Source organism: Festucalex cinctus, chromosome 11, assembly GCF_051991245.1.
Source record: "Festucalex cinctus isolate MCC-2025b chromosome 11, RoL_Fcin_1.0, whole genome shotgun sequence".
NCBI classification, from domain to species: Eukaryota; Metazoa; Chordata; class Actinopteri; order Syngnathiformes; family Syngnathidae; genus Festucalex; species Festucalex cinctus.
This window is the reverse complement of record NC_135421.1, coordinates 22,108,955-22,180,164: the sequence shown is the minus strand read 5'-3', so window position 1 is coordinate 22,180,164 and position 71,210 is coordinate 22,108,955. Positions and strand designations below refer to the sequence as shown.

Genomic DNA, 71,210 nt, shown 5'->3' with positions numbered 1-71,210 from the left:
TTTTTTTTATTACTGACGTTTTGCAACCGATCCATTCAGAGCCCGACTGCCAGGTGGTTTGGGAGAAAACGCCGACGCCCGAGGAGGAGGAGAAGGCCAAGAGCCTTCAGCTTCCGCCCACCTTCTTTTGTGGTCTGAGCACCACTGACAGCGACGTGGATCCTGACAAAGCGGAGGACTTTGAGACCCAAGTCCAAAAGGCCCAACAGGAACTGGTAGGAAAAGTGGTGAAAGAGGGTTTGTGTGTGTGTTCTGATTTTAAGGTTTAAGAACGAAACACCTGATCTCCACGGGGGTAGGGACCAAGCGCTGCTCCTAACAGCGAATTCAGGCACCTCTAAATGCTTATATTGCAAAACATTGAAATATTATATCACATTTATGGCCTGGAAAGGTTTTCGTTTTGTAAACAAATTTTCGCTGTGGTCTTGTGATACCTGCATGACACGGCTTCCGTTCATGACCGTAGGATGCCCAGTTGAACACGGCTGAAATGTCCAGCGGGCCTGCCGACAATCCGACGTCGGAGCCGTCCACGAGCTGCAAGTCCAGCACAGAGGAAGACGCGTCCGAGCAGACAGAAAACGTGCCGACGCCAACTCCCAACAGCAACAACAGCTCTCCCATCGACCTGTCAACGAAGGCCGAGACCGAGACTGAGACCTCCCCTGCCGCTTCTGCTGTCCCTCCTGCTGTTACAAGTACAGGTTGGTACAGGTTGGATGACCCCTGCTGACCCGTGCAAGGTGTACTCGGTTTTGGCTTGGGGTCAGCCGCAATCTTGATGAACAGTCTAAAATGGATGGGTATTATTAGGGATGTAACGATATTCAAACATCACGATATGGAGGTCACAATATGAGAATTGTCACGCTGTTGTGGGGAGGTTGGTGATACAAAAAAGGTCACAATATTGTGCTGTTGTGCATTACAGCAATGCTTATTATAAACAAACGACAATCTCAAAAAACACTTACGGTGTATTCAGACCAGAAAAGTCGTTTTGTCCGCACCGGGATTCGTTTGTTTGTATTCAGACCTGCACAAAAGGTCCGGACCAGCATGGGAAGCGAACTCTGGTCCGTTGAAAGGGGACCAAACAGTGCAGGTCTGAATACACCCTTAACATTGAGGCGCTGACCTGCTAAATGCAAGCACATCGAGTTCCTCCACATATTGACTCAGTTCACAAGCATATTACGTCCCTCTTCATCTGACCATTAGCGTGGATTTTAAACATTAAGGGCCAAAACATGCCTTGTGAAAATTAAACTGCACTAAAAAAAAATAGCCACCAGAGGGTACTAGAACTGTACAAATGGAAATCAACCAGCCTTTTTTTTTTTTTTTTTTTAACAGATGTGCTGCTTTTAATATCATGACATGATAAAGATGATACATTGTGGCAGTTTTAATATCAAAATATTTCCGTTATCGTTACATCCCCAGTTATTCTTGAAAACACAGAATGGTAGTTGGTGTCCATTTATTCAAATGAGCGTGTTCCTGCTTTTCTAGATGCGCCCAGCTTCGGCTTCACTGCAGTCGAGAGCTTCTCTTTTGCTGACCTGGCCAAAAATACAGAAGGCTTCGCGTTTGGAACAAAAGGTTCATTTAGTTCTGTTTTTTTTATTTTTTTATTTATTTATTTTTTCATTTTATTTTAATATGTTGTGCTCTTTATGTGTGCGTTTTGTAGATTCGAACTTCTCTTGGGCGAACGCAGGCGCGGCCATATTTAGCTCCTCGGCCCCTGCGTCATCCAACAACGACGAAGAGGGCGCAAGTGACGAAGAGAATTTGCCGAAAAATGTTGACATACACTTTGAACCGATCGTTTCACTACCAGAGGTACTTTGACCGCACGCACATGCATTTGATGGAATCCGTTCACGAGTTGCCGTCCCCTCAGGTGGAAACCAAGTCTGGAGAGGAGGACGAAGAGATCCTGTTCAAGGAGCGCGCCAAGTTGTTCCGATGGGACCGAGACCTCAGCCAGTGGAAGGAGCGCGGCATCGGCGACATGAAGATCCTCTACCACCCGGTGAAGCGTTTCTTCCGCATCCTGATGAGGAGGGACCAGGTGTTCCGGGTGTGCGCCAACCACAACATCTCGCAGGCGATGGAGCTGAAGCCCATGAACACCTCTGCCAATGCGCTCATCTGGACCGCCACGGACTACGCAGGTAACACGCAGACATCAAACTTTTGACGCTTACTGATTTTTTTTTAAACGGCGGGCTCTTCGTTGGGTTTCCAGACAGCACCGAGGGTACCGTGGAGCAGCTTGCGGTCAAGTTCAAAACTCCGGAGATCGCAGCGTCCTTCAAGAAGACCTTCTACGAGTGTCAGAGCCACATGAGCCAAAATGAAGCGTCGTGTGGCTCGGCGCCGACGATGTCCCGAATCCAGGAGCACTCCAGAGACTCGAACCCGCAGGTGTTCCTCGCCGTGGAGGCGGACGGCCAACCGCTCGGCGCCATCACCGTCGAGCTCTTCTCCCACCTCGTTCCCAAGACGGCGGAAAACTTCAGGGCGCTCTGCACGGGCGAGAAAGGCTTCGGACTGAAGGGCTCCGTCTTCCACAGGGTTATACCGGATTTCATGTGCCAGGTGAGGAGTTGGGCAGACATGGGAAATGTGTGGGTTCCAAGATTCCCCTCCCCTCATATTCATAACCGAGATCAGTGGTGTCCAAACAACAGCCCGGGGGGCATTTGCGGCCCGCCGTCCATTTTTTTGTGGCCTGCAACATGTGCTAAAAATGGCATTTGACTCAGTTCAAATAAAATAATAAAAAAAATGTTTGGAGATGGTCAAAGTAAGAAACGAGGGTGTCAAAAAACACAGGAGCTGTTAAAGGTTATTTTAGTTAACTAAAACTAACAAAATAAAACTAAAATTCAAAAATCAATTTCGTTACTGCCATATTGTGAAATAAAAAAAAAACGTTTTTTAAAAAATTAAAACTAACTGAAATTATATATTTCCAAAACTAACTAAAACTATAATTATACCAAAAATGTACTTTGTGTTACGTGATTTTTAGTAATTTATTTTGATATCAACTGGAATAAAGACGATTGAAAGTATGTCACACAGAAGTGACGTCATCTAGCAACAGCCAATAGAAAGGCACCTTCAGATGACGTCGCTCCCATGGTGTTTTTTTGAATATTGCGCACAAGTAATACACATTTAAAAAAAATATATAATACTGAAACTAACTAAAACTAAGCATTTATTAAAGATTTTAAAACTAATAAAAACTGACAGAACCACCCTGAAAACTAATAAAAACCAACTAAAATAAAAACATCCAAAACTATAATAACCCCACTGCCATATTACAAATAAAATGGTTTATATACTGGAGCATTTTTCTAAATATGCAAAAGCACAAATTATTTGTACAATTTTTAGGACTAAACACAATTTCTTTTCATAACATTATGTGGCCCTTGTGTCCTTCTGATTTTCTGTATGTGGCCCTCAAATAAAGTTTGGACACCCCTGACCTAGATAATTAAACACTATGCAATATTGCCACGGTCTTTTTTTTTTTTTATTCTTTTTTTTTTTTTTTTTTTTTTTTCTCCTCCGCGTCTCCCGTAGGGCGGCGACATCACCAACAGCGACGGCACGGGCGGGAAATCCATCTACGGCACCAAGTTCGAGGACGAGAACTTCGACGTCCGCCACACGGGTCCGGGCATCCTGTCCATGGCCAACCGCGGACGCGACACCAACAATTCGCAGTTCTTCATCACGCTGAAAAAGGCGGAGCACCTGGACTTCAAGCACGTGGCTTTCGGATGGGTTCGACAGGGCATGGAAGTGGTGCAACACATGAGCGAGCTCGGCACAAAAGGAGGCGTCCCAACCAAGAAGCTTCTCATCGCCGACTGTGGACAGATTTAGACGTGCAGTCCAGTTTTATCAATGAATTACACACTGACCACAACACTACTGGTCCAGAGCCACAAGTATTTTGTAGGGGACGCTTTCATCAATATCACTGTCCAACGCAAATATCTCATACTTTTATCTTGTCTATATAATGTACATTAACTTGTTTTTTTGTTTGTTTTGCATGTGTTCAATTTGAATGTATTGGTACTCGTTTCACACACGCATACCCCGCCAGTTTTGACATTCTGTAATAATTGTAATTTAAACAAATAGAATGTTATTTGAAAGTACCGTTGCTTTCTACTTGTTTTATGTTTACTTGTTCGTGCTTTTGCCTCCTGCCCGATATTCATTGTTGCCCACAGAAAACATGAAGAAGGGTTCCTTCATGGAAATCTGTTGCAGTTCTGTTCAAGATTTTTTTTTGAGCAAGAAATAAAGATGTTTTGATTAATACATGTACATATTTTTGGAGTCACAAGGACAATCAAAAGTAAATATTGGTGGATGTGCATCGTGACAACAAAAAGGCAGGGTGTTGCTGATTAAATAAGTTTACGTATGCAGAACGCTACAGATGTTTTGCTCGTTGAACTTTGTTCTGACTAACCTATCAGAAGATAAGGGAAAATGCTGATGATATTGTGGCCAGCTTGTCTGTGAGGGGAATTTTAAATCTGATTAAAGTAATTGGCAACAAGTCGGGAACCCTTCCATCTTAAAAAATAAAATAAAATATGTAGTTGATAATACCCTCGTCAATGACGGTGAATCAGTTAACAATAGAACATGCTAGATATTTTCTGCTTAAATAATGTGTAAACGTCTGTCCTGTATTTCAGAAGGTGGGTTTGATCACGTGACATTCACAAGGTGAACCTGTGGGCACTTTTGTCAATTTCAGTCAACAGTAGGGGGGCATTGCTACTAAAAATGTCAGCATGTCAGATGTCAGTTTTTTTTTTTGTTTTTTTTTGGCTACATTGAGAGTAAAGAAAAGAAAAACGTTTTGATTTATAAAGAGTTTGAATATGTCTTAGTTGTCACTCACGGGAAACGCACCATTTCGCCGTTTGCTAACTCAAAAAATAAAAATAAGGGATCACCCAAGTGTAGTACCAGCCTTGGCCACTGTGTGAGGGTGGCAGCAAAGTTCACGACTCGAGGCCCACCCCCGCCGATGACGTCAGTCGGATGTAAATGGTCCGCAGCGTGGCCCGTTCGGCCTTTTCGTCTCCTGTTTGATTTGGGGCGGCAGGGTTTCTGTCTCGGGAAGATTTAACACCAAAGCAGCAAAAATGATCATCTACAAGTGTATCATCTGCAGTAAGGAGTTTGTCCAACTATTCGCGTGTTCCTTTCGCAATAGTTTTCGCTGTAGTAATTTTGCGAGTGATTAAGAAAAAATGTTTAAAAATAGTTTTGAGTTGGCGCTCGGTAACTCGCCGCCCAGCTAACTCGTGCCGACGCGTTCCCAATGCTAATGCTAATGCTAAGTTGCTAACAAGATGACGCCATTACGACGACCATTGTTAAAATGTTTGCCGTTACGTTAATGAATTCAGTGTAACGGCCGAGATGGCTCGCTGTGAACGTTGATGACGCCCCAGAATCATGTGGCCGCTCGCTTGTAGTTTAAACGGTGAGGGTAGACGTCTTTCCTGCCGGATCTAAAGTTAGCGTTAGCATTAGCATCACATCCACCAGAACGTTCTTGTACTTGCTGTACTTGAACAACGGGTATGTCAAGTCGTTTTAGACAGGAAGCCAGTATACAACTTATTTGGGATTTATGTACTATAGTACTGCCCTTTTTGTCCTGACAATTCGGCGAACTAGTAGAACATTGTCTTTCCAGCAACACTAGTAGTAGGGAAACTAGGCGTTTCTAGTTAGGAGCAACTGCGCACTAGTTGACAAAGTGATTCACTAGTAGTACTAGTTAGTATCGTGCAGCCCATTTTTTTTTTTGGCTTACTAGAAACGCGTAGGTGACTTACTAGTACTACAACTAATTTGAAGTTCATTCACCGTAGTGCACTCAATTCAAACAAATAGGCTGTAAGTGGCATAAAGTGTATTAAGATGAATTCCAAGAATGTTGATTTTCATACTATTTTATCCCGTAGACGATGAGATGTTCTCGGATGTCTACAAAATCAAGGAGACTCCAATCTTCTTGGAAGTGGACGGAGCGGTAAGCAAGTAACGTGCATGTACAAGGAAGGGATGTCCCGTAAATGACACCTCATCACTTGTTAGTCATCCGCCTCTGAAACGTCACGTTGCATGATGACTAGTCCAGTTTTTGCCAGATGCTACATTATGTTGACTATGTGTTCGGAGACCCGTGGTTGATTGATTGATTGGTCTGTCAATTAAGTAGACAACATTTAAGTGCAAGATTTTTTTTTTTTTTTTTGATTTTTTTTTGACAAAAATCAAGGTTTTTTGTTTTGTTTTTTTCACTTGACATAATTGGTCCAAAACATAATTAGACCATGACAATTTGCATGCACGCTAAAAAAAAAACAAACCCATTTGGAAGCAGATTCGAACAAATAGTGACGCCTAATGGCTTGTCCCTCTTGGGTTTTAGCACATGACCTCTTGCACCGACATCGACGACTCTTTAATTGGCGCCAACGCGTCGGCTGAGGAGCAGGCGGAGACCACGGAGTCCTCATCGGTGTCCGGCGTCAACATCGTCATCTGCCACAAGCTGCAGGAGACGTCCTTCGACAAGAAGGGTTACCTCGCCTACGTCAAGGATTACGTCAAGGCGTACGTCACTCCTCGTTGATTGATTGCCGTTGATGAAGGATATTTTGGAACTTGCTCAAGTAGACCAACCAAAAGCAATTCTTTTCTCGTTTCAGGATCAAGGCCAAGCTGGAAGAAAACAATCCTGACAGAGTGCCGCAGTTTATGGCCGACGCTACTATTGAAATCAAAAAGCTCACCGCGGGTTTCAAAAACTTGCAGGTAACTACACGTTCGATTCTTTTTTTTCCCTTTTGGATTTTCCGTTTCAATGATCACCCCATCTAATTCTCCTCCTCTCACCATCCTCGGCTTCTACTGTTTTATTTAACTTCAGCGAAGAAGAAAGTCTTCCCTAACATCACAAAATCTCAGATTTGCAACCCCAATGTTTTTTTTTATTTTTCCTCCTCCCCAGGGCCAATACTCGATATTTGCAGTGAAAGGGAAAATTGTGGCATTTCAATTTTGAATAGTATCCGCCTTATTCTTACACCCCTTGTGACTTACGTAATAGCGAAACCACCGTTTTAACACAACAAGCTTCAAGCTTCACGCCACCTGATGTGATGAACTGCAATCAAACTTTGCCAAATTTCCGGGGAGGATCTCTCTGCATGCCAACTTCGACCATTGCAAACCTCTCTGTAAGCGCTACTGACAAAAATGCTTACCCGTCCATGTCCAAAATTTGAGCTGTGCAATTAATCGAAATTCACTTATAATTTCAGTTACACTCCACAATTACAAAATCAACATACCGGTAATTGTTTAGAAAAAATAAAATAAAAATAACTAAATAAATACTAATTTTGGGTTGTTTAGCTCATTCGCTCCCAGCCATTTTCACAGAAGCAATCCCGTTCGCTCCCGGCTGTATTACTGAATTTTGACTGATTTTGCAAGACCCACAGAATATTGTGTTCTATTGCTATGAAAACATGGAACTTCAAAAGAAAGATTAGTCTCTCCTTTCATCAGGAAGAAAAAGTATATTTCTACCCGTTTCCGTTTTGCAGCAATTGGCATTAGAAGACAGCTAAGTTTAATCAGTTTTTACAAATCTATTTAGAATTGTGAGTATTTGAACTTTTTTTTCAACATGGCCCTGGTTGATCTCCTTTGCTCTGCTGCCACCTGATGGCCGTTTATGTAATAACTACCATTTCTGCAACCGTTCTTTGCAGTTGAGAGGCTGCATCACAGCCTTCTGTATGCTCTAGCATTAAAAAACCAACAAAAAAACGTATAAATACGTCTTTGGGACACGCAAAACATTTAAAAAAAATGTATTTACATGTTACTGGGAGCTCATACATTCGCACCTTTTTTTTTTTTTTTATGTTTTAAAATAACAAATTTAATGTTTGTTTCATCCAAATCGACCTTGCATAATAGTGTTTCAAATAATTTCATTTGCCTTAATATTTTTTGTTTAAACATTTTCTTGTTTTGTACCAAAAAATAGTTGTTCAATTACCAAAATAATCATGATCAATATTATATTTCACTATCTTTGATCTCTTTGATCTCTTTTATCTCTTTTAAGTAAAAAAAAAAAAAAGAAGTGCAGGAAGTTGTTCAATTACCAAAATAATCATGATCAATATTTTCTTAATAATCGAGCAGCCCAATCCAGACTTCTAATAATTTCGGTTTGACTAATAGGAAAGTGTCCTTTCTCCAGTACACACAAAACATCATACCTGAAGTTGTTGGCTTAAGTGTGTATGTGCCTTAAAGTTTGTTAATCAGCTTTTCCGACTTGCAACATGTTAAAAGTGTATATTCACAATGGTTATCTTTTGCTGTCTTATTACACGGAGAACAGTTTGGAGATCCCGTTTGGAGAAATTGAATGAAAACTTCCCCAAATAAAAGGCTTCATTCATAAAGTAAAGAAGTTTTGGAAAATTTCAATACAACAGAAATGTTAATATTTCACTATCTTTGATCTCTTTGATCTCTTTTATCTCTTTTAAGTAAAAAAAAAAAAAAAGAAGTGCAGGAATTTCCCAGCATTTTGGGTCTGATGTGTCACCAAAATAACCCAGTTTTAAATTGATCTCTTTGTGGTGTCATTAAACAATTTAAAGTACGCTTAGGAGGCAACAGAATAACATGCGCTACGCATTTGCTAGTTGCTAATGCTACGCAAGCAAAATGGTGCATTCAGGGTACTTTTACAGCACGGGAAACTTCGGTTTTCTTCGATACAGTTTTAAGGGGAAAATAATTAGCTGATTGTTTTGGCTGATGTTTGACCATAACATGTTAAAAAAAAAAAAAAATGGGCAAAAATGTCCAATAATTATCTTGAGGTCATGCCACAGCATCTCAACAGGGTTGAGGTCAGGACTTTGACTCGGCTGCTCCAGAACATGTTTGGTTTGTCAGAAGTCATTCTGTTGCCGATTTGGTTGGATAGAGTTCCTCCCAAGTATTTCAACTTGCATTCTCACCATAGGATGACTCGCTCACATGTTTTTCCTTCGTTCATTTAGATCGCGATGCGTGTCTGCGATAGATGAGATAATCCTCGTTGTCGTCTTATCAGTTTTTCACAGGCGAGTCCATGAACGCTGATGGCATGATTGCAATTCTGGACTACCGTGAGGAAACTGACACACCTTACATGCGCTTCTTTAAAGATGGCCTCGTCGCTGAGAAATTTGTAAGTACTCTGTCCCGGGTCACATAAAACTGTGTACTATACACAACTAACATTGACTGTATTATGCCAGATGTTGCATACTATTAATGGTTGATTTGTTGTTGTTGCAGTAACTACATGGACTAATCCGTTTGGTAACTGGCTGTTGCTGCTGCTTCTTCCAAAATGCCCCGAGAGCAGAGTGAATCATGTGCAACATTTTACATCATGGCCCACTGGACAATAGTTTTTAAACTTTGTTTGCCCTTGCTGTTATCAGTATTTGTTTTGTCAGTACAACTGAAGGAATATGCTCAAGCTCCCAGGTTTGGACATATTGGATGTTTTGCAAAGATAACTCTGCTTTCATTCATGCTCTGGGTTCATGGTTGCATTTGAAATTCCATCTACGTTATTGCTTTAAGTTGAAAATAAATCAGTACCATCATCATCTGCTTGTTTACATTTTTTTTTTTTTTTTATCAAGATGTGTATGGAGGACTAAAACTGCCAAAATTCAAAATAAATGCCTAAATACATAAATGACTAAAATAGATAGATAAATGACAAAGTGAAAATAATACTTTTGGTCGAGTGAGCAGCTCGGCGAACAAGGAAGTCTCGCCGGCTTGCTCCAGCAACGGACGACGATCGTGTCCACTGTCGCCTCAACTTGCGACTTTAGTTGTTTAGACAAGTGAGAGCAGACGGTGGACAAAATAGTCGTCCATTGCTGGAGCAAGCCGGCGAGACTTCCTTGTTCGCCGAGCTGCTCACTCGACCAATGACAGGCAGTTTGCAACGGCGGAGTCCAACCCAAGAAACGAAACGCTTAGGACCGCCCCCTCATTTGAATAACAACATTTAGACTTGGCAGTACGGCCCAAACTGCCAAAAGTAAAAATAAATGACAAAATAAAAACATATACAGTACTAAAATAATTAAAAAAAAATACAAATGTATTATATTTATTTTCACTTTTATTTATTTATTTAGGCATTTATTTATTTTGAATTTTGGCACTCCATAGATGTGCAGTATTGACATGAACTCAAAATGTGACTACTTGATAAGCAACTACTCTGTGTGTTTGATTTGGTTATGGTCAAATATTAGAGGCGCAAATGTGTATGAAAATTAAGTGAATTTTTTTTGTGGTTAATTAGATTTTAAGATTGAGTTTATTAGATTTTCCTACAGCATCACATGGATGTGAACGACATGTACTCGGATGGTTTATACTAACGGCTACTGGGGTACCTAATCCCTTCTTGCTTGGGGCCCCTGGGGAATGTTGCTACGGAAAGGTATTAATTGTTCATGAAAAACTATGACGTTATATTATAGACAAAATATTCTTACTGTTGAAAATGGCTCAAGTATCCCATGCACAGTTAAAACATCGCCACCTGGCGTTGTGGATCAGTCAGTGCACGTAAACCTACTTGTTTCTGATGGACGACACGCCAGTTAAAAGTTAATGCCGTCGCATTTTCACTTCATTTTCTTAATTACCACTCGCTCCAAGAGTTGCATCTGCTTTTAACAAGTACACATTCCCGTCCACGTATCTGGTTTGGGCGCGGTCATACAGCCGTTTTAAATTTTAAAATCCAACGCAGCATGTTTCCACTGCCTCACATGGCGTTCTGTAAACATGGCTAACCGAGGGTCCACAGTTGCCATAGGAACAGTGAAAGAACGAGACAGCCAGATTGGAAATTAACTTTACTGGACTCCCCAGGCTTGCATTGACACAAGTAATAAAGACAACCAACATAACTAAAGTAACCGTCACACTGGAGAGCGAGAGAGAACAAAAAAAAAAAAAAAACTTGGACGTGAAGTTAGGCCGTCTGCATCTCTTCTTCCTCCTCCTCAGCTGACTGGTAGTGTCTGTACTCTGGTTTCAGCTCCCACGTGCTTTTGTGGGCCCCTTTGCTGTTGTACGTACCAATATCCCGCATGATCTCTTTCAGGTAGGTCTACGTGACATTGCATAAACATACTTTTATTTTATCTCCGAGTAGAAACTGTTTGGATTCCAGCATGACGGTGAAATTGATTCAATATGTTGGAATGGCCAAACAACGGAGTTATTAACGAATTATTATTATTATTATTATCCTTCATATATATATTTAAAAAAAAACAACAACAACAACAACTGCTGTTCACTGGCTGGAAATGGGCTCAATCACAGTTCACCTCTTTTCCGAGTTTGGTCATGTGATATTCGCAGGCTGAGCCGTGATTGGTCATTACCTGAGCAACTTTGTCATATTCAGCCAACAGCAAGTGGCAAAATGGCCGCCACTTGAGATAGATAAAAGCGAATGGATTAATTCATATTTCACAAACGCAATATTGATCAGAATACTGTGTTTAGACTAGTGGGGCTGCTGCTTAGAACATATTGTAAAGAAAATTTTGTGGTTGACTTCCCTTTTAAAACCAAGGTACGTAATTGAACTGAGTTTTAGTGTACCATTAAACCCTGAGTTATTATAAAGTACAATTTTACCTGACTCACCTAAGAAAATTATTAATTTACTAAAAATAATGTATCCATACCAGCGACGTATGGTGGCAGAAAAATTAAATGCCTTTTGACTAGTCCACAAACAGCCACAGGGTGTCACTGTGGCGCTTGGAGAGCGAATGCCGAGCATCTCCGCGCTGATAAGCGACAAGACTTTTTGACAATGAGCATTCCGGTTACTTCAGTTCAGTTAATTGGAGTGCTAGCCAAGTGCTTTGCGAAGAGGAACGGTGGCGTGGAGTGTATTGCGGCGTTTGTCTCCCACTCAAGCGATGGTTACGCAATCAGATGCAATCAGAGGGAGTGCAGGACCTCAAGGTCTCATCAGCACCTACACGTTGCTGTTCTCTGCTCGCTGGAACAAATCCACTGTTATCGATGCAGCCCATATGTGTGTGCGTGTGAGAAAAAAAGAAAGAAAGAAAGAACTGGCCCAAATTGTAGCCACAAGCAGATAGTGTGAACAAGCACAAACGTCATGCTGTGGGCGATTGGTGCAAATGTAACAAAGCAAGGTGGATAGTGGGCAGGTGTATTGTTTGTTTGTTTGTTGCTCTTTTCCCGGCAACGCCATTTGTGATTTTGCTCACCATAGGTTGCTTGGTGATGTCCACCAGGTCTTTCATGTTGTAGTACTGATGCTTCTCAAAGGCAGCGAAGAGCATGTCCAATACCACCTGTCGCTCAGCTCTCACCATCTTCCCTTCCGACTTCTTCTTCTTTTCATACTCCACCTGGTAAACATAGCGGAGGTCACCGCTTAATGTCGCGCTGAGGCGTACGAACGCTGACATTTGACCGGTGTGGGCGAAACGGAGCGCTAACGTTGAAGTCGTGGTTGGCCACGGGCTTGAAGACGGTTGTGATGGCTTGCTCCAGCTGCTGTGTCAAACGCTGAGGCTTCAGCGACTCCTTCATTTGAACCCTGACGTGCACAAACGCAAACAGAATTTGTTTATGAATGCGTACATCTGACTATCAACAGTACTGACAACATGGTGGCAGTCTTGATCTTGTTATTTTTTTAAAGAAATAATTAATAAGCAGCTTGAAGCCTCTTTTTTTAACAATAATTATTATTTTTAATCAATCAAATTGCTACTTGTGAGTTCAGTCATGCTACGGAAGAGTATTGCATTCACTTGGGGGGAGGGGATGTTTTTATTGCGGACTCGCAGACTTTTTCCCCCGTTTATATATATATATATATATATATATATATATATATATATATATATATATATATATATATATATATATACATATATATATACATATATATATATATACATATATATACATATACATATATATATATACATATATATACATATACATATATATATATATATATATATATATATATATATACACACATATATACTCCCTGTTTTTTTTTTCAAAATATTTTTTCTGAGTAATTTTTTTCTTGTTTTTTTTTTAGAGAAAAATTAGTAAAACAGTCAACAAAATTCTGAAAAACAAAACTTAAAAAAAAAATTACACAAACAAAAAAACATTTTTTTCCCCTAGTGAATGCAATACGCTTCCTTTTTAATCTGCCAAAAAAAATATATATATATATTATGCTAAATTTTTGGCTAAATTGTTGCGTCCCATTTTTCATTTTGAAATGTAATTCACATACTTAAAAGTATCTCAAGTAAAGATAATCCAAACTAAATCACGAGTACCACAACAATTCTTTCTTATTCCTCGTTTGCCGTAATGAAGGGACATTTGTTGGACAGCTCACTGTGTACTAAAATGTGGCCATCTGTAATGCCTGACCAGCATCCAAACCAAATGATCAGTGCAGAATTTGAACAGATTTGGTCGCCACCACCACCACCAACCCCAACCATTGCTATCAGTGATTATTGGAGGACAACAAATCAATAGGCATTGTGTGTTTGCATTGGACTGCATCGTCGTCGCACATCTGCCAGCGATACAGTTGCTATAGTGACACCATCAATAGAAGATACCAATGAAAAGGAGACAAAATTGAGAAAGTGGTTTAAAAAAAAACAACAACAAAACAAAACATGGGAACAGATGGCACTGGGGACTTGTTATATGTATGTAAGGCTCGGAAACGCTAGAAGAACAAACTCTGGCGTTATGGTGTGGAAAGCTCTAAATTCCAAGCTTGGGTAGAACTTGAACACAGTGGGTACGAGTCTCCTCACATTGTAAAAAATGAGGTGTTTGCTCAATGTGAAAGTAACAATTGTCAGCAAATGTTTGGGGTTTTTTTTCTCCTTGGCAAGATACATCTTTTAGCATGTGGTCAACACTAGCTGAATAAAATATACTTGGATTTTTTTTTTTTTTTTTTTTTTAATACTGTGGGAATTGCGACCAGGGTGAGGTCCTAAGGAACAGGTAGCCTTGCAGTGACCCTTTTGGGGTTCAGAAAGGGGGGGGGCGCATTTAAGAAACAAAAAACAGACTACAGCCTATGCCTGTTGATTAGATACATAAGTTAATTGTTCTGTAATGTTGAGTAGCTAGTCACAATAATAAAAGATTGACAATCTACATAGACAGAAACAATTAACGTGTTCTAACCGAATCAAGCTTATTTACAAAAAATAAATAAATGAATAAATCTCTAAGCACTATAGGACAATTACAAAACACTGCTTATGTTAGTTAAAATGTGAATTTCATGTACATTTTGTGTAATTTTTATTTGTGTAAATTTGTTGTTTGTATGCGAGTTTATCTATAATGTTAAAGTAAAATTTGGCATTCTAGATAAATAACATTTATTATGTATGACTCATGTTGACCAGGAGGCTTTAAAAAAAAAAAAAAGAAAAAAAAATATCGCTATTATTTCAAACAATAATCTACGTCTACAACATTTCACAGTTCACTCACTTCTTGAGCTTCATGTAGTTGGCCGTGACGACGGGTCTGCATTCGGCTCTGTGCACCACCATCCCCTCCAGACTGATTTCATCTACAAACAAAGACGACGCACGGCGTCAGCTGGCGCATCACGATTCACTCAACCCCTGCATGAACATTACGTTTGCGTCATTACGGAAAAACAACGCGATTATCAACTTGTCACAAAGCTTTGCTCCAGCAAATACACGTCTGTTTCTTTGCGATTCGCTGCTGGTATTGATTTGGGAACATTACATTCAGACACCAGCTGCATTCGTCACAGGAAAATAATTGCCATGGTGCAACAAGGCAACCGTAACAGAATGCACACGAGAGTGCTGTGGCGAGGTAAGTGGCCATACAAATTAGGATGATGCAATTACAGGATATTGCTTGCACATTTTAATGTAAAATACTGTACTGTGTCGACAAAATAATCAATATAAATTGAAAAGAGTGACAACATGCTCTTCTTAACAATTTGCGCATTAAATCTCTCAAGAAAACTTCTGAATGTATATGATTTGGATTAAGTGAGTCAAGTCGACCCAAGAATGTTATTTCCACTAATCTAAACATGGCATTCAGATTAATATTGCATTTGTGGAATATGACTGAAGCAGCAAAATCCATCTGTTTTGATCCATCTCAGGGTGCGGCCATTTTGACACTTTGTGTCGGGTGAAAATGACATCACAGTTGCTCAGGTAACAACCAATCGCAGCTTACAGTTTTCTGAGTTTGGTCATGTCATGTGACATTCGCAAGCAGAGCCATGATTGGCCGTTACCTGAGCCTGGAGCAGCTGTGATGTCATTTTCAGTAGACAGCAAGTGGCAAAATGGCCGCCCACATGGATAGATTAAAGGGATACTTGACTCATTGAGACATATTTTATCTATAATTAATGTGGTAACTTCGTTATTTTTCATGTACAATTAATACCTTTAAAAAGTAAGTTTTGTACTTGCTGTCAACTGATGATGACATCACCTGTGCTGAGGAAGTAGGTAACGACCAATCATGGCTCAGTTTGCTGACCAACCCCAGAGAACAGGTGAGCCATGATTGGTCGTTACCTACTTCCTCAGCACAGGTGATGTCATCATCAGTTGACAGCAAGAGGAAAAAAATAGATTTTTTAAAGGTATTAATCCATCCATCCATTTTCTTGATTGCCTTTTTCTTCACAAGGGTCGCGGGGGTGCTGGAGCCTATCCCAGCTGGATATGGGTAGCAGGCGGGGTACATTCTGAACTGGTTGCCAGCCAATCGCAAGGAATTAATTGTACATGAAAAATAATAATTCTGGACTAAATATGAACTTTTGGAACAAAACTCCAACGTGAAACATGTTCAATGTCAACAGGTATCAACATCAATAATAGTGGGAAAATGGTGTGAGGAAATGGTACACAGCTACCTAGTGAGCTTCCAGCTGCCTGCTGCCTTCCTAAAGCCTTTTACAGCACGTCTTGCCAATCCCCAATGAACTCTCTCGGGAAATACAGCCCAGCTGTTTGCGAGTTTCAATACTGCCTCCAACAACAACAAAATCACATTGCGAGCTGAATGTGCCTTACTATTTTATTGTGCTTATTGGACTTGTAAATCATCATAAGTCATCTTCAGGAAAAAAAAAAAACAATTGAAAGTCCTGTTGTTGCAATGACAACTGCTTGGTGATTGATGTGTTCTTATTAGTCATTGTTTGTATGTGGACATGCACTGTTCGTGAGAATATTTTTCACTCCGCAGTTGAGTATGATGCTCAAAAGGGCTGCAGGAGGTCCAGAGGACCTGTGGAGGAGATGGAATCCTCTGATGTGTGACTGAGTTGACTACGCAGGGATATGTGCCAACGTCACCTTGTCTCAGAATTCAAATTGTGTGTGGGCAAGTGAAAGATTAAAGAAAAAAAAAAAGGAAGGGAAGTGTGAAGCATGACGTCTTCTCGGAGTGACGGCTTTCTGTGACGATGGTGTTACAGCAGGATCCCCTGTCGGAACCTGCCAACTGTTAACAGATTGCTCTTTTTGTGTTTAGGACTGATAATGTCACAATGTGTACAGAATAGATGATATCATCACTGTCCTGTGAAATTTTTATTGTATTTTTATTACGTTTTTGGGACGTCTGCATTCAGTTTCATCCCATAAATAATCATTATTAATAATTATTCTTATTTTATTAGTGCACAATATTTTTGCTTCTACACCCAAAATAATCATAATTCAGACTTCATTAAATATCAAAAATGCTATCTGGACAAGCCTGAATGTACATGTACCAATAATATCAACTCTACAAAATTTTATGCATTTATGTACCATACATTTCATTATCTTGACAATAATACATTCAATTATGGTCCAAATGATGTTTAAAGGGATACTTCACTTATTTAGCCCATTATAGCAATAAAAAGTTAATATTTTATCGATAATTAATTTGATACTTTCATTATTTTTCATGTACAATTAGTACCTTTAAAAACACATTTTGCAACTTGCTGTCGACTGAAAATGACATCACAAGGGCTCAGGTAACCAATCACAGCTCACCTGTTTTCTAGGTTCGGTCATGTGACATTCACAAGCTGAGCTGGGATTGGTTACTTGAGCCCTTGTGATGTCATTTTCAGTCGACAGCAATTTGCAAAATGTCTTTTTAAAGGTACTAATTGTACCTGAAAAATAATGAAAGTATCAAATTTATTATAGGCAAAATATTAATGTTTGACTGCCAAAAATGGCTAAATAAGTAAAGTATCACTTTAAATAAATGGCATGATGACTAAGTTAAATGATGTGGTGTTTAGAATTCAAATATTCAATTATTATTATTATTTTTAAATTGTTGATACTCTATAATGGACATACTAAGGAACCAAAATTCTGTTCCTCTCTTTTACCTTTACTGTGTAGATTTTGTTTTTTTCACCTCTCCAGTATGCGACCAATTAAATTGATCCTTGCTTTTCATCCAAAAACGTAGTTTTTTTTTTTTTTTCCCAAGATTTAATTTATTTGATAAGTAGCCTAACATATTTGGTTTAAAGTATTTACTCTTTGACAGCACTATGCACTGCTTTGTAGAATGAGCGAAACTATTGATTGATCTTGTCGAGGCCTCCGATCCTCATCATTCAGGGAAGGAAGGTGAAATGGATGAACGACTGACTGCGAGTGCAATCCATAAAAGAGACCGATAACGCCGAGATCGCCTTCGGGCAAAGTGTTTTTGACTGACTCGAGGATTTTTATTTATTTATTTTTTAGACTTCTGTTGAATCTGTTCAGCCTGAAATTCAAGTGATTGGTTTGAAGGAATAGTCTAAAATATGTTTTGAATGAAGCAACAGAGAGCAATGAATGCTGCTCAGGCTCAAGGCAGACAGACCATGTGCTTGAAAGTAAATGTTATTCTCACACAAAGTCTATAATAAACAGTGTGTGGCTGTGTCTAAATACCCCTCCGACTTCCCTACTTCTGCTCAGCCACAAGCCAGATGGTTACTCTTCAGAGAAAAAAAAAATGGCTGCACCTAGCTGTTGTAGTGACTCAGTGGGTAAATCAGGAGCAGGTACGCATATGTTCGCTACACACGTTCGTTCACATTTGTTGGCCGGAAGATGCCTGTAAGCTTGCAAGCAGTGTCGTTTGATTGAAATCACAGCCTTGAATCATTTAGTGCAGGTGCAATCGCTGTGGTCCCCATAGCAACCACCACATGCTGTCCAACTTCACGTGTCACATTAAGTTCAATCAAATTACAGTCTGGTGTGTTTGGAATATCGAGGCCATTAACATTTGGGTCGCAGTAGAAGTCCGAGAAGGAAGGATCTGCTTTTTATTTGTTTTTTTTGGTTGTTTTTTTTGCTCAAGGCAGGCCATTAAAGGAAATCAAACACATGCCAGCAAACAGACGCTAAATCGACACCCACATACAACATGTGTGGACGCAAGTCAACTGAAAATCAAATGTTTGGTAGGTGGAGGGGCAACAGAGAGAGGATCTCAAGGCTTCAGTGCGGGGGAGGAACTCTTGAGATTTACAAAAAAAAAAAAAAAAAAGTCCAGCATGTAGGCTTCACTATAAAAATAATAATAATCATAAAAAAAAAACAGTGATAAATCAGGTTAGCATTTTTTTTTACAAATTTGGGAGGGGGCGGGATCAAGTGCAAGGTTACACTGTCAAAACTTGGGTTTGTGCAGTGTTTAACGTCATATATGGACAGGCAAAGCATAAAAAAACAGTAATGCATTAAAAATTCTTTGCCGAGCAAGTGTTAAGGGGATACTTGACTCATTGAGCCATTTTCAGCAATAAAAAGTTAATATTTTTGTCCATAATTAATGCGCTAACTTCATTATTTTTCATGTATAATTAATATCTTTTAGATTTTCCACTTGCTGTCCACTGAAGACGACATCACCTGTGCTGAGGAAACGGGTAACAACCAATCATGGCTCAGTGCGCTGACCAAACCCAGAAAACGGGTGAACCATGATTGGTCGTTACCCGTTTCCTCAGCACAGGTGATGTCAACATCAGCCAACAGCAAGTGGGAAAATTTGGTTTTAATTAAATTGTACATGTAAAATGATGAAGTTAAATCAATTCTGAACAAAATATTTACTTCTTACTAGGGGTGTCAAAATTAGCGCATTCATTTTTAGTTCATTTAGAGTTCCTTTACTTACTGGGTGAATTCCAGTTGCAACGCAGCAAACCCATCAGTGTCAAAGTGTAGCTGTAATAAATTAAAAATATATTTGTGGAGACAGGGGTCAAGTTTAATTTTGCAATTTTAAAAAATATGCAAAATTTCACAAGTTACTTCATGTTCAAGATTAGATAACTTTTAATATGAAAAGAAAAATGCATTGAGCTGTCACCAACATCTTACAAATGCAATTATGCCATCCCGTGGCAGAAAAATCACCTCAACACAAATCAATAGCACAATCTTTTTACAGTACAGTAAAACTTTTTTTCAATTTTAACTCAATTTTATGAATTACAGTATGATGAAACTATTATCAGTGACTCAAAGATGCAAGCATATTCATTTAACATTTTTATGTTAAAAAGAGTATTGGAAACTTGGGGGGAAAAATTATTGTACATTTAGAACAGATACAATTTATGCTAAATCTTAACTATATTGAAGTCATGAGATTAATTACGATTAAAAATTTTCACTTGACACCCATACTTTTTACTACTGAAAATGGCTCAATGAGTCAAGTATCCCTTTAAACGGAATTAACTACAGTTATTTTGAACACACTAATCATACAAATAATTACTGTGTAAATGAAAACAACAAAAATGAAAATGTATTTTTCTAAGGACATGCACAAACAATAATTGGGAATGACGCAATGGAAATATTGCCCCCCCAAAAAATCGTCAAAAGGTCTTGTGGCACGCTGAAGTCTCACACAACGGCGATTTCAACTCTTACCTTTCTGTATGATTCTAAAGTATTGTATTTCTGCAGATAAAAAGAGAGCATTTACAATTCTTTAAGGGTATAGTTGAATGGAGGATGAGAGGAGTGAAGACAATAGCGCAGAAGAGAGACGGATGCGGCTCGGGAGAGAAGGTTACCCGTCCACCCCCTCACACTCATCTCATACCTCCATCTGTTTCAAGGCCCTATTCTTGCAGCTCTGACCTTCCTAATGTTTCACACAACAAACAGCAGGCCGCCCACCAAGCCTCCATCCACCACCAGTCTCCAGCCTTCCGCTCCTCATCCATCATATACAAGGACTGATGTCTCCCAACATTTTATATAGACGCATGTCAAAACACCATAAAAACACAGCTTCCAAAAAGCATGTCGTTTTTTCCCCCCAGTCATCTCAGTACAGTTTTTAAACAATGCTAGCTGTATGAAATGTGTTGCAATTAGTTTTCTGAACATCTGCACAAAGCCCAAAAGACACACAATCAATACCGTAGTACTCAAAATAGATTACTTCCGCGTCATCGTTCACTTCCCCTGGAGGCACATTTCGGTCTGTGCGTGATCATTTCCATTGTCCTTTTTCCTCCCTAACCATTATCTCTGACATCTCCCAGGACAGTTCTTCACGTACATGAGAAGAGTTAATGATATGGTTGCTTTAAATAGCCACAGCCATGCTTGATGGCAGACGCTCTGGACTTGTCGGAATGCAAATTGATGAGCGCATCATTTATTTGTCGTTTTGTTACTGAAAGCTCATTTACCTACTTTCACCGTGAGAATAGAGTGGGGGGAAAAAATGAAAGCTAGAGTAACGTGTGAAATTTGTGAATGAGGCAACACCCTTACTCATTTACAAGAAAAATAAAGAAGTTGAATTTTAACAGATTTTACATATCACTGTCGTGTAGAAACCTAGCATGTCCAATTTTGGTCAATTTATTTATTTTTTTTAATAGCAAATTGATAATGTTGGTCAGTCCAGCGTTGCTTATTTAAAAAAACAAAAAAAAACTACTGACCAATCTGAAGTGTGGGAAACACCTTGCTCTCTTTGTCTCATTTGCTCCCAAAAATGTATAAATACGTTCTATTTTAAATATTACTATGCTCCCAAAGGCGTATTTTTTGTTTTGTTTGTTTTGTTTTTCTTTTTTGTTTGTTTTTTTTAAGTTAGAGCATTGAGAAGGCTTTGAACTGAAGAGAATGCTTGAAGCAATAGTAGTTATCACAAAAACGGCCAGAAGGTGGCAGCAGAGTATAAGGGACCAACCAGGTTGTTGCAACAACCTCTTTTCCCCAGTGTTTGGGAATATATGATAAAACTTAGCTATATTTTAATGCTATGCTGCAAAATGGAAACAGATTTTTTTTTTTCTGAAGAAAGAAAAAGACTAATCTTTCTTTTGGTAGGTTCCATGTTTTTATAGCGATAGAACACGATATCCTGTGGGCCTTGCAAAATCAGTCAAAATCCATTAAAACAGCCGGGAGCTTCAATGAAAATGGCTGGGAAGTGAATTAGTGAAAGATGCAATGTTAATGACTCATGAATGTTAATGATGACAACAAGGAAGCAAATTGCATGTGTGTGTAACTTGCTGATCGTCTCTCTAAATATAATTTTTCTATTAGAGATCATCTGTTTTCTATTAGAGCTCATCAGCCCCTAGGCTGCTTCATTAAGAAAATGCATTGATTCCATTCATTACCATGCAGCTAATTTTGTAACATTGGGTTCACGTTAGCTTGACTTTCATTTGGACAAAATGATAAAACACAAAATGTGGCCACTTATTCATAAAATAAGTTAATTTTAAGTTCCTCAATATATTTAAGAATGTAAACATGGAAGACAAGGGCAGTTAATCACATTTTCGTTCATATTACCCACCAAGTAATGATGTTTTTGATGAGTTTCTTGATCATCCAAATTTATCTTGCTGACACCTGGTATTAAATGATCTACACAAGCAGACGTCTCTGCAAAAGAAAGGCTTCTGTATTGAATAAAGACGAGACTGACAGCTCTGAGCTCATAGAGGACCCTATTTTAAGTGGTTGCCATGCCAGCTTCACAGCAGTCAGTGACTCCATGTTTCACCACCAGCTCTTACTGCTCCCTAATGAATTATTCACCACCTTAAAAGAGGGAAGGAGCATCCTTTTCTGCAGCATTTTTGGAAATTTAATTCATCCAGCTCCGACAGCTGTGCAAAAACACAGACTGGCAGTTTTTTTTTTTCCTTTTTGCAAATAATGAGCATCCTGAACAGGCCATCTTAATGAAAAGGAGGCAGAAGGCAAGTCTAACTAACCACAGTCCACCCTGCTACATTTGGCTTGTTTGTAATTCTGACTGAGTGTGGTTGATAATGACTCCACTAATTGCTTATGATTAGGAAACCACCACAGAGAAAGACACATCCTCGCATGGATGTGTAGACATGCAGCATTTCATCACAATCATATCTTCAGTCACTGTATTTCAGGGGTGTCTAAATTTGTGCATTAATTTTTAGTTAATTAAAAAGCTTCTTTAACGCCACTATTTTTTTTTTTTAAATGAGCGATTAATGATGAACACACAAGACACGTCGACGTCAAAATTTAGCAGTAATAAATAATAATGCATATATTTATGGAGACTGGGGTTAAGTTATATTTTACTTTTTATTATTTTAAAAAAAGGTGCAGAATTTCACAAGTTACTTCATGTTAAAGATTAGATAACAATATGAAAAAAAATGCACTGAGCAGCTGTCACCAACGTCTTACAAATCCAATTAAGCCATCTAGTGGCAGAAAAACGACCTCAAAACAAATCAATCACACTCGTTTTTAACAGTACATATTTTTAATTTTAACTCAATTTTATTAAATATTATGAAATTAATATCAAACACTAAAGGATTCAGCCATTTCTATTTAACACTTTGTTAACAGTATGAAAACTTAGAAACAAATATTGTAAATTTAGAACAGATATACAATTGTGATTAATCATAACTATTGAAGTAATGTCATCAAAATTTGTAATTGCCTGACACCCCTACTGTATTTAAATGTGTACTAGACATCATCAGCACATCATCGTCTATAAGGCACCACGGAGTACCTGCTTTCCCAAAAAGCAAAGATTTGTACTTAGTAGCCGTTCTTTTTTTTTTTTTTCCCCCTTTTGTGAGATCAATGTGTCAATATGAGAAAAAAAAAAATCAATTTCTTAGTGTATGGTAAAAACAGAATCCATAGACCTACCCTTCTGTGAAAATCACTTTCAGGTTTTGATTGCAGATTTTCATTATGATGTCCCATTTGGGATCATCTGTCACACGAGAGTATGCAAGAGATCGATTCAATAGTTAACATTATTGTATTACTATTTGGGACTGAAGCTCTTTGTAACTGGAGCTCGAATCACATTTATAGTCCTCCATAGACAGCCGCCATCGAGCCAACAAACAAACAAGCACACGCTCGCACATACGATTCGCTGCCAAAAGAAAAGGAGCTATCGTGTTCTTGGGTGCAAGAAAGAAAATGCATATTAACATAAAAACACTTTGTTGCATTGCAATTAGCAGTGAACAAACTGGCACGAAGACAAGCAGGAGGACAAGCAACTCTGTAAAGCCCTTTTACATACAGACTTCCAATTTCATATGGTGAAAAGGTGTGAATGTGTAAACGTGCGCGCGCTAATTGCTTAAGCTTAGTTCTGCATCTCTTGGGAGTGGGAAAAAAAACAGACTGGAGTTCATACCCCTCTGCTATCATACTCTTTTTTCTTTTCTACCCTCACTGAATGCGATGCTGTCTGCCCACCCACTCATGGCGAGAGAGAGAGCGACCGACTGAGAGAGTGACAGAGAGAGAGGTAGGGAGGGATTATAGAGCTCCCTTCTCTTTTCAACGACCAGTCCACGGGAGCAACTTTGCCCGACAGGACTCAGCCACCCACTATTACACACTTTTAACAGATTAGAGCATCGGAGACGCGTTCTCTCATCTAAAAAGAAGAAAGACGAATAAAAAAACTCATTTAATAGTGCTGCTCGCACACATGCATACGCGCCAGCTCTGAGGAGGCTGGGTCGAAAGCTGGAGAGGGTATCTGAGAATGGAATGGAACCTCAGAAGAATGGAAAGTGAACTGAGACACATCAACCCCGACCTGCTGCAGCCCAGCAAGAGCTTCAAGAAGCCCACGTCAGGTACCATCACCATCAACGTCGGCGGCTTCCTGTACACGGCTCACCGGACCACCCTCGCCAAGCACCAGGGCACCTTTCTGGAAGAGTTGGCCAATGGTAAGAAACCCGTCCAGCACATGGACTCCATGGGGAACCCGTTCATCGACAGAGACGGTCCAGTTTTCCGCCACGTGCTCAACTACCTCCGGACCGGAGAGCTGCAGCTGCCCGACGACTTCCGAGAGGCGGGGCTCCTCCGAAGGGAGGCCGACTTTTACCGCCTGGTCGAACTCGTGGAAGCCGTGGCCGAGTGGGAAAGTCACCGGGCCGCCCAGCGGGAGCCGGCCTTTTTGGAGGTGACCGACAGCCACGAGAGGTCACAGGGCCTCAAGGTGTATTGCAGTGATCCCACCTTCATCGACAAGGTCAAAGGTCGGCTGGTGCAGATCTCCAAGAGCCGCCTGGACGGCTTTCCGGAAGAATTTGAGGTGTCGTCCAACGTGATCCAGTTCAGACATTTCATCAAGTCGGAGCCAGGCTCGCGGCTGGTACTGAAGGAGGACAGCACATTCTTGTGCACGCTCGACTGCCTGAAACTGGAGACGGTGATGCTAGCCCTGAGATCTGGCTTCAGGCTGGTCACCAGCCTAGACAGCAGCAAAGGCTCTGTTGTGGCGGCCGAAGCCCTGCATTTTGTCAAATAGGCTGAGTGGGGGGGAAAAAAAACAAGAAGCAGTGCCTGATTCCATTTCCACTCCTCCAACATTTGATTTTTGGCTTGAAGGTGTTGTGATATGTGTTGAGCTGTGATTTGTTATTAGTGGAAAAAGAAAAGAACAAGACGAGTGTGTTTTCACGTGGTGTTCATACTGTATATTCAAAATTCATTGCACAACAATGGCTCACAATCAACACATTTAATCTGGATAGAATAATTTGAGTTCCATCATAAAGCAACATGAATATTTTCTTTGTACTGCAAGTACTAAGTGCATTTAATGGATCTAGGATAATTCGACTTTGACGATATTTTAAAGTCACCCCCCCATTTTTTTTTTTTTAAACTATGTTCTATGCAGCCACACTAGTCTAAATACGGTATTCTAGTTGATATTGCATTAGACTCAGGCAACAACCAATCACAGCTCGCCTGTTTTCTGGAGCTGAGCTGTGATTGGTTGTTACCCGAGACCTGAGCAACTGTGATGTCATATTCAGTCGACAGCAAGTGGCAAAATGGCCGCCCCCTGAAATGGATAAAAATGGCTGGATTTTAACTCATATTCCACAAATGTAATATTAATCAGAATGTCGTGTTTAGACGAGAGAGGTCACATGTAACATATTCTTGTCAAGAAATGTTTAAGGTTGGCTTCCACTTTCAAGAGTTTAGATTAGTCCCCACAAATGGAGTGAAGACAGCAAAGCGAAATTCTCAACAATGGATAGCTTCGCCAGTGGTTTCTCTTTTCACATTTACTCGTTCTGCTCCTTTTGCAACAGCTGCAGCCCTCAAACCTAACCGTGACGTGCACCATTGTGCCGTTCAGCTTTTACTACAGTGTGTGTGTGTTGCAATACAATATGTGTACTGCACAAATAGGTTGACGTCCTAATCAGAACCAGCATCTGTTTCTCTCTTTTCATTGCATCAAGCTGAGTTTAGCGCAAACAACTGTGACTGTTGTAAGGGCTTCGAATCGAGCATGATGCATATGTGCACTTAATAAATTTGCTGTCGGTGCTGTGAGCCTCCGTGTAGTCAGTGCATCAATCATGACTATGTGAATATTTTATGAATAAAATTACAGTGAAACCCCAGTGGCAAGTGGAAGTTTTTGTATCTTTGTGCATGGCGATTGTAATTTTGCTGTATTTTTCCTCGAACAAAAATCATAAAAAAAACAACAATAATGAGACTCAATGGCTGCATTAAATGGGAAAAAGCACTGGAACACAAGAAGTTTCAGTAAAGCAAGTAAGATATACTTTGTAAATTTACTTGTCGTGATAATCAGTAATTGAATACAATTATAGCCCTCTGGACTGTAGTTTACTCGAACACACATTTTAAAAGTGTGTCAGTTTGTGCAAACGCTCCACCCAACTCAAAACAAACAGCATACTGTTTGAGTTCTGGGCTGATCCATAGCTAAAAACTACACAAAGTAGGCATTCAGGGTGGTCAAGGTGAAGACAGAGACACTATTCTCCTTTTAGTGCACTACCATCAACATGATTTTTTTTTTTCAAGTAATTTTAGCAAGTAAAACGATCACATGGTGTAAAGGGTCTTAAACTGGTCTGAAGAGTTACTTTGGAGGCTTCCATTAGTATTAAATGTATTCACCCCCCCGTATATAGCAGTTTATAGCTGATTATCAAAAACGACAAAATATGGTGGTGTGTCCACAAACATTGGTGACGACAAAAAATATTAATTAAATTACCAATCATAATTGTAATTTTATGCTACATAATACAAAGTTCCTGAAACCATTAACTGCCATTAAAATACACTTAAAAGCCACGCTAGCTTGCTGCCATAATAGTGCAACTCAGACCTGTAGAAGTCCTAGGGGAGAGAAGATCTGGTATCCAGAAAATAGGCCAATCATCCTCTTCCCTCAAGGAGAAACACTTTTTATCTGGCTGCATGTCACCATAGCGTACTATTAGCATGAAAATGGCACAATTACCCCATGTACTAAGCAATATGAAAATATACCTGCCAAATTGCACCATTAAACATAATTTGAGTAGGTCCTTCTCTTATTACGACATTGGCAGCGGAAGCACGGATAATTTGTTATTGATATGTCTCAAGATTGCGGGCACTGGCTATTGCACAACATTACAGCCTTCAAACTGCCTGGAAATGTCATAACAGTGAAAATGAAGTCCCACTTCATTACAAGTTGGAAATAAAACATGTCTGATGAGTAACTTCAATACATAAAGGAACAAAAGAAGTACCATAAAAGCTTTAAAAATTATCAACCTTATTTATTTATTTTTATTTTTTTTTAATTAGAAGCTATGTCGCCAAAAATTTAAGAATTGCACCAGAGAATGTTGAGCACAATGTTTGTTTGTTTTTGTTTTGTTACTGAAAATTATCATTGTGGTTCGTGTATATAAAGGGGTGGGTATTAAAAACAAAATAAATAAAAAAACAAAAAAACAAAAAAAAAAGAAGATACAGGACGTGGCATTTTGCTTTGGTTTTTGACATATGATGGTAAATTGATGTCATTCTTTATGATTGTGGTTCTGCAAAGTTTTTTTCCTTCAGCATTTTTCTCCCCAATGCATCAATTAACATGTCTAAACTTTTACAGTATCATTGACAAAATATCACTGTAGCATCATTACTATTTACTTCACAATTCCCACTCCTTCTATTGTTATGAATAAAAATATGTAACATGTAAACAAACACTTAGCAGCCTTTCCACCTGCCCGTCCTACTGTGTCAAGACCCCCCACCCACCACACTTGCACCATCTGTGATGACTGAAACCACCTCCATCAGCAGGCAACACCCTGAAGCCCTCCATGATTCATACAGCCACATCAACCTCTTACATCCTGACTTGCAGTATAACTCATTCTAAGTCCAAATGTAAAAACATCCACACAGATATCAAACAGCAAATAGTTTTGGTGGTTGTTGAAACATGGACACTTGCCGAATCAGTTCTGATTTCAGCAACAAGCCATGCTAATTACAGTTGAGCTTGATGCGTTTTTAATGGTGGTTACTGCTTACTAATTTGCGAGGTCACACGATTGATGCATCATCAAAGGCAGTTTTAGGATGAAGTGAGTGAGAAGAAACCAGCTAAATGAACGAGGCGAACAAATAAAGTCAGGCTTTTCACCTGTTGCTGGGCAAACTCAATTCCTACATTTCCATCATCATCATCCACTCAAATACACCCCCGTCCTTGTCATCAGGCCTCAGCCATGTGCCGACTCTCAGCTAGAAATGACTAACATACCTCAGATTCTTATCCGACAGGTCCAGAAACAGAAGACACGGCAAAGGGGGAGCAGGGATAAGGCAATGAAGAGGAAGAAGTGAGGATTGCCCAAGGACATTCATACGTTCAGATCAGAAGCACAAGGGAGGATGGTTGTAAAAGTATCTTTAAAAAAAAAAAAAAAAAAAATGCATCCATTCATCGGTAATGGCATCCAATTGTCATGAAGCTTGGGAGATTTCCACCCATTTCACAATTGGAAGATGTACATCCGCATTATGCTCCTCCTCAAGTCAATGGTTGCAAATGGTTAAAAATTAAAAAAATAAATAAATAAATAAATACATAAATGAATAAATAAATAAATATTGACATAAAAACATTGGAGGGGACAGTAAAAACATTATGTACAACTTCATCAGCCCACTGTATGATGAGAAGGCTTTGATGCAGCCTCTCACCTGAAGAGATCAACCAGGGCCATGTTGCAACAAGCTGTTTCCCCACAGTTTTAAACAGATTTGTGAATAATGATGGAACTGAGTTATACAGTATCCTAATGCTAATTGTTGCAAAATGGAAACAGATAGATTTATACTTTTTTTTTTTTTTTTCCCTGATGAAAGAAGAGACTAATCTTTCTTTTGGTAGGTTCCATGTTTTTTTTGTAGCAATGGAATATAATATTTTGCAAATTATATTTTATCATTTTAATTCATAATCAAAATTATTAATTATAAATCAGTCAAAATCCAGTAAAACAGCCGGGACCGAAGGGGGTTGCTTCAGTGAAAACGGCTGGGAGTGAATGAGTTAATTTCAAACGATTGGTAAAATTAATTATTACTGCACGTATTTTTCACTTTGTAATCAAGGTTTTCTTAAATCATGGACAAATAAAATAAAAGCCTCTATTTTTTTTCTGAACTATGACTAACTGCAAGCTGCTGTCTTACGCCACATCTATGAACAAAGCACAGTAAGCAGAATGATTCATACAGCCTGTTGCATTTTCAATAGCTCCATTGAGGATGTTTGAACATCACAGGGCGCTGAATTGTCAATCCAAAACCATTAACGACAAATGGAAGACAGAATCTCTCCCCCGAAAACCTGACTAATGGCTAGACTAAGCCTAGGCAAGTTGGGAGAAGCACAAAGACAAAAAACCATATGGCCACTACTGACTGACTTATATTCTGAATTTAAGTACGCATGCTCATAGACAAGGGTGTGTACTATAAGTACATTTTGTTTTTGAGTCACTATTTATGGTGGTGTGCAAACGCCCAAGCTAAGACTAATTTACCTTTCAATCTAGTGGCATCAATCAATCAATCAATCAATCAATCAATCCATCCATCCATACCAACATTAAGAAGGACTTGTATCAAAACCTGCCAAGATCTACAGGCAACAGTGTGGCACATCTGGCAACTTTTTTTCCCATGTCACAGGACTGTTGTGTGGGAGCAAAGCAGGTGGGAGGCAAAGCTTTTGTGCATAAATAACAATTCATATTAAATTTGGCCACTTAAACGGCGACTGAGTCACAATCCTATGTTCACCTTGGACAAAACAACCAGGGCAAAGAAAAAAAGAAAACAACCTCATTTTCAGTAAGCGAAGCACCCTTATCCACAAGTCTGACAACACAGAAAAAAATAAATAAAAATGTAACACTTTTAAAACAACTGCCGACACGATGTTTGAATATCGCAAGACTCAACTACGATACAACAGCAACAAAAGGCAACAGTTTAGCGTCTACCTGGGTGTAGTTTTATGGTGCTATTTGAATATAATTCATGCTATTCAGGTGCTGCTTCATCAAGTGAAAATACAATTCTGTCTGGCACCACCAACTTAACAGTAATTTATGAGCTGCACTTAGGAAGGAATTCCATGGATAAGACTGCAATAATTCAAAGGAAGCCAAAAAAAAAAAAACTAATGACATTGGACACTGGATAAAGTATTTAATGTGATTCTAGAGAGAATGAACAACTTTTAGGTTTGCGTTGATTCAAAAACAAGCGTTATGAGCTTGTTCGCGTACATAGTATGTGGCAAAATGAGATTTATAAGCTTCAAAAGACTGTTACAGTTCTTTATATGAGAACCAAAGAACCATTCATTGAATAACTTTGCATGCTACTACTGTATGTCATGCAAAAGTAACCAATAATACTAAACATTTCAAGCCAGTAGTTGGAGGTGTAAGACCGTCAAACAGAGTGGCACCATGCGACTGTACATGATCATGCTGACGGCTTGCTAAAAATAAAACAAATGAATGAATGAGTTTGTCAGGACAGATGTAGGATAGTTTTCACTGTGACTGTAAAGCACCAAAAATGTCAAAGAACTACTGATCACCAGTGAAGCAAAATTTAGCTTGGTATACAGTCATTGTGCTGGTCCTCCTACTCACACATTATCATATTTGCAATGGATGTGATGTGCAAGTGCAAAGACAGGATGTAACGCACAGTGATGGCATATTCAGTATGTTTTCAGTCAACTAAACAAACCTAAAAAAAATAAATAAAAGTTTGTTTGTTTGTTTATTTTTTGCATAAAAGGATATTTTTTTTTGAGCATGTACAGGAGCTACTAAAAAAAAATAAAAAATAAAAATAAAAATCTAAAACGTGTTCAAACACCACGGTTTTGTAATCTAAAAAGATGAGACCACAAAAAAACATTTTGAAACTCTCAAGGTGTAGCTGTGTTCAGAAATAATCACTCACATTCAAACTCATGTTAAATGTGTCAGCACATACCTGCCGCCATTAAAAGTGCCTCTAATAAACTTCCAATTCTACTTGGCTTTATCTGACATTTAGTTTGTTTTCCAGCAGAAGCCTGAAGCTTTTGTGCCAACACTGAAAATTATTTCGAACTGTCCATAAATTGTCCCACTTTGTCTAACTAAGGCCCCAGTCCCAGCTGAAGAAAAAAACGCCCAAAAGTGCTTCTTGTATGGTTTTGTTTTTGCAATGGCCAAAAAGCTCAACTTCAGTGTCACTGGACAACAAAGAAATCTTCCAAACACATGTGGCAAAACAGTATCTAAATAACCTGGAGGCACAATAGGACAAAGAGATTCGTGGATGGGAACTTACAAAGGATTTTTGCCTCATTATACCAGGTTAGGACAGTCATAGCCTTAAGTAATACAGCATTGCTTTACAGCTGCCTTTCAGTTCTGTGCACTCTTCTGTGGCGCCCAAGCCTGTTGCTTAGCAACTTCTTGATCAATACCTTCTCCTTGCCAGAACAAAAACACGAGGAAGAAAGGGAAACAGTGAAGTTCATTTTAGTACAAAAAGTACAAAAGCCAAGTCAGACACCATTCATGTATTTATCCGTCACTGATGGTTGCCATTAGCAACCTCTTACCATTGTTGCCTGAATGAACACTGCATTACATGCGTGCAGTGTGAAATATGGGGATTACTGTGCAAAGACAGAGGCTGACTGAATCTTCTAGGAATTGGGTTCAAATTGGGAATAAAAAAGTAAACTGATCATTTGTTAGGCTTCAATTTGAAACTCCACAAAGCAGCAGGTAACATCTAAGTAACAAGTCCAAATTTTAGTTTGCAAATATTTCAACATTTGCTGGCCACATGCCAGCATTTCACATGTATGCGTAAAATGGGCCCTCAAAACCACGGAAAATCCAAATGATCAGAAAATTTGCCATTTAACTAAAACTTTCAGGAAAAATATGCCTTCCCGTCAAACCTTAACTTCTGCGTTACTGTTTTCAAATGTCAATATTACATAAAAAATCCTATCAGATAGGGTGAATGAAAATGTGATGGCATAATTTTGATGGATGAATCAAGTCACTGAATGCGCACATTGCAATAAAATATATTGAATTGTGGCTATGAGAGAGCCAATTTCAGCTTTTCAATGTAGTGCCACGAGTGTGCGTCCACTTTAGGTTGTTGTCATGGCGACAGTGAGCTAAAATATAGCACTTGCCAGTTTGGTGTTTGTTTATGTGCATTGAGTAAAAAAAAAAAAAAAAAAAGAAACAAAAGGGCCAATTAAAAAAAAAAAAAAAGAAAAAAAAAGAAAGTGTGATCACGTCCATAGCTGTGGAAAAAAACATTTTGGGATTCTAGTGTTGCAAATCGAGTTGGTGGGGTGTATCAACGCAAGTTCTAAAAACACATTTAGTATCCGCTAACTCAAGTTAAGATTCTGCACTTGACAGTTATTCTTCTATTGTTTGGGTCACTGACAGCGACTGTAGACAGACAAGAGGCAGACGCACTTAGAGATTATTCTTGTCCATTTTTTACCCTGCTTTACATCTGTCATTCATGCTCCTGTCTCACAATGAATTTTGACTGAGCATCTATCATGTGAAAAAGCCAAAATCAGATCAATTTAGGGGTGCATGGTTTACCAGTACTGCAGAGGTATTGTGATACCTCGCTGTCAAAAATTCAATGAGCGATAAGATATGCAGTATGGTAGGGCTGGGTGGGTGATATGGCCAAAAAAAAAATAATCTCTTATTTTTTTCTAGTCATTTAGGTCAATTATGATTTTAATCGATTTTAATCTAATAAATGCATCAAATGTTTATTTAAAGTATATAAACTTAACATTCATAGTTTGTGCTTAATTTTCACAATTGAGTAGTTGGTAGCTATTGTATACTTCTTGTAAACCACACATCCAGCATTCTGCCACTTGTGCAAAATTACCACTCACAAAAACATCTGTATGTAACAAAACATAAGAACAACAGCTTTTAATAATCCAGAAGAGAACATTCCAATTTCACGATTCAGCAAATTTTCAGCGATTCAATTTTCAAAATGACAATTAATCGCATTAATTGGCTTTATTGCCAAGCCCTACAGTACATGGGTACCGATACTTAAGACTACACAGCAATGGTTCTCTTGTAAATGTACAAATTAATTCAAATAGAAATTGGAACAATCAGGATGTAAACAATATCCACTTTGACCAGTATATTGTATCAAGAATCAGTTAAATATCACTATGTGCTCCTAATAGGTGTGTGAGAGTGAGCAAAAAAAGGGACTTGTAAAGTGAGTGGGAGTACAGTGACATACTGCACACCTTACTGTGGGCAAGTAGCTAAGCAGTGGCCAGGAAAACACTATTAACAAAATATTACATCTCAGAGGAAATAATCCAACTGTTAGTTTTCACTGTATTTTCACAATACTGTTGCCACTTAAAAAGACAGCTTTTTCCATATTCAGAGCCACATATAAATGGTCTGCATAAGTCTACGTTGGATCTCTTTTCTTTTTTTTCTTTTTTCTTTTTTTTAATGGACTGTAATGTTTTTGTTTTTTTAAATGTATTTATGAACACAACCTTCTGAATAAAAATTAATAAGTGCCGAAAAAAACTTGCACAGGAACAGCAATCCATTATCACATGTAGGTGGCATTAATGTAGAATGCAAGAGTGGGTGCATTTAAAGTGCTCGAGGGCGATGAAAGCATAAATCTTCGAGTGCAGGGTGCTTCCTGGTGAAGGCTTTTTTTTCCCTCTCTCTCTCTTTTCAATTTTCAGGTAACATTTAGCAAGTTGGGCAGAAATATGACTGAAGAGGAATTAAAGCAATCACGTACAGAAATTTACATTAGTTCTTGTCATCTCCACTGTCTGCATTTCTATGTGGTTTGTTGTTGAAGTGTATGCTTCATGATAATTTTACAACATTGCTATTATGGAGGAACACTATCCCCGATGCACTTTGAAACAAATAAAGAAAGGAGACAACACTATCTGTGGGTCGAAATAAAACATGATGACACAAACACCCCATGTTTAATTTTATTCTTCATAACTAATTTTAAATTGCATTATTTCTTTTGAATATTCAGTGCTCCAAAATATGGTGGCAGTGTAATGGCCATCTGGACTGAGCTGCTTGCAAAAATGCAGAAAATAATTTCATTCTTGAGCAGAACAAGTCTTATGCTATATTTTAAACATGGGTGAGTGTAATCTGTATTTCTTGTTGTGTCCTCTAGCAGAGGACAGAACATAATTTCATTTATAAGCGCCTTGGTTTGTCTCTATGTCACCCCCCCACACACACACATCTGCTCTGCTGCTAAATGAGGAAATTAGAGAAATGTGTTCCAGTTTCACTCAGTTAATTTAAATGGAATCTGCTTGGTGATTTACAAAGTCATGTATCAGCAACTCGGCTCCTACTGAAGAAAACCTTTACAAGCATGACAAAGATTATGTTTTATTTTCTACTTGGTCGCGTAGCCTATCTGCTCTTGTCAAATTGTCACAAAAGAAAGTGCAAATTTTCAAATAACAGTGTTTTTACAAATGTATTTTACAAGATTTTATAAACCAAACAAGAAAATGTAGTGAGTCACTGAAATAAGATGAAACCTCAAATTATAGTTGCACCTATTTTTATGCTCTCATGCAAATTCCTGCATCTCTCAGCAGTATGGCACAATATGTCTGCCAGCGAACAACCTACAAATGTAAATCAGCGTACCATCAGTATTCTCATGGATTTTGCATAACTGAATATATTATACCTTAAAAGAATATATATATGACTAACTTCTTTTTGTAAATGACACACATTTTAAATATACGTGTGTATACGTCATATCACCTATTGAAAAAAAGAAAATAGAAAACAAACAAACAAATAAAAGCAACATTTAAGTAAACTGTGCTCTCAACACCAAATCTGACCTTTATCACCCTGGCTAAAGACGGCCATGGTCTGTCCAGCCAGTGAGTTCATGGTGAAGGGATGCTCTCTGGGGACCTGTGGCGCTGAATCGTTTTCTCCATCAGCACCCATAGCTGCCAGCTCTTTATTCAGGCTGAAACAAACCTGACCAAAACAATAACAAAATAATGCATACATAAGTAAAATGTGAGAATATGAAATGTACCATGCATACACAACACATTTTTTTGGGGGAGGTTCGAATACAGCTTAGGGCAAAGGTGGGCTCAAGGGCTACATAAAATTTTTAAAACAGTTGAGGCAGATGGCGACCCCACATGGGGTACATTCAGAAATCCACTCCAAGCACCCTCGGCTAAACTCTGGACATTCAGAAATTGAGAGCATTGTTGGAATGTGCTGTTTGTCAAAGCGAATCAGTGGTTGTGCTACAGTACACCTTGGCTGCAGACTCAGGCAGAACACGGAAGGAAGTTGTTCAAGAAGCAAGTCATTCAAGCCAGGCAGTTGGGAGAACACTCTGCCTCTCAGAAAGAACACTGCACTCCCACGGTAGAGTTAGGGTGTCAGATTGAATTTCCGAAAGCACCCAATGTTGTGTCTCTCCTCTTTAGACGAGTGTTTCTCCTTGTCTGTCAGTGACGCGCTTGCTCATGTGGGTCTCGTTTTTGTGCCCAGGTCTTGGCCTAAACGGGCTCAAATTGGTACTACAGTATATACATAGTTGAAAACAGCATTGAGCATTGTGTTCATCACTGAAAAGCTGTATATCGACACCCTCTTAAAATAATTGACTAAAAATCTGAAAAAATAATGTCTTAGGCGATTATTTTAAGAAGGTGTCGATAGAGTTGTTAATATGTGTGAATATTGTAGAAATGGGATTTGAGTCCAGTGCTTTCATTGGATATGTCTCACCTGAGTTTTGCCTTGCTTCCTAAACGATAATGAGAAATGGACAATAGTCAATCGGGAACAAAGACAAAGGATAATAAAAATCAAAACGCAACGCAAATTAATTACTCGACTAAGCCATACATACTTTCCAATGGTAATCTTCCCCACCTCTGTTGCTTTGTCCCACTGTTGAGCTAAATACTTAGGAACCTGTGGGAAAGGCAGAGGAGCCAGTTCGCCCTGAAGTCAGTTTTTTTGTTTTGTTTTTAGCATTTTTAAAACATGCCTACCAATAATTGTACAGTACTTCTACTTTTATTTTTGGCTTACATGTAAACATGCAGTATCAGCTTGCTAATTGCAAGGTATTGATGGTTCCATACCATGAAGTAGATTTAACTAACTAACTAACTAACTAACTAAACATTTTTGATAATTTGCAGGTGAACAAACCTTGACAAGCCACACGCCTTTACTTTGTTTAGCTCCAGTGAGATTAACTGCACCCTTTTCTGACATATTTGAAGTCTAACGTTAACACTTCGGTCCAGGAAAAAAACTAAATAAACCAGACACAGGTGGGATTTACCCTGCCTTCACGTGCTATGGGAAAAATGGACCTCATCACTCGGACACTCCTAATTACGACTGAGTTCCGTTCATGTGCTTTTGTTGTTGTAGCAACAAAAAACACAGGGAAGCTGACGTCGCATTTGCTCGTAAAACCAAACAATTACGGCACATAACGAGCTGTAAAGGACAGGACATTGAATTGTGTATGCTATGTAATTGTGTACTTTCTAAAACAACTTGCTAGCGGACGAAAACACCCTTATAAGTGTTAATATTCCTTGCTATTCACAAATCATTGTGCGCTCTCCGCCATGTCAAAACTCGGAAAAGTTTACACAACTCGAAACTCGGGAATCAAAATTAATTCCCAGTTCCCCAGTAGAAAATACGACATTAGGGGGCGTTCATGTGCAATTTTCTACTCGTCGTGTGGTATTTGCCATAATTACCATACGACATGAAGGCAGCATTAATTTCGATCGATTTGGGTGGACATTTTCTGACCGGAACTTCCAAATTAAGACAAGCAATTGTTTCTTTCAAAATAAAAGCTACCATTACAGTGTGTTAACCCGAATAACAACAACAACAAAAATCAATCTATTTCCATGAAAAAAAAAAAATGCTACAATAGATTGTGTCAACTCAACTCAACGGTAAATGCAAACGTTATTCTGATCATTTACATGGAAAAAAATACTTTGTGAATTCTTACATAAGTCCTAATCATAAAAGAGTACAAAATAAAACACACAAACGCTACTACAGAATTTCAAAGAACAGAATAAACATACATAGCATTGAATCAAAGAAACACTTGCCACTTGTCTATCTTAGTGTCACTAAAATATACGGGAAATACGGTAAAACACTTGTGTAGCATATACAATGCTGGTTTTAAATTGAGATTGCACTGAGTTTGACTAAACCCTAGAAACCCTAACTGTGTGGTAGACACGCTAAACCACATGAGTCACGCTGCCGACACTGTACTTTTATTTGCATTAAAAATAGCAGGAGACGCCCCTACAGTACTCGTGGCCTAGTCGACAGTATTTCTTTCACAGAGATTTAGCATCACCTTGTGGATGAATTGCAATCCTGCACCGTGCTTTTGTTTGCGCAACAGTATTCTTAACAGGAGTTCTTAGCCCCTGGCACCTGAGCTTCAATGTCATGTTGTATTCAGCAGTTTGGATCAGAGATACATAGAGACTGTAAGGAAGGCATAGAAGTTGACAACCTTAAAATGGTATTTGTTATATTCACGGGTCAAACAACAACCGTTGTGAATGTTCAGCTCTTTGTTGTAGAACAGTAAATTGTACAATAAGAACTGAGTCAGAAACATTGAACAGTTGGACATGTAAATTAAAAAGTTTAGAGAATGTCAAATGAATGCTCACCTGTAAATATTATGCTATAGTGCATTTAGGATCATTCTGAAATTTTACCCAAAAGCTATCATTTTTTAGTACTAACAACATAAATTGTACACATGCACACTTGGAATAATTATAATTGTGCTTTTGTCATCAAATAAATGGACTTTCATACAATGTCTTGCTTGTGTTTATGAGCTTGGACACTGACCAGGCACAGACAAAAAAAGATAATTGATATTCACTGCGTCATAATACATTATTTCACTTCACGACAAAGACTCTCCAATGATGGATATGAACGGCGAGCACGTCAACCTCAAGGATGAGAGGTTCTGAGTTTGATTTTCAGATCAATTGCTCATTTGCATATCCTCCATGTGATTGTGTAGGGTTTGTCCAAGGACTTCAGCTTCTTCTAATTTTCCAGAAACATACATGTCGGGTTCGATGGTTGTTTATCTATACAATATGTGCCCTGTGATTGACTGATCGTCAGTGCAGGATCTACGATGGCTCTTTCCCTAAACTAACGACGCTCCAGCTCACCCATGACACTCATACTTGGATGAATAGATGGATGTAAAGGCTATTACTAGGGGCGAACAAACAAGATTGTATTAGTTTAGGGCCAGATAAGTAACCTATTACAAAATAAAAATGTCAAGGTCATGCGCCCCCCCCCCCCAAACTTATCAGCAGTTTGAAAGCTTCATAAATCCATTTTCATCACAAATAAAATTAACTTGGCACCAACTAACTGGAGGTATTGGCTTTCCATTCCAGGCAAGGTCTTATTTCACAAAGGGTACAACTGTATTTCAGGGCAATATTCCCAGAATGAAAGATAAGCTTTCAACATAAGTGTATACCTTAATCTTATAATCATGACAATATCGTCATAATCTATTCAAGCAGCTGACTCACTGCAAGAATCATTAGCCCAGAACCTGACATTCTTTCACACTGATATAATATTAATCAAGATTCTAACTGCATAGATTTCTACAATGAGTTGAAGGTCTGTTGCCATAGCAGCAACCATCTGGAAGATAGTCTTTAAAGTAGGAGTACAAGGACATCCGCCAAGAATTTACAGGATGATTCACAAATGTGTTTTTTTTTAGACCTGTTGTTTTGCATTTTATAAATGACATTCTACCACGTAATATATTCCATATCTTCTAGCATTGGAACATTAAAAACCTAGATTATTCTCCTTTCTCATACCATACCGCAACAAAATACACTGCACACATTTCTCAGTCAATCCCATCCATATTCATAAATCAATTATTCAAGGTAGGTCCTTAGATTATCTTCAATTTGAATTTTGAATTTGACAGCTTTCACCTCAACCATATCAAATACACCGGGATAAACAGGAATTGAGGTTATAAACTAGGCCCTTGCTTCAATCCAGCCCCATTTTGTCTTTAATGATAAGAAAGAGATATCAACACATGATTCTACTTTCCTTTTAGTTTCATGTTCATGCCAATATTTTATCCATCGCATCTTATATTCGTTCACATTGCTTGGAGGTAGCCGCCAAACGTAAGATAAAATAAAATAAAATAAAATAAAATAAAATAAAATAAAATAAAATAAAATAAAATAAAATAAAATAAAATGTAAAAATCTAAATGCTGATTGGCATGACATTGGCATATTTGAACACTGCAGTCTTGTACACTAAATGACCTGATGGGGGTGCTGTTATCAAGGGAACAGTATTTTTGGTAGTGTTTCGTGGTATTGTGGAACAAAGGACTACAGACTGATGCATTTTTATTATTATTTTTAATTGTGAATGCATAAAGATAAATGATCTAAAAGAAAATGTTTGATTAACAAATGGGTTGAAACCAAATACTATTTGCAAAGGTTGCATTATTGTCATAATTAATTTGTTCATTTTACTTCCCAATAGTAGGAGGACTTACTTGAAATGCATTATTTTATGACACTCAGCTAAAGAATGGAAATATCTCTTGACAATCTACCTTCCTAATATAGTCTTGTTTTTCAACCAGTCTAACAAAGGCCACTCTTAAAATGTAAACGTTGAGAGCTTAACTCATTTATCATCATAGATTTTCCTCCTTCATTATTAAACCATGGTTGAGCTCAAGTTCCCCTTTCACTCATCACTCACATGCCTGTCTAAGGTAGAGGATTCATTAACTGGACTGACCAAATAGGTTCCCTGACACAATGAAGTATGTGAGTATGGAGGACCAAAACTGCCAAAATCCGAAATAAATAAATGACTAACTAAATAAATAAATAAATAAATAAATAAATAAATGACTAAAAGTGAAAATAAAAATGAATATAAAAAATATAATTCGAAAATTATATCTAAAAAATAAATATAAATGGAAATGAATTCGTTTTTATTTTCACTTTCAGTCATTTATTAATTTATTTAGTCATTTATTTATCTATTTATTTAGTCATTTATTTAGTCATTTATTTATTTTGAATTTTGGCAGTTTTAGTCCTCCATATGCGAGTATGAGCAGTCCATTAAAAATAAAGCCAACCTGTCTTGTACACAACAGACTCCATGCAGAATCAACTACAGTCTGGATCATTGGGCATAGTGCAGTGTTGTTTCAGGATTTCATACCGAAATGTGTCTCTCAAGGTAGAAGTGAAACGTTTTGAAAACGCCGAACATGATCACAAGTCTAAAGATTGTGCTACCTGCCAAGTTAAATGGCAAGATGGTTTTCCTTTTCACCAATGACTTCACCAAGCTTCAAGAAGAAGTTACTTGCTTTAAACAAGCGGCCTTCAACGACATTCAAGGCCCACTGTAACAAGCCGCAGTATGGTACCACGCCACAAGGTGGCGCCTCCTTGTTTTTGTTATTCCGATGTAACGGTTTTTCGTTTGGCCATCAGTGTATATTATTTTTTCTTTTTCTTTTTCTTTGTTTGCTCTCCAACTTCTTTGATCTCCAGCAGTGGCTGATCAGTGAAAGCACGTTACACGACACAGTACTTACATTTGAACATACATTGGGAACACAGTCATCTTTCTAAGACAGATGGACAAAATCTTAATTGGTTAGGAGTGAAACTTTTTCATACATCATACATCTCTACACGCTGCCGAGGACAGAAAACAACAGGATTTATCTCTGAGGGCAGAAAAAAAAAAAACTCACCACAACAGAATCCTCAAGGAGAACTTATCAGTCTACCCAAGGAGAGATTCGAGGAGGACTGGAGACACATGAGAACCAAGAGCAGCCCACTGCGCAAAGACACGTTGAAACGAAGTATTTTTAAGGTAATTGTTCAATAAAAACATGGGATGGAATGTTTTTTTTTTAAGCGTTTTTCACTGACTTTGTTGTTGAATAGTGCTATTCAAATAAACTTGTCTTGCCTTGCCGAGTCGCCTGGGATTGGCATCAGCACCTGCTGTGTCCCTGAACAGGATAAGTATTAGGAAATGAATGGATGGATATTAAGTAACCTTCACTGAATCCTGCCCTTGGGAGACTGTTGCTGATATCACTGACAGTTGTGTTTGTGTCTTTATTTAAAGCTTGCAAAATGTTTCTGCTATCAACAGATGTTGTTTTCACTGGTCTACCTACTTGTAAATTGTGCAGCAGTGGTTTATTTATTAGCAGGATATTTCAAATGGTTTTATTGGTTTTGTTGGTGCCACAAAATCCACGTTGAAGGGAAATGCCAATGGCAATGAATACTAGTAGCATATTTAATGTAAATACTTTTTATGTTTCATAATATATAACATAGTTTCATAATCTGCACATTCTACTCATCAAAGATGAGGAAAGTAAAAGACAAAAGGAGACCTCCCTGCATAAACGAGAGAGACAATGAAAATACTAAATACTAGTTTTTCATGATATTCTATTGCATTGCGATGCACTTTTAGATGCCATATTTTTTTCTGCAAATAAGTGACAATAATACACACATTTAGTATTTTGTCTGAACATATTTCACCACCACCATCTACTTGTGAAATTGTATTTCACACAAGAAAATATTCTGCATATATTTTGCATATTGTTGCTCCCTGATTTGATATACTGTACTGAATCAAAATAAGAGCCCCATCATTGTAAAGTGGGAGTTTTGGTCCGAATTTTACCATGAGAGTATTGAGTAATAAAATAATATTTCATCATAACATCAAAGTCTTATTGTAAACAATTGAAAGAAAAAATGACAGACCGTATGAACATGACGAATGGAAACTGACAAATGGGTTCGGCATTTTTCGACAACTTCCGCCAGCTTCGACATCGGACGCTCCCAGACTGCTTTATGTCTGGTAGCTGAGACCACAGACCTAAACATGATTGCGAGAGTTGGCCCGTCGCCGCAATGCATCAGCGTGTCCGCCATGATGAATGTGGCAGCTTGAATTAAATGAACGTCATAAAGCGACAACTCAAACGGTCTCATTCATTATCATATTTGGGGAAAAGTTAAGCAACAATATATTAACCTGTGTGACTATTAATGTGATTGTTAGAACTGTTTAATCCCTATTTGTTTAGTATAGAGGTAAGTGCAAAAAAGGGGGGAATTTATTTTCATAGTGCTTTTATGAGTGGCCACTGATAGTGTAGTGTGATGGTTGTTTGCCTCTGTGTGCCCTGCGATTGGCTGGCAACCAGTCAGGGTGTACCCTGCCTACTGCCCAAAGCCAGCTGAGATAGGCTCCTGCACCCCCCGCGACCTTTGTGAGGAATAAGCGGTACAGAAAATGGATGGATATTGTGGGAAAAGTTAACAATCAGGGGATTAAATTATTGGCAATTTAAGTAAATAGAAAATACTTCATTGTTTGGGGACTGGGAATTCACTCCTATACAGTATCATGCACATACAAAGAATTCAAAGTATTAGCCACAAAGTCAACAAATCTTATGGTCTTATTCTAACGGCCACATATAAATAATCAAAGGCCAGTCATGAGACCTTACGTTTTCGCTGTCGGCTCCCCCTTTGTCACATCCACTATGGCGGTCACGTCGACGTATGATTCGGGCCCTTAAGGCGGTGTCTGTGTTTATAATGTCTACAGCAAAGACCACGCTCGGACGCCATATTGCCGAGCACTCCTCCTGCTCCCCTCCCTCCTTCCCTCCAGCCCGGGTCCCAGCACAGAGCGAGCCACAGCTGCGGTGCAGGAGGAGGCTACACTCAGACAGAACAACGCTACTGTTGGGAAGGACCGGTGATACAGCAAAACCAAGAGCCACATCGTGGAAATTCAATGGGATGGATTAAACCTTTTTACGCCACCGTTGAGTGATCGTATTGGGACTTACGTCACGGTGCCACGGATAAAAGGTCGCTTCATTTGTAGTTTTCTGTGAGAGAAGAGCTAAAAACGTCTCAGTGTAGCTTGTGTTTAGCTCAGCGGTGATGGATACTTGAAGCTAGCTTAGCCGACGTTACTTCTTTCAGGCGAGTAGCGGTTGCAATAATTTCGCTTGGTTGCTCGTCTGTCAACCTTGTTTGAACACGCCTAGTCTTTATATTATACAATATGATTGATCGTGACTAACAGAAGCGCAAACTGAAAACGCCGGTGAATTACTACTGGTATCAGCTGACGCTAGCTCGCTAGCTACACGTAGAGCGGCTACCAGCTTCGTGTGTCATTCTAAACATTCAATCGCGAGAGAGAAGCTGTTGCTAAAAGCAAAACTTTCCCAGATATTTAAGAAAGACTGATAATTATAATCATTTTCTCGTATTTTTTTTGGCCGTGTTGTCCGTTCATCGTAGTTTCGTCAAAACGGCGGCGTTAACGTGCTTCAACTTTGTTACATACTGTCAGAGACCAACTACCCCCCGGATTTTCTTAAAATGCATCATCCGGACCCCACTGGGGAGACTGGCAATGTTAGAAAGATGGCGCAGCCGGCTGTCTTTCACAGGAGGGGTAGCAACACAAACAGCGGGAGCGGCTCCACGCTGTCAACACCGGTGGTCACCAACAGTCACTCGGCTGCTGAAGAATATCAGACCACCCTGTTGATTCAGTGCCAAACTCCAGCTGCCTCATCCTCCCCAGGTCCCCACCATCCTCCTTCCTCCCACAGCCTAAATCTACATTCCCAGGCCACACAGTCCGCTGGGGCTCAGATGAAAAAGAAGAGTGGCTTCCAGATCACAAGCGTGACACCTGCGCAGATATCTGTGAGTACCAACAACAGTATTGCAGATGATACGGAGAGCTACGATGACCTGGACGAGTCCCACACGGAGGATCTGTCGTCCTCGGAAATCATGGATGTTTCCCTTTCACGAGCTAATGACGTAGTTGGAGCGGAGAGAAGCTCCTCCGAGGAGACCCTGAATAATTTTCATGAGGCTGAAACTCCGGGGCTGCTGTCACCAAACCAGCCTTCACACCCCCATCCAATGAATCAAGCTCCGCAGCATGGCGGTGGTATGGTTAACGGAACTGTGCATCGTCATCATCAGAACCATGCCCAGGGCTACCCACTTTCTTCTGGGTCCGCCGCATCTCCCCTCGCCTCTGTCATTCAGAAAATGCCTTCTAATGTTGGGGTCTCTCACGAGGCTACCCCTGCAAACATTGTTTCTCAGCCTGTGGGGATGGTGGGCCTGGGAGCCGCTCCCGGAATGCACAGCTCCGCAACAGGCGCTGCAGTTAGTATAGTTAATCCCCAGACCAGCAGTGTTAGTAATGTGAATTTGTTGAGCTCTGCCAATGTGCCTGTGAGGGGGGGAATAAGCACGAGTGCGAGCAACAGCTCCGCAGGCTTTCCTCTCAATGCAAAAAGCGCTGCTGCGGGTGGTGGAGCTGGTTCTGCGGCATCTGGGGGCAACCTCATGACTAACACCAATAACACCATGATTCTGCAACAACAAACTCTCAACTCTAACATCTCTTTGACTACCACAACCACTTCTGCTGTTACTGTCGCCAGTGCCTCCGGGGGGCCGTGTCACTCGAGTGGAATCCATGGAAGGCACGGTCCTGCGCCGCCGCAGGCTGCGACTGCCCCCGTGAGCATCTCAACTGTTCCCGCCCAGCCTGCCCCTGTGGTCGCTCCAACCAGTTCTCGCTTCAGGGTGGTGAAGTTGGACTCGAGTTCCGAGCCCTTCAAGAAGGGCAGATGGACGTGCACTGAATTTTACGACAAGGACACCCCAAACTCCGCCTCTTGCTCGTCTGCATCTGACGCGGGCAGCATGCGCCAGTTTGTCTCCGAGAACTTTTCGGGGTGTTCCGAGAGGGAAAGCACAAGTGGTAGCTCTGTGAGTAGCACAGTGAGCCATTATATGGAAAATGTTTGCGGTGGCGAGACTGGGGGGCCCCCAGTTTCCCAGCATGCACAGGATTACGCCTCCCCTCCTCAGGGTTTCCAAGCAGTCCTCCCCAGTGGCTTAGTAGGGATGGGCGTGTCTCAGTCACAACCTCTTATAAACCCCCAAGATGTCACCCATTCAAATGTCAAGACTATCACTTCAACGCCCTCAAACATGAAACCGCCCGTACCTGCGCAAGGCCACCCGATCACCATGCCCATCTCCGCCGTACCCCAGCAACAGCTCACTTACGCCCAGGCCGTTGCGAATCAAGCCCCAGGCTCCACGCAGGGCCTTGTGGGCGTTCCGCAGCACCAGCTTGGCTACGCCTCGCACCCCCAGCATCCACCCGCCACCTCAGTACAGATGAGACCCCCTGAGTACAGCCAGCCACATCAAGGTATTCCCCAGGCACCCGCGTCGCAGCATCTTTTGAACCAAGGTGGGCTAAGTTCCTCTGGGCAAGCTAACGGAGCATGTCAGATGATGGGGGGCCTCCAGCAGTCACAGGTCATCCTCCAAAGCCAACCCCAGCAGGCTCCGACCTCCAACACGGCCTTTCATGTCGGAGTAGCAGGTCAACAGCCTCCCAGCCACGTTGCCCACCTGGATTGCCAGCAGCATAAACCACAGTCGCTCCCAACTCAAATCCCAAACGTTGGTCTCTGCACCCAGTTGCCCACTGCGATCCAGAGCCAGGTGTCTGCGCCTAGTGTCCCACCCCCGAACCTCGACCCCCATGCCCTGCCGCAAGTCCTCAACGTCGGTAACAATAGAATGCTCCCACCGGGCGTTCCCCAGACTTTGTCCCAGGACCTCAGCAGTGCCCAGGCCCTGGCCCATGCTGCTCAGGCTAGCGCCCTCTATGCTAGTCTGCCCACCTTCACGACCACTCAGCTGCAGGATGCCCAGCGACTCCTCCTCCAGCACCAGTCGGCTCTGCTGGGATTGCCGAAGCTTTCCGCAGGGGACCCGGTATCCGGATCCAACGCTGGCCAGGGTCAAGAAGCTGAAGGCAACGCTGCCATCGCCAGTGCCTTAACTGCATCAGCTGGTCTCAAAACTCTGGACGGAGAGGAGGATGGGTAAGAGACTTTCTTTTCTACTCACTTAATTTGTCTTGAACCTGTTAATTGTTGTTGAACCAGCTCAACATTTGAGTAGAGAGCTGCAGGGTAGGGGTGGGCGATATATTAGACCGTTAAACGAAACACGGCTCATGATCTGTCATTTCTGTGGAATCGTCTGATCGCGACGCAAAGCATTTCAGCACAAATTTGACCGTCAGCTCATTTTTTATGCCACTGACTGAAGGACAGCGATGTATCTGCTGCCTCCACTGTCTCCGGAGTGCCTATGACGGCCATTCAGTGGTCAACTGTAGCCCACACACTTCACCGGCACCCCGCCGTCTTCCCACCCTAAAAATATGCGGGCTCGTGATGGAGGAGGCTGGCTTCACGCCAGATGGCAAAGACCAGGCGTAAATCATATGCAAAGTGTGCAAGGAGCGCGTGAAGGCAAGTTACGGCGACACTACGAACGAGTTCAGCCACCTGAAACGGCAGCGCACACAATGAGAACCAAAAACTCCAAAGCAGAGACGACTGCTCAATGCATGCATGTGCTTCCAAAACAGAAATGTGACTTGTTCATGCTTTACTCAGGTGTTTTGCAGCTTTATAATTTATATTTTTCTTTACAAAGGTGTTTATTACATGATCATTTTCACAAAAAGCTGCATTTATTCAAAATCTCATAATTCATGTGTAATTTAATTTGTATTTCTTATAAATCTAAATATATATATTATATATATTTTATTATTATATTTATTAATAAAAAATCGTGCTAAAATCGAAATCGTGAATTTATAATACAAAAATCTTGATATTCTATTTTTGCAAGATCGCCCACCCCTACCGCAGGGGTTCTCGTGGTGCCTGTCACCGTCTCAGCTGTGAGGGAGGAAGAGCCTTATTAGTTGGTTAATTGGTAGACAGTGACCAGGCTGCTACAATCTGATGTTGTCCTCTGTCAGTGGGACATAATGCAGGGCTCATCTGGCTGTGACGCGTCTCGTTCTTATTATCAGGTTGTTTTGATGTTTTTACTAGACTGCCTACTTCAATCCTGACAGTCCACATGCCAGGACATGACGTCTCTTTGTGTGGTAATGCAGGAAATACAAAAATATGTGTTTAAACAAAGGTTTACGTTGTTTCTCTCATCAATGGGTGACGTTTCAAGGGAAGAGATTTACTCGTTCACGCCGTAAAGCTTCAGTAAAAGCTTATTGATTTCATTAAGAGCTCACTCGTGTCACAATCACTCTTTTCCCTCATCTGCTGTCCATCTTCTTCAGTCGTTAGGTTTTTATGTTGTAGATAGTGTGCCTAAATTAAATGTTTTCTGATGAAATACAGCTACTGTAGTAAAACACTTCAATTTTAATACAGAACATTTAATCACCTGAATTCAAAATGTGAATTAAAAGTGCATGGTAGTATTTTAGCCAGATTTCCCTCTGTGATTTAATGGAGACTGAAGGGTGGCTAATGTTATCACATGACGTGTAACTCCGAGGAATGTGAAATCTTTGGGGATCAGATGGATTATTGTCTTTGATGATGACCAGAATTTGGGGCAAACTTAAAGCCTTTGGTACGATTGAGGAAAATTGCCTTCAAGAATTGCGATCACAGCTCGCTTCTGTTAGTTTGGAGTTGAACTTTTCAGAAGACAGAAGCTGCCATTCATAACCAAATTAGGTGGTGCACATTGGTTAAAATGAACCACAATTACCCCAGCCTGACAAACAAAGCAAGTAAACATAACGCAGTAAAAGTAAAGTTTAGCATGGCTGAGCAATGATGTTTAAATATTTTGGTTTCTATATACAGTGAGGGGGGTGATATTGAGGATTAGTGCCTCTTTTCAAACTAGAATGAGCCTTTTTTGTTTGAGCTTTTGTTTGTTTGAACAATTTGCATATGTTTTATGAGGTCACTGATCGAGTGAATTAATGCACAACCAAAACAAACTGTTGTTTCTCCACACAGCTTCCCTTTGTTTTTCTCTCGTCATTAATGGACTACAGAAGGCACATTGTCTTTATTTGAGGAGGCAATAAAATGGCAGAACAAGACCAGTTTGGGCGCCTGGATTGAGAAAACAGTAATTAATTTATATATTATACTCAACCTGGAAAGTCATCAAATCTTGTTAATTTTCGACAAACCACAAGCTTTTTTTCTGCCTTTGAGAAAAAGGGTGTGTAATTTTCAGGTGAAACTGGTTGAGCCTTTATCCAGAAGATTTTATTTTTCGGTACAAAGTGCTGATGGCAGGGTAATTTTAACTCGGTGGGAGTGAGGTTTTGAGGTTACTGACAAGGTACGTGCTGTTCTGTTGTTAAATACTGAAGGAGAAGTCCTCAGTGTGTGCACTGATTGTATAGGAGACATCGGGGAGAAGCTTTTACTGTCTGTACAAAAATCTCTTTTATAGTTTTTGCTTGCTTAATCATCTTTTGGAAGTGTTGTCTTCAATGCTGATTTTGGTCTTGTAAAAAAACAAACTTTTAAAAGCAAAAAAAAAAAAGATTCTGCACGGTCATGTGGTATTACAGTATGTACGCCTACTTAATATTGGGTCAAACTGAACTGACTGAAGTAAAATGATGTGGCAAAATCAACATGTCATGATAGCTTTACAAATGTGATGCTCTGTTTTATGGTTTGGCATGCTTGGCTTCATAGCCAGAAGTTGTAAATTGTGTTTCTTTTTATTTGTTGTAATTGTTTCCCATTACCTGAAAGCTTAGAGCCAAATCTCCAGCGAGTTGGCACGTAGCATTAATAAAGGTTTCAGTCTGCTCCTTGTAGAGCAGCCAGTCCCTCTCATCAACATGATGATCTTCATCGGGCAGGAATGTATTTGTAGCAGTTTCCCGTGGTGGGGAGGTCTGTGGGACGTTAAGTGCTTTCACAGTATGCGCTGTTGCTACTGTCAACATATTTTCAAACTTTATTGGGGAGTAGAGGCTCCTGCTAACCTTAATTACGGCGTGACTTTAAAATACAATATTGCAAAGGACATTTTGTTTTTTAATCTGTTAGATTAAATGAAGAAAAAAAAAGAGATTAATGGATTATTAAAATATTGTTAATTGTAACCCTACTTGTAATTCTCTTTATGACAGGATGTGGTTTTGTTTATGGTTTGCAGCTTGTAGACACTGAAGTATAAAACTAACTTTTGACTCTACAGTTATTTCAAAACTATGTGAGTGCATGCCATTAATTATTTTCAAGGTTGAAGTGATACAGTAGTGGAGCACGTCATATACATTGATTGTTCAAAAGAGAATCTTCATTTTTGTATAACAAATGAAAAGATAAAAGTACCCTACTGTAGAACACAACAAAGATTCAAAGCAGTGTGACATTCCTGTTTACAAACCGTGTCAATCGGCAGCAGTGTGTCTTATCTACCTCCCCGTTCTTTGTTGAATGTATTAGGAGAGATGTCTTTTGCTCGTTCTAATTAAGCAAATGTTAATCTCATTTGTGTATTTGTTTATATCAGATCGGCATCGTCTCAAATCTGTGAGTGTGTCAGCAGCAACAGAGGCGAGCATGTGTCGAAGGCGGGCCTAATATTCGATTGTAAATATATGAGAAGAATAAGAATTTGGTTTCCATTCAAATGCTCAAGGTGCTTTAGTCCAGCTTGTTAAAAAGTGGAACATAGTCAAATGAAGTTGTTGATATGCACATCTTGTGTGGTTTCTTCCAATGTACAAGTACAGTTTTCCATTTATTTTTTTTGTGCCTACCAGCAAATGTGCTGACTGAGACAGAAGATTGAGGGTAGTTAAAAGTGGTAGCCATCTTCACGCTGCTGTCAGGCAATTCCCCCCCCCCCCCCCCCCCATTTTTTACTGTTCTAAACACACGAGGTTGAGTTTTACTTTCTTACTTCCGGGTTTACGATCGACTGTAGTATCAGTGGTGTATGAGAGGCAGGATGACAGATCTTCAAATTCGTAGCATTTTTACTAGTATTTCAAAACATTGGGTAGTAGAGGATATTAAATGAAGTTACTATACATTATATATTTTTTATTATTTTCATATGGTTATCAGGGTTTCCCCCCGCGCTTTATAAGCCTGGCGGCGCCTCACATCACCCGGCGATGAATATTAATCACCATATGTCGCCGGCTGCCGTGCCCACCTCCCTGTTGACAAATAACTGGATGTCGGTAGGCCGGCGTACCCTACCACACCACCCCCAACTCCCATTCCCAAATAGGATCCTGCATTTATCGATCATTCTTTGCACATACCGCCGTCGTTGAATACATTTTGGTGCATGTCATTCGTACTAAAAATATGTGTTACGGTTTCATTTTTGAGGGGCGAGGCTCTTTTGTACTTTTGTACTTTGTAATTTTGTAGCACAGGTACTGGTATACCGCGGCACCCCTAGTGTTTATGGAATTAAGAAATACACTATACGAATGAAATTATTTGTAAATGATGTTTGACTACTAAGGGGTGTACTGTCCAAAATGAGACCGTTTTGTTGCTCTTGTAGCAGGCGATTGAAAAGCAGTCTAATCTTGCCCCTGGCGTTGCAGGCAGCCAGTGCATACTGGACCTGTTGCTCATTGTGTTGAGCTCCGTGTGATCCCCGCAATTCACACACAGAGGAAGTGACCCAATCTGACCCAACACAACTTAGTCAGGCCCGCTGAAGCTGATTGAGACCATGGCTGAGGACACAGCAGACACGACCAGATGGAACTAGACTGAGCATCGCTGGCCCAGCTCTGTTAAATCCTCCTATTCTCTTGCTTAGACTGGATGTTTTTGTTGTGAGTTGCAGGTTGAAGTTTGCGCTATCACAATCCACTGTGGCATAGTCATTTTTTTGGAGCAGTTTTTGCAAGGACAGGACAAAATTTGCGAACTGTGTCTATGCTTTAATATAATGGTTTTACGTTGTTGAACATATGTAACATGCTGCAGTCATTTCAGCTCCATGAACATGAAAGTGTTGCGCGCTGTTTGTAGTGTTTTTCTCACTTCAAATGTCACGTGACGAGTGACTCTCCTAAAGTAAACAGCATTTGTTATTTGTTTTTCAGTAGGACACCCCCCCCTTACATTTTCACTACACAGGCCAGCCCAGAGAACACCAGAAATCAACAACAGAGCAGTGACGGGCTGTGTTGGTGGATATGTTTGCGATCTGTTAAAGCCCGCCTCCAGTGTTAACAGTAGGATGAACAAGGAAATCCTGAGCAGTTGTTTAAGGGACCTCGGAACAATGGAGGTTAAATGCCTTCACAGATGCTGGCTTTTGTTGGGCCTAAACTCAGACAGGATTGTCATCGTGTTTCCACCCTGATTCTATCTTCAGTCTGACATAGCATGTCTATTCTAATCAATATCTATCAGTAGTTGACAAAGTGAATATAACTAGCATTTTGGGGAAAAAAATGACATCAACTCATTTGAATATATTGAAAAAATGTATATCGCGATATTGGCCTATGCAATATATGCATATCGCAAAGACAATAAGTTTGACATGGAATTTATTTTGCTTTTATCTGAATTTGACCAGTCAGACTGTCAGGTTTACCTGTTTGACATTTATTAAACATGACAAAAAAGGAGAGAAGACCCTCAGTTCAAAGCTTGCGAGGAGAGAAACTGACTGATACAATTCACTACTGCACTCTCTGAAAGAAAGCCCCTCCTCACCCCTTCTTTTTATTTGGTTTCTCCGCTCCTTAGTTACATGGGTGTTCCGACCCTAATAATGCAAATACAAAACATAGTTGGAACGCAGTGTACTTAACGAAAATGTGCACTGCCATCCAATAGTTGAACATTATCAAGAGGTAATTACAATTACCAGTAATTAAGAATACATTGAGTTTGATTATTTTGCTGCAGGAAAAAAATGTATGTAATTCTTTCATTAGATAATAAAAATGTCATTACTTTAGGTTAAACAAAACAGCATTGAAAAATTATTTTTAGTATTTACCGCGGGCCGCCAAAAAATGTATGGTGGGCCGCAAATGGCCGTAGTTTGGACACCACTGCTTTAGGTACATGTTAAATGTTGCAATAATAACGATATCACTATATTCAGCAGCTATATCGCATATTTCTCCAGTATTGTGCAGCCCTAATTTAAACCATTGTTTCTTTGTTGTCCTTGTTCCTTCCAGCTGATGGTTTGTTCATCCATCAATAAACTGTATTGTTTCAGTTAGAGTGCACCAGCGGTACTAATGACTTGTAATGGATGATAATGGGTAGTATTTTAAGCCATTCATTTATGAGAAAATTGCTCTCGCTTGCACCCTCTGCACAGATACAACTGACCACAGCATTTCATTATGACCGCTTGCCTTGAAAAAGCAAGCAAAATCTGTATTTAAAGTTTGCCTTAAAAAAGGTTGCCTTTTGATTGGTTATGTTTGAGTTCATCATTTTGCTAAATTAGGTAACCAAGACAGAAAAGAATTGGTTTGATGCAGTGTAGATTTAACCATTTATGACTGAAACATTTCTTAATCAATAGATTAACACCTTGGCTGATCATAATTAGGGGTGTAACAATATCCAAACATCACGATACGATAATTATCACAATCTTGTGGGGAGGTTGGCGATTAGGGATGTAACGATAGAATATCACGATATGATAATTATCACAATATTGCGGGGAGGTTGACGATACAAAAAAAGGTCACGATATTGCAAAAAAAAAATAATAATGAAAAAAAAACACAATATTGTGCTTTGTACATTGCAGCAATGAAAAATATAAGATATTATAAACACTATATATTAAAAAATACATATTGAGGCACTTACTTGCTAATGCAAGCACACATTGAGTTCCTACACATATTGACTCGATTCACAAGCAAATTCCGTTCCCCTTCATCTGACCATTAGCATGAATTTTAAGGGCCAAAACATGCCTTGTGAAAATTAAACTGCACTAAAAAATTAGCCACCAGAGGGTGCTAGAACTGCACACATAGAAGTCCACCCGCCTTTTTTTTTTTTTTTTTTTTTTTTTTTTTTTAAACAGATGTGATGCTTTTAAATATCGTGACATGACGATGACGATTAGATTGTGGCAGTTTTAATATCACGATATCGCGATATTGCCAGTATCGTTACATCCCTATTGGCGACACAAAAAAAGGTCACAATATTGTAAAAAAACATTAGCTCATACCAAACAAAAAACAAAAACCGCATAATATTGTGCTTTAGTATTTTCCAGCAATACAATCTCTAATAATAATAATAATCTTAATATTGAGGCACTTGCTAATGCAAGCACACGTTGAGTTGCTCCACATATTGACTCGGTTCACAAACATATTACGTGCGCCTTCATCTGACCATTAGCATGGATTTTAAAAAATATCGTGACATGACGACGACGATGATATATTGTGGTAGTTTTAATATCGCGATATCACGATATTGCCGGTATCGTTACATAATGGGAACTCCTGCAAGCCTCTGGCGAATAGTTTTCAGACTGGATTCAGGTTTGAATTTCCCGCCCTCTATCTGCAGATGTGAGTTCATGTGTGTGTTGTTTTTATTTTTTTGGCTACAGGTGGCAGTAGCGATTCAAAATCCTTTTTTTTTTTCTGCGTTTAGTAGCTTTAATATTGGCGTGGTGCAACGTAGGTCATCATGATGACTTTGTAGACTGAACAACAGATTTTAAGCTTTCTTGATTGACTCTGGGTAAATGTTCTTATCACCAAATTGCTTCTGTATTGAGGAAATTGTGGCGCTGCCCAGTGCCCACCCTTTTGGGTGTCGCGTTGTTGTTTAGACCACAAACTAAACAGGAATGAATAAAAGCCTGTGCCGGTTGCAGCCAAGCACTGCACTCCATGTTTGATTTACTTGTCTCAAGAAATGATTAATCAACAATCAATTCCTCAGAATTGGCCAAATGTTCAGCAGTGAACATTTAAACAGTTTCTTTTGGCTCATTTCGAAATACCTTTGTGCCAGGTTAGCGCTGTCTGTGAAGAGATTCTCATAGAAATCCGCTCAATCAGTCATTGGATGTGTTTGTTTTGATAAAGTCAGCTCTCTGCCAATACCAATACTGATTTCCCACGCAATTATTCAGTTTCGCAGAGGCTGAACGTTTCAATCTTATCTAGAACGGAGGTCACCATTTTTGATTTATCATGCAGCTCTTTCATCCAGCACTATGAAATCATGTTGATGTATTTTTCCGCCGTAGTGGTCTGGCAGTGTCATGCCTCTAATCACGCTGGCAATGTGCTGAATCATGCGTGGCATTCCTGTGGCCGCAACACTGTCCAGTTAGCTTCAGAAATGACACCCCCCCCCCCCCCCCCCCACCCACAGCGATAACTTCGACTTTAGGTGTCAACATTTAGCCACTGTTTTCCTCCCTTTCATTGTGTTAAATTGGTTTTAAGTACAGTTCTAACACTTCATTAGTGAGTGCATGCGATTTGTTCAGGAACCGCAAAGCTAGCTTGTTGCTCATTTATTTGTTTATAAATTAATGGTGTCTGTTGCAGACGTTCTGGGCAGTAAGTAGGGTTTCAAAGTCCTCCAGTCTTGCTTTTGTGTGAGATAATCCTCTCCTCAATGCACTGTGTTGCTGAATATGGCAGGCGACAGGAGGGGGTTGGTGGGAGTTGAAGTCTCTCTTACGCCCCCCAGCTTAATCTTCAGTAGTCTAGCCAGCTGCTTCTCTTTTATGTTGGGTGATTTGATGTCTGTTGTGCTGTAGGCATTGTTTTTAATTGTACTATATCTAAGATGGTAACTAACTGCAGCAGGCTGATGCTCAGATTTTCTTTCACTCAAAATATATTTTTGTTAAAATACTTGCCATTATACAAAAATGCACATATTTTAGCCCTTGATGGTACACACAAATGACTTGCAGTGCCACTGAATAGTTTTCATGCACTTTCAGTTTGAAAAAAGGGGCAACACTGCCCCCTCCTGGTCAGCAAGCTCTCAACGTTCTACTCACACCAAGCTCAGTGTGCCATTTAAATTTTAAAGGCAACATTTGTCCTAAACCCGGAGAGCCGTATCGGTGTACATGCCAACCTGATGCTACAAACTTGAAGTAAACCTGCAAAACAGCATTCTGATTATTTTGGAACTGCAGTCTTATGAGGGTTTTCTCCGTTGATGTTACAAAGCAATAGTAATAATAACCAATCATTCAGGCCACAAATTTCAGCAGAAACCCCACAAACAATAAGTAGTGACCAACAGAGTACAAATTAAAGTCCTCAGGGATGGGAAAAAAAAGAATATTGTGCAAATTATCCAAAAAAAAAAAAAAAAAAAAAAAAGGAACTTGCACAGAAAAATTCTTCGATTGCCATCAAAGGCCCCTTGGTAATAACACACCACCCTAAGTTGCAAACCTAGCCTCGTGCACTAAATTTATTACCAATTTATATAATCTCGGTAATATCTTTCTTCATAATATTCTGTCCTTTGCCTTTTTAGAATGTAACATTGTTGAATGTCAACATTTGGAGTACTTGAGATAAAGCAGCATTTTTTATTTTTTATTTCTATAAGTTGTTCCAAGGCTGGTGAGTGATAAACTGACAAGGTTGGATGTAATTGATGTAGTTTTTGTGGGTCCATGTGCAATAAAATTGAAAAACAATAAGCGGAAGATGGATGATGGAGTTCAAAATAAATACTAATGACTTAGAATTTATAATAATTGAAATGTATATCCACATAATCATTCATCAGATGTGTACCCTATATTTTGAATTGACCAATATCTATTTTTTGTTTTACATTAACCACAAGGTGGCACTGTTCACCAGCAGCCTGGCTGATGAAATGCAATGAGTGTGTAAAAAGCCTCACATGAACAGACAATAGCATATAGCAAGAGAGCAATGGAGCTGTGATTGAGTCCGGAGTTTTTCACCTCTTAGTTATCAGAAAATCTGGAATATTTGTATTTTTAAATTAGCTTTCAAACTACAGTGTTTATATGTTCTTCTGATTTTCACTGATGTATCATGAATTTTTAGCTATTTCTGGTCTCCCAAACTTAGTACTTTTCTTTGCCAAATGGGATGGCAGTTTTGCTGGTATAGGATGGAATGCAAAGTTAATCTTGTCTTTGTTGTAGAACTTTTTTTTTTTTTTTTTTTTTTGTGGACAAAGGGCTCTTATTTATTTACTCAGTTATTATTTTTATTTTGTGTTTTTTTCTTTTGTTTTGATTTTTTTTTGTATGCGTTTTCTTTTTCATTTATCGAGAACCTTGAAAATTATAAATAAAATATTGGAGAATAATATAAAAAAAAAAAAAAAAAGACAATGTAATTTATGATCCTTCCAGATCATGTTTCACTTGCAGAAACTGAAGGCACAATTTGAGATCGTAAATATCAGAACAGAAGTGGCCTACAGGGAGGAATGGTGAAATCAGTCTGGTAGAGCTGCGGGTTGTAATAACCTGACTGTCCAGTGCCCAAGCCACGCTGCTTGTTTGCAACCTAAGCTGTACTTATGATAGCTCTGCTGACGTCACAGATTCGGCCCCTGACGGAGGAGTCCTATTTAGTTAATCCACTGCTAGCTGTATGTTGTCTTCACTTGTGATCTTGCGTTGGTGCACACAGATGAAATACAGACCATGTCAATCATCACTAGCTCATCATCCTGCAGTTGAGCCTCCGTAGTTTTTTAGCATGAATGTTTTACAGTGTTTGTAGTTCGTACGCTAGCATATTAGAAAGTATGGAAAATTTTGGAATAAAACCAAAAAAGGTGGTGTTGAGGCGATGTTGCTGAGAAATCATCTTCTGGTTGCCGCACTTTGCATTATTCCGTCCAGTATAAACTTGATGTGCTGTGTTCTTGGGCTGCTGATCCTTTTAATGCCAGTTTTCACTCCACATAATTCATAACTGCTGCTCACGCACGCTTATGTAACGTGGATCTTTTGTTGTGTGTCTGGGTTCAGGTGCTGTCAGCAGAAGCAAAAGGCCCACTTCCACTAATCTCTGCAGACTTGTGCCTCCACTTTTTAATGTCTTTACTTGACGCATTCAGAAACATATTTCGAGATGCATCATTTATTACTATATTGTAATATTTCTGGTTGTTCTCGGCCCAAAATATCTATTCTAATATCACGCTGTTCCTTCCACATGTGAGTATGTGAGTACGAATGATCGGGTGATGGGTCAGGACCGTTCTAGCATGGTCGAGCTGAATATCACTTCCTCCTCCTCTTGCCGCCCCTTGCCTGGTACATTATGACAACTAATGGCGTGCTGCCGTCAGCCTAAATGTTCCCATAGAATCCATCTCTCTTGGAGGCTAAAGTGGCCACTCATCATTCCGAGCCAGCTCTCTATGGTTGGCTCACTCAGTTGCACTGTCATTCTCCATAGTCAGTGTTTGACTATGGAAAAACCACTGCCAGGCCTTACTGGTAAAGTCTGTGCACACACTAAGCTATCAAACTACAGCACGGCCAAAAGCCTTTACAATTCGACAATTCAATAGGCCTCGTTTTTCATTGCTGGCAACGTGCAAGCCCTCTTTTATTAACATTCAGGGATTCTAATTCACCGACGACAGATATTGCTTGCCGCAACTGTTTCCAAAATGAGACATACCAAAAGTATCTTTTTGGTTAGTTAATGTTTTGCCAGAATATCAGGTGATGTGCATTTGTAAGATGACTGAGGGTGTGTCCTTGTTTGTAAATGTTTGAATGTACCTTTATATTAATTTTAATAAGCTACTTTTGTTCTTGTTTCTTTGCCCTTTAAATGTCTTTAGCTGTTGTGTTTGTAAATGCTTTTTTATTGGAGCGTGGTCACAGAACACTATCAAACATTTGTTTGATGGTTCACGTTTCTTGCAACAGTTTTCTGTTGACTATTACAATAAAACGTTTGATGGTTCTGTGATCGCGCCCCAATGACTTAGAAATTTCAAGAGTGCTACATCCCTCTGAAAGACTATAATTTTCGATTCTGGCCTGTTTTGCCTGAGAAAAAGATGCTGCCTAATTAATACGCACACCTTGGTGATGTGTTGATTTCCTTAGGCCACACCCTCCCTCATTACATAAATATACACCACCTGACACGCTTAAATCCAATCAGTGTTCAAGTTTATACAACTTGGAGTTGGAATATTTGCATAAAGATGATATGGTCAAAATACTCACTTGCCTAATAATTACACTCACAGGCTAGCGTATGGTGGCAAACGGTGGATAACGGAGAATATTTATACCTTAATATATTGTTATCCTGATATAAACTGCCCTATATTGTGATAGATTTTTGTGCATATCGCCTAGCTAGTCCTACCACGGTGTATTTTAGGGGTGTGAATTGCCTAGTACCTGACGATTCGATTCACATCACGATTCATAGGTCACGATTCGATTCGATATCGATTAATCCCGATATGAATATATAAGTTGTTGCAATTTTTTTAAATTCAAATTTAGAAAATACTAATCAGTAAACTTGTACAGTATAAGATTTGGATGAAAATGTATTATTTATTTATCTGAAACTTCAGCCTTATACAGTTTATAAGGCTAACGTTCCATTAATATAATATTCTTCCATGGTTAAGGTGTGAACCCTAAGACGTTTTGGTGAATATTTTTCCATCAAAAATGGATATTTAAAAAGCATGAAGTTGCTGAGTTAAAAGTAACGGTCTGGCCCTCCCCAAAGTCATGTGATGCTGATTCATCCAGACAGATGAAGTCTGTTGGGACAAGTAAAATCCCCAGCATTGTGCTCTTCCCATACCTGTTATTTCTTGGCCGACTGTCTCTTACGCCGTCGTTGCCTCTGTGTTATGGTTTTCTCTGGCCAGGTTTTGGGACTTCTTACGGCAGCCTTTCAATGAGAAATGACAAGATAAGACCCTGAGGCACACACACTTTTTCTATTGTCTGTCACGTAGATGACTGAAATTTTTCTTTTTGTTTTTTTTTCTCCTAATACTTTTTTTTTTTTTTTTTTTTTTTTTTTAAAACACCAATTTACACCATCCAGTCCAAACAAACGGTAACATGTTTCTGGCATCTGTCTAAAGTGTCTGATAATGCGTTTAGAAATATTTGTATTGCATTTGATTTATGCTAATAAGCCTGAGGTTGTGGGTTCAAAACCGGGCTCCAGCCTTGCTTTGTTGCGTTTCCATGGCTTCCGTGTGCTTTTGTGGGTTTTCCCTGCCCCCCCCCCATATTCTAAAAACATGTTTCTTATGTTAATTGAAGTGGTGATGAATGATAAGCGGTACAGAAAATATGAAGAAAAGTTAGGTTGTAGATATTTGGGAATTCTGATGTGATGACATTGTAGATTTGAATGTATACTCTGTGGCTTTGTGGTGGAAGAGCAGGGAAATCATTGGGCCACATGCTAATCTCTGTTGATAGTTTATGTAACTCGCTGTGTCACATGATCACACGTCACTACTCACCCAGCTTCTGTCTGCTAATTCACCCGCAGCCATTCAAACGCAAATAGATGACGGAGGGAAATGGGGAGAACACACGCAGGAACTCGTGTCAACCTGCTTTTCTATTTTCTAGTGCCGGTGAAGTTGTGCCTGTGAAGGAAATAGGCAGCTCGTTTGGATCCCGCCGCAAAATTTGACAAGAAACAAGGATTTGTGAGTAGCCTTAAACAAAGACAGTCGGGGACACGCTCTTCTACTTTTGGATTCTAAATGTTCCTTCAGACAGAAGACCCTATGAGAGTGCGCGGTGTCCGTGTTCAGGGCCATGACGAGATGGCAATGAAGCTTTTGTTCTGGGAGCTGGAGCAGCATCTCAAAAGGTAAAACTAAAGGAGGACTACAGTAGCGCTGCCTGGCCAATCACCACAAGAGCTGAGCACAAAAGGCTCCAAGGCCGTATTGTGTGTGTGGCTCGCTGTGAACTTTCTATTCATTCATTCATTCATGCTTCCAATGCTTGTATGAATGTTGAAAGACGTTATCACAAAGTAAGCGCTGTAAATTGGTGTCCGGTTAATACATGGTTTAATATATTTTCAGTGAGTACAAAATGATGTAAAACATTAATTCTCTATGAAGCTGTGAATAATTCAACCCCCTTAGTGTCATTGCTAGCTTTGCCATATTTAGCTATTTAATTTATTTATTTTATTTTATTTTTTTTATTTTTTATTTTTTTTTAGTAACCACTGTGCTGCCCTCATGTTGCTCCATCTGGTTTCACATGTAGTCACCTACCCTCTTCACCACAGTACAAGAAGATATGCAGCATTCAATCACTATTTCTATTGCAATGATATTTGCCAGGTTGGGCTGGATTTTTTATTTTATTTTATTTTTTTATTTATTTATTTATTTTTTTTAAGTGAGGCTGAAGCGTATTTTACTGACTAAGCAGGATTGTGCGTTTGCAGTGGAAAAATTAAATGTATGCATGCACCTTTTTGTCTGTAAAGCATGATTTATAGGTACATGCAACAATCCCTTGTAATAACATTTCAGGTCCTGGGCTTGAAATGATCCCCATATACAGTAAAAGGTTTGAAAATATGTTTTAAAAGTGTGGTTCCAAGAGAGGATCTCACTCTCAATGTGTAGGTCACATCCGTGCAAAGCAACTAGATTTTAGATTAACCTACTTATTGGTTCATGACTGTTTGAATTCTTGCAAGTCAACTGGTCTTTAGCAACATACGGTCATCAAAAATATATTTAGATTTTCACATAGGCATATGGAGACAAGTCATATTTGTCATTTCAAAATTTGAGACATTCTTTTTATCTGGATGTTGGTATAGTTTTGACGTCTGAGTGGAGTATTAAGTACTTGCAAAATAATTGTAATCTTAATTCGACTGAAATTACATGTGTACGTGTAGTTCGACATCTTGTCTCACGTCACTGGCTGGTTGAGGTACATTTTTGTATTGGAGCTTCATTGCTTTTCTTCCCGAAGACCTCAAGGCGCGCAGTCGATTTGGGTCTTGATAATTGGCTTTAGCTCATGATTATTTAAAAAAAAAAAAAAAAAAAAAAAGTGCGGAAGAGCTCAGTGTCTTAGAGGTTCTTGCTAAGCTGGTTAGTTTAATTGTTTTCCTGGGATTGGATCTTGGTAGAAGACATCAAAACAATCACTCAGGTGCTAAAATTAAGCATCGCTAGAGCCCAATAGACCAGCATAACAATAGGATATCTTCTCTGTATGCGTTTGGTATTCCCATATTAGCTCCATGCCTTTATCTCATAACTTGGCACGTTTGAGATCATTTCCCGTCAACTTCACCTTTATTGTATTGTGTGTGAGAATATCATTCCTACTGTGGTTTTAGCCAGTCAATTAAATAATTTAGTTTATACAGATCCCTCAACTTTTAAAGAGCAATTTCAAGATATGTATACATGATGATAGGATTTTATTTATTTTGTATGTGTACACATGTGGAATATGGGACAGTTGCCTTCAAGGTGTATGTGAGAAGCAGGAGTGTTATGTGGGAAGAGACGAAGGAGAATTTGAGGCCTTTCCATGAGCCGCCAAAAGATGATCTACCTATTTTTTTGGATGGAACATTTGGCCCAAATATTCTTTGCGTTTTTCGTCAAGACATTTGGACTAAACTTGCAATTGTTTACAATTTACAATACAATTTAGTTATTATTTTGGACTCTTCGTCAGCTAAACTGACATTAACAGTACAATACCAATATAATTTGCAACTATACTCAATCATGGGGCGGCGGTAGCAAAATCTGTAAAATGCTTTGGGATTGGAGTGTCAGGTTCAAGTATTATGCCAGACTGCAAAAATAGCATATATTTGGTGAAAATTCTAATCTGCTTCCTCGCTCCTTGCATGCCGACATGTGTGCATGCAGAGGACAAGTTGATAAATTTCCTTTTGAGGGATTAGAATTGGTGTAATAAATTTCAAGAGATTTTAAAAAATTAATGACACTAGATTGTCTGACTCAAGTGATGCGCAATGTTATTCATAAAATAGCAATCAAGTGTGCCATCGAATGATCTCACTTCATATGCAGTGCTATAAAAGCCCACGTGGGGGCAACCGATGCATATACTTTACTGTACTTGATGCATCCACAGTCATCACTATTGATGCCATTGGCACACACAGTATCAGTTAAAATGAGAAATGGCCATGAAAGAAAATATAAACTGTTTAACTCCTTTATTTTGAAAGGAATATTCAAGAAAAAAAATCTTACATTTTAAAAATAAAGGGAGAATTATTGTGACGCAATCGGCAAAAATATTTTCATTTTCATTTCATTTTCATGATATGTCACTTGAACACTCCCGACTGTTGCCACTATTATGTTTGCTTTTCACTCGTGATTCTTTCTCTTTCTTTTTTCTGTCAGTCTCATCCGGTTCTTCCCGGTTTCATCCACCTCATTTTGTGCTACTGGAATATTCTATGCAAATACATGTCAGCTGAGCGGCAGGTGGGGGCGTTTTTGAATAAATTATGCAAATGAGCGCCGTCTCGCCCAATCGGGCAACATCGCTCCCGTTTACGTCACGGTAGACATCACGCGAGCTTGTCCTGAGCTGCGGACGTTGGGTGCTGTGCTGCTGCTGCGTTGAGCCGACAGAGAGATGAGATGAGCTGACCTTGAGTGGTTGTGTGCGTGTTGTGTGCTTCTCAATCCGAGCGTCTCGCGTGGATGTGTCTCGGGGAGCTGGTCGCGCTGTGCCCGTGTCGGGCCACGGACACTCTTTGTTCCCGAGCTCGTGCTCCCGTAACGCGCAAAGCGGCATGAATACGCCTTGCTACACCGTGGCTATGGATCTCGGCGTTTTCCAGCTCCGAAATGTCTCCATCTCGTTCTTGTCGTCGTTGCTGAGTGCAGAAAGCTCGCACGTCAAGCTCGACAGCAGGTAAAGCTGCTCGCATCAGTTGGCTAACGGTTAGCTTTGTCGAGCTGCCTCGATTCACCTGCAGCCGCCGCGGATGCTCAACTGGAGGTTTGGCGTGGGGGAAAATGGCCTCATTGGGAACAGATGTGAAATGTTAATATATATACGTCGTGTCGCTCTGTTGTGCCTTCATATTCATTTCCTCTCTTTCTTTTTTTTAAACAGCTCGTCGGGAGCCAGTGTTGTGGCCATCGACAACAAGATTGAACAGGCAATGGTGAGTTTAGACCTCTTTCACTACCAGTACTACACTTGAAAGAGGTTGCGTGGTAAATGCCGTTTTGTGGCCGTTTAAATTGCCAAAAATATGTTTGAAGAACATTTGTATTTCAAAATGGAGTCGAATGAACAAAAAAAAAAAAAAAATGTACGAGCGTTTCTCATGAGCTCGTAAAGCTCAATCTTACTATTTTACTCCGTGAACTGGCGTTCTAGTTGGATTTGTCGTTGTATAACGTCTTCAATATCGGGTATTTCCATATTACTGTAGTTTTTTTTCCCCAAAATGCGAGCGACTTTTACTGCCGTTTTGTTGTTACTCTAAGCTCTGTTGCTAGGCAAGCCGAAATACACACAGTGTGGGTAAAAATATCCAGAGCGCTGATTGGCTGAATTTTCCCTGGACGGGCTGTGACGTAAGCGCGCTTGGACTCTTTAATCGTAACGTATAAAGTGCTTTGATCAGTTTCAGTTTATAGTTCAGCTAATTCTGTGTGCGTTAACTGATCTGAGAATATTTAAGGCTTTAAGAGCGTTATGAAGGACTCATGATAAATTTTTAAGACCCCACATCACATATGCTGACCACTGACCACTACGAGGGTGTCATATAGACTCCATATTATTTCACATTATTATAAGAAATATTGGATAAAGTATGAAAGTTTTGATAATGCTCGCAAGTAGTATTGTAAAATGCAGACGTGTACCAGTACTCACTAAAATACTGACAAGCTAATTATTTTTCTCTGTTGAACAGAATTTGTCATTTTTAGGACTGAACTGTGGTTTTAATGATAAAACATTATTTGTAAAAGATAAAATAGGGCTTTACTTTTGAAGGTAAGACTTGAAGGTTCTGTGTACACATAGCCATAATTCATAATTTAAGAGCTCTAAACGTGTAATATTGCAAACTTGTGTATTTAATCCATTCTGTGATTCACCGTAGTTCACTTTTTCAAAGGTCCCATGCCATCCAAATCCATTGTATGTGTGTGTTTATGCATGATATAGGTCATAATGAGATGCAACCTTGTTTATGACAAAATGCTCACGCTGAGCTAACCGGTCAACCCGAGGTCTGAAACAAAAAAAAGCACTTTTGGGGCATTTTTGGTGGCTTAAAATCACATTTCGTGACACATCCGACTTCGTATACGTTTCAGGACCTGGTCAAGAGTCACCTGATGTATGCCGTGCGCGAGGAGGTGGAAGTCCTGAAGGAGCAGATCAAGGAGCTGATCGACCGCAACTCGCAGCTGGAGCAGGAGAACACCCTGCTCAAAACGCTGGCCAGCCCGGAACAGATGGCTCAGTTCCAGGCGCAGGTCCAGACCGCCTCCCCGCCCGCCGCCTCCTCAACGGTCGCCACCCCGGGTTCTGCGTGCACCCTCGCTCAAGCCGCCTCGCACACCACCGGCCCCTCAGCGTAGCCCGGCGCACGCAGACTGACTCAACACTACTTCTGCTAAACGCAACTGAGCTGACAACATGGAGGAGGAGGAGTTGATGCTGTTGATCCGACAATTTGCACATATTTATCCCTGAGAAGGATGCATCCAGTGGGACAAGTGCTGCACAAGGCGACAATCGTGCGACTCATTGAACATTTGCCAAAAAAAAACACCCGTGGACATATCAGCTAGAATGTCTTCTCAACAATAAGCAAAACCACATCCTTCAACACAGATGCTGAAAAGATCACTGTGCCTGTGTGTGGCTCTTAGGTGATGTCAATTGTACTAATGTTACAAGATGGAAGAAGACGGTTTTTGATTTTTTTTGCGTTTTGTTTTGGTCATTTGTTGTAAATAAACATCTCTCATGCCTAGAAGCTAATGTTACGTTGAAAGCAAAGGCCTTCCCAGAATGACAAATAACGAATGTGAGCAAGACCAAGTCCCCATCTGGAATGGGGGGGCGTGGGGGAGTCCCGACGCTCTTAGAAAAACAGCGGCATGGATTGTGTGACCTTGGCTTTGGTGGAACAAACTAGAGATGTTTTCTTATTATATTTTCAGTATTTCTTTTCACATTTCTTAGCTCTACAGTGGCACGCAAACGAAACATTGTTTGGCAGGCAGAAGAACATGTATATTTCTGTATAGTGTAAGTAAACATGTAAAATAGCGTGAGGAAGAGAAAACCGATGCATCAGTATCTTGGTCACATGGCGTAAGCAGCGACGCGCTTACCTTGCCCTGTCTATTTTTAAAAGCTTGTATTTTCAGGATCAAAGGAGTTTGGTTATTTAAACTGACATGGTGCAGCCAACAATGTTATCTATAACCGCCACTGCCACATTCACTCTTACTGTAAAACCATTTTATCTTCTTTTCTGATATATTGCACTTTTTTTTTTTTTTTTTTTTTTTTTTTTTTTTTAATGATTTTGTGTTTTTGTTTTTGGACAGTGAAATACTTCCGGATGAACAGTATATGAATATCTCAACATTAGAAGAAACAAAGCGCAACTTCTTGATGTTTTTCCATTACATTCTGTGTGTATGCTCATGATGTTTTGTGCATGTTTCTGCAAGACTGGATGAGAAGTTGTAACATAACATACCGCAATTGCACTTCAAAGCTGCACTCAACTTTCATTAAAATGCTCAATAAGTGACCGGTGTTTTGTGACTTTGCTTCTTTGTTGTTGGGGAAGAGGACCGGCGGCAGTGTGCAAGAGAACCCGTCAACATTTTGTTCTTGTTGAAAATATAATAAAGCTGACGAGAAAAGGCTGACAATGCTAAATGCTCAACATTTATTAGAATAAAAAGCATCTTACACGAGACAAATGAATACTGCAACAGGCAAGTATGGCACATCGTCAGCAGGAATCTCGACACGCTCGTGCATAAACAGTCTCACACATTTGTACTCGCACACGTTCACAAAGATAAGAGCCAAGTGAGTAACAAGACACAGCCGGTGTGGTTTTAGACTGTTCATAGAAAAAGCTGTCAGCACCACAGACTGCAACACTGCAAATGCGAATGAGCGGAGGCGGTACGGGGGCAGCTTTGCACACTCTAGGCCTGTTGGCTGTCTCTGGGCCCTTTTGGAGGGGTTGGGGGGTACTCGTGGTTGTGCCCTGGCCAGGCTCAGTGGGGGCATGAAGCGAGTCAAGGTGCTGCCTCTGGATCACATTCCCATACGGATACTCTGGATGATCTGAAATATGGCTGGGAGGATAACCAGTACATAGTCTTACAGCTCATCAATACTAGATGAAGCCTCACTTAGCCTACGTGCAACAGTTCAATTGTAATACGAAAAATGAAACTAAGCTAAATCACTTCTAAACATTTACATAAACATTGTTTACACTTTACGGTCCTCATTTTTCTTCTGCGAATGATGAAGCTAATGACAAGCTGCATGCAATACATACCTGATCCACACACAACAAATACAAAGAGGGCAAGTAGCCAGGGGCCCACTGGATATTTTTCCTCCTGCGGTCGCTATGGAAAACGCACACACACCATTATCATTAGGACAGCAGAGGCAAGAATAAAACATGGTTTATTGTCCTAGTAGCATGCCGTTGTCAGGAATGGCACAGTTTTGCCTCAGTAATAGCATGTAGTTGTCCTGCTAGAATGCCAAGATTGTTTATGGACTATTAATTAAGAAAAGCATTGAATGTTGGATTGTTGTCATTTGATTAGTGAAAATTGTTTTGTTTTTTGTTTAGAATGTGATAAAAGTTTACTATAACAAACTGCCCGGTTTGGAAGATAGTCACAAACAAAAGCAATACAATACGCCATTTGTTTTCACCATGTAAAGGAAACACTCCATTGCAGAAATGATGATGATTTGAGAGTTATATACTACAGTATACTGTAGCACTTAACCTTTCATCTAAAATTTTCCTTTTGATAACACTTAATGCATTAAAGAGGAACTTTTAACTTCAAAGAACTATTTACAAGCATGGCTGGAAAGTGCACACGACTTGACCTTCTCTACAATAGTGTTTCTTTCTGTCTTTTTTTAGCACGACATTTTCACGTTATCGTCACTTCAATGTCATTCCCCCTGGCAAGAACTTTTAGGTATTATATATTATGTTGCTGCCTGGCTCTATAGCACAACACACTGCATTGACATGAATATATTCTTATCGAACCATCTCTGTTTAAAAGAGGACAGATTGCTGGATTAAATACATTAATGGCAAATATTTAAATGTGTTCTCTATTTGGGTTGAAATTAGGCAATCAAAGTGATTGATTGAAATGTTGATCAACCCTCTATAGAGGTGGGCACTCATCAAAATAAAACGTCTAAGTGTTAGCACCCTTGTTTTTCTTTCACTCTGCGTCCAAATCAGATTTTAGGAGGGGATGAGGCGTAAATATTAATAATTTCATTCCTGAAAACATGATTTGCGAAACAGGACTTGCTTGATGACTTCCTATGTGCATGATGGGCAAGAGCATCGCCCTGCCTCGTCTCATCCTCCTAACCCAGCTGGAAGATAGCGACCATGCAGGACGAGGACGTCACCTGTCGGGCTCATGTCATCATGCTGACAGTTTAAAGAGCTCACCAGCGTCTTGGCCACGTTTCCTCTCTGCGTGATGTTCTTGCTGTGTTTCTCGTTCGCCATGCGGATCCTCTGTTTGGCCACCATCTTCCGTAACGTCTGTAAATGTAAACCTCCTCTCGCGACAAACCAGCCGGTTTTCGTTTTTTTTTTTTATTATTTCTTTTTATTATGAAGTATGCTAATCCTGAATATGGTTGATAACACTAGCATCCAGTGTATAAAGCAAGGAAATCTCTGTCGAGATGCAACCGGAAACTTAAATGTTTTGCTTTCAGAATAAGTGCACATACATTAGTGTATAAAACATCAATGTGGCGATGCAGGACATTTTCCTAACAACATACATTTCACTTACAAGTTTACAACATGATGCGTGAATATTAACAACACTAATTATAATTTTTTTTATTTTCACCCATATTTCAATTTTACCCAGAGAGGTTAATTTTATTGTGGAATGTGTTGCGGAAGTCACACAGTCAAATTTTCCACAAAGTTCCACATTAAGTGGTCCAGAAGGAAGACTTAATTTGGAAAAAAAAAAAATTGAAAAGAACTTGAAATATAAACAGAATTTTTACTTTTCAAGGTACTATTGAATTTGTGAGAAAGCAACAAGGAGATTCTGAGTAGAGAGTAAACATTCGGTAAGTTAGTATTTTGTCTTCTTCTAAATATGACTGGCAACATTTTACCTACGGGTTAGCGATTTATCTGTGAAGCACAAGTCGTGTATGCATTTCCCTCTGCACCTTTGCCAATTGCCACTACATCCATTGCCATCAAGTAAGTATGCAATTTACCGGTTTTAAGTTAACAGTGGTCATGTTGAAAAGGTTAACATTTACTCCGAATTACTCTTATGTTGGGGATCGCAGTAGATTAGTGTAATAAGGTCTACGTCATAGTTCTGAGGTTAATTTCTGGCCTTCCTACTTGGGGTGCAGTTTCTTCTAGTAGTGTATGAGGATGCTAGATTTTTTTCCCCCCAATCATATTTCACCCTAAAGATATATGTAGTAACATAAACGACATGAATCTAATTGGATTGGGAAGTCCAACCAAAGATCATAGATTAAACCAATAACCAATATCAAAATGGTCCTCACAATGTCACATCACTGGCCTTCAATTTTACGTCCTCTGATTGGTTGGTCACACCAAAACTTGTTACAGCTAAGTTCAAATAGCATATCATGTCTGTAGCAAGCTGCACACATTAATATATAGTATTATGCACCAGGACCTCATAATGAACGAGGAGATGGGAAGGGGAAGATCATTTTACCGCAATCCCAAAGGTCCTAAAAGACGGCACAGGCGGATAACCTGGCTAGAAGTGAACAAGCAGAAGGTAAGTGAATTCTGGGAGACCTTCAATGAGGGATTGTATTCATCCATTGAATACTTTGTACAAACGAAATGTAACACTTTCTGATCTATATTATTATATTAACATAATATTACAGCCGATTTACGTCACATCCTCAGTTTGACAAGCTGCTCGGAGAGACTCACTCTAGTTGCTTAGCAACCGCATCAATGTTAGTTACGTGGTCAAACAATGGAGAGACAACTTCAGTGCGTCGCAGTGAACGGTGCACATTGTGACACAGTGAGTGGTGAACGTTTGAATTAAAAACAAAAAAAAAACTATGAAATTGGAGAAACTGTTTGCTTGTCCTTATTAGGGTCAGATATGCAGCCGAGGCATGTAGTTTGAACCATCCACCTGTTCAAACAGCACTTTTAAATTTAGACACGCAGATAACACAATGTTCAATTTGTAACACTACTGTACGTGTTTTTGCTGTTGGCAAGGAGTTTACAACTCTTCTGGGCGATAATTATGCAAAATGACAACAGGATGGCATGCAGACATGTTAGCGCGTAGCACGTGCGAACCGGAGGCTGCCGCTGACTTTTACGAGACAAATACCAGAGATGCCGTGCTCATGAAAGACCGTCGCTACATCTTCATCTCCTGCTTATACTATGTTCAGTATTTATATTGGAGAATACTTGACCCAAATTCTAGCTTGTTTATGTGAAACCTCTCCAAGGCTAGCCTAAAAGCTTAGAGAGCAAAAACATGTACCTAAAGAGGTGAGTAAACAGTCGTTAAAGCTAGCAAAATAAACCCGAAATGCGAGAGATGAATTCAGGTAAAGAGAAACGAGCGTGTCAAGGCGGGGGACGGAAGGATATATTTGATGTCTGCATGCGAGGCCGTCGCATTGAACAACTTGAGCACTGTTTGAAAATGTACAGGCGGCTTCGACTGGTTGAAAGTCATTACGTCCCAGACAAGCGTGCTTCTTTTCTTGTGATTTGCTTGCCAACTCGCGCTTGGCCTTGATGCTGCACAAACTGCACATCCAGACAGAGCTTCATGTGTGATTGTACAGTAGCGCACACACGCACACTGGCCTGACAGGTTTATTGTGGCTCCGGTTCACTTGACATTTTGTCAGTAAACAAGGGTTTTGAATATCAGAGCAGTCTGGCCTATGCTCATATTGCTTGTAAGAGCTTCAAAGTGACAAAGTAGCAAAAAGCTGTTTTGTAAACACTTTTATTGAAGCTCTTACTCTTTATATGGTATGTATAAATTAAGTTAAAAAATGCCACAACTTCAACATACGGTTGCACAATTATATGATTGACATCAAATAGAATGGGGAAAACAAATCCTCTGTATTTCTCTGTGTGATGCGTGCACTCATGGCCAACATCGAGGCGCTCTAAAAGAGACCACAGTGGTGGAGTATGGATAATAATAATAACGGTGGCACAGTTGGTAACCAGGAAGTCATAATTTCACAATTTATCTCTCAATTTACTTCATAAGCATTCCACATGCATTCAAATCTTAGCATTCAGCTACTGGCATTCAGTTTTCAGCATTCACACGCAATTTCTCTAGAAATTGCACTTTGTCCAGTTACTTTTATTATTATTATTTTAAAGAACTCATGATCCCCCA

General features: G+C 39.7%; 6 protein-coding genes across 9 annotated transcripts in view; 4 read left to right on the top strand and 2 right to left on the bottom strand.

The window, feature by feature from the left end:
• The window catches only part of ranbp2 (RAN binding protein 2), a 19,092-nt gene extending 14,726 nt beyond the window's left edge, over positions 1-4,366 (top strand). The window contains exons 23-29 of the mRNA XM_077537706.1: positions 40-215; positions 470-707; positions 1,519-1,608; positions 1,700-1,851; positions 1,913-2,186; positions 2,261-2,613; positions 3,616-4,366. Coding sequence (XP_077393832.1) covers positions 40-215; positions 470-707; positions 1,519-1,608; positions 1,700-1,851; positions 1,913-2,186; positions 2,261-2,613; positions 3,616-3,921 — 1,589 coding nt within the window. The 3' untranslated portion in view covers positions 3,922-4,366. The remainder of the gene's footprint in view (positions 1-39; positions 216-469; positions 708-1,518; positions 1,609-1,699; positions 1,852-1,912; positions 2,187-2,260; positions 2,614-3,615) is intronic.
• Positions 4,367-5,069: 703 nt separating this feature from the next.
• Positions 5,070-9,779, top strand: tpt1 (tumor protein, translationally-controlled 1). Its single transcript, XM_077537707.1, has 6 exons — positions 5,070-5,238; positions 6,042-6,109; positions 6,512-6,696; positions 6,792-6,897; positions 9,233-9,349; positions 9,460-9,779. The coding sequence occupies exons 1-6, from the start codon at positions 5,211-5,213 to the stop codon at positions 9,460-9,462; spliced, it is 507 nt and encodes a 168-aa protein (XP_077393833.1). The 5' UTR covers positions 5,070-5,210; the 3' UTR covers positions 9,463-9,779.
• A 1,265-nt stretch (positions 9,780-11,044) lies between these two features.
• Positions 11,045-37,068, bottom strand: LOC144030105 (general transcription factor IIF subunit 2-like). Its single transcript, XM_077536074.1, has 8 exons — positions 36,536-37,068; positions 36,228-36,292; positions 36,104-36,122; positions 35,185-35,329; positions 14,761-14,842; positions 12,697-12,796; positions 12,462-12,605; positions 11,045-11,314 (listed from the first exon to the last, which is right to left on the bottom strand). The coding sequence occupies exons 1-8, from the start codon at positions 36,599-36,601 to the stop codon at positions 11,177-11,179; spliced, it is 759 nt and encodes a 252-aa protein (XP_077392200.1). The 5' UTR covers positions 36,602-37,068; the 3' UTR covers positions 11,045-11,176.
• Positions 24,125-26,275, top strand: kctd4 (potassium channel tetramerization domain containing 4). The gene has a single exon (XM_077536072.1). The coding sequence runs from the start codon at positions 24,382-24,384 to the stop codon at positions 25,156-25,158; it is 777 nt and encodes a 258-aa protein (XP_077392198.1). The 5' UTR covers positions 24,125-24,381; the 3' UTR covers positions 25,159-26,275.
• A 6,008-nt stretch (positions 37,069-43,076) lies between the features above and the next one.
• LOC144030103 (TSC22 domain family protein 1-like) lies at positions 43,077-66,286 on the top strand. Of its 4 annotated transcripts, XM_077536071.1 has the most exons (4): positions 59,988-60,152; positions 60,222-60,319; positions 63,607-63,658; positions 64,830-66,286. In XM_077536071.1, the coding sequence occupies exons 2-4, from the start codon at positions 60,234-60,236 to the stop codon at positions 65,094-65,096; spliced, it is 405 nt and encodes a 134-aa protein (XP_077392197.1). In that variant the 5' UTR covers positions 59,988-60,152; positions 60,222-60,233; the 3' UTR covers positions 65,097-66,286. The 4 variants fall into 4 exon arrangements, with proteins under 4 accessions (XP_077392194.1, XP_077392196.1, XP_077392197.1 ...); XM_077536068.1 differs by lacking the exons at positions 59,988-60,152; positions 60,222-60,319 and adding an exon at positions 43,077-46,472; XM_077536070.1 differs by having other exon boundaries at positions 59,984-60,319.
• Positions 66,287-66,404: 118 nt separating this feature from the next.
• serp2 (stress-associated endoplasmic reticulum protein family member 2) lies at positions 66,405-68,475 on the bottom strand. Its single transcript, XM_077537022.1, has 3 exons — positions 68,225-68,475; positions 67,058-67,130; positions 66,405-66,848 (listed from the first exon to the last, which is right to left on the bottom strand). Exons 1-3 carry the CDS (start codon positions 68,306-68,308, stop codon positions 66,808-66,810), a joined length of 198 nt encoding a protein of 65 aa, XP_077393148.1. The 5' UTR covers positions 68,309-68,475; the 3' UTR covers positions 66,405-66,807.
• Between the last annotated feature and the right edge of the window lie 2,735 nt (positions 68,476-71,210).

Excerpts from the sequence above, each read along its gene's own strand:
- LOC144030103 (XM_077536068.1), top strand. The coding sequence starts at position 43,915 with ATGCATCATCCGGACCCCACTGGGGAGACTGGCAATGTTAGAAAGATG. Across the intron at positions 46,473-63,606 it reads CTGGACGGAGAGGAGGATGG|CTCGTCGGGAGCCAGTGTTG; the intron begins GTAAGAGACTTT and ends TTTTTTAAACAG. Across the intron at positions 63,659-64,829 it reads ACAAGATTGAACAGGCAATG|GACCTGGTCAAGAGTCACCT; the intron begins GTGAGTTTAGAC and ends TATACGTTTCAG.
- kctd4 (XM_077536072.1), top strand. The coding sequence starts at position 24,382 with ATGGAATGGAACCTCAGAAGAATGGAAAGTGAACTGAGACACATCAAC.
- tpt1 (XM_077537707.1), top strand. The coding sequence starts at position 5,211 with ATGATCATCTACAAGTGTATCATCTGCA. Across the intron at positions 6,110-6,511 it reads TCTTGGAAGTGGACGGAGCG|CACATGACCTCTTGCACCGA; the intron begins GTAAGCAAGTAA and ends CTTGGGTTTTAG. Across the intron at positions 6,898-9,232 it reads CGGGTTTCAAAAACTTGCAG|TTTTTCACAGGCGAGTCCAT; the intron begins GTAACTACACGT and ends TCGTCTTATCAG.
- LOC144030105 (XM_077536074.1), bottom strand. The coding sequence starts at position 36,601 with ATGTCAGAAAAGGGTGCAGTTAATCTCACTGGAGCTAAACAAAGTAAA. Across the intron at positions 14,843-35,184 it reads CTTTAGCCAGGGTGATAAAG|ATGAAATCAGTCTGGAGGGG; the intron begins GTCAGATTTGGT and ends CTTTGTTTGTAG. Across the intron at positions 12,797-14,760 it reads AACTACATGAAGCTCAAGAA|GGTTCAAATGAAGGAGTCGC; the intron begins GTGAGTGAACTG and ends TGTGCACGTCAG.
- serp2 (XM_077537022.1), bottom strand. The coding sequence starts at position 68,308 with ATGGTGGCCAAACAGAGGATCCGCATGGCGAACGAGAAACACAGCAAG. Across the intron at positions 67,131-68,224 it reads GAAACGTGGCCAAGACGCTG|CGACCGCAGGAGGAAAAATA; the intron begins GTGAGCTCTTTA and ends CGTTTTCCATAG. Across the intron at positions 66,849-67,057 it reads ATTTGTTGTGTGTGGATCAG|CCATATTTCAGATCATCCAG; the intron begins GTATGTATTGCA and ends TTATCCTCCCAG.